At 36.5% G+C, this 72,089-nt stretch overlaps 1 long non-coding RNA gene across 1 annotated transcript; it reads left to right on the top strand.

The window, feature by feature from the left end:
* Window positions 1–39,748: 39,748 nt before the first annotated feature.
* LOC147651673 (uncharacterized) lies at window positions 39,749–65,843 on the top strand. The gene is made up of 4 exons (XR_015273777.1): window positions 39,749–39,822; window positions 58,154–58,327; window positions 62,151–62,270; window positions 63,102–65,843. It is a non-coding gene; the product is annotated as an uncharacterized LOC147651673 (long non-coding RNA).
* The last annotated feature ends 6,246 nt before the right edge of the window (window positions 65,844–72,089 follow it).

Genomic DNA, 72,089 nt, shown 5'->3' with positions numbered 1-72,089 from the left:
TTGAAGGCACTCAGGATCCTACTTTTTACCACACATTACGTAAGTCACTTAGAGTTCAGTGTCAACAAATTAATTTTCCATTCCCTAAAATTAGAATTTTCATATACAAAACAGTTATTATACAAGTACCAATCTATACTTTATTTATTTTTTTTTCATGGAGTGTTGATGACATTTTGACTAACAAGGATAAAAGTTACTATTCTGATTTAAAACAACAGCAACAACACCCACCCCCACCACCCACCCACCCATCCCAACACACATCCCCACCACTGAAATAAAAATCTCAACAACCTTTCTCCCCAAAACAGACTGGTTTTGCTTCCCCTGAGTTCATGAGGAAGCCTTACAAAAACAGCACACTGCCCATCCAAAGCACTGGCTATTTAGAACAAATGTGTCCTGCAGGAATTCATTCTGGATCTCATGTTTCTGCTAATGATGATGATTATGATGAATAACTGGCTTTTGCTGTTGCTTTTTCTGCTGATTCCTCAGTTCTTGATAGAAGTATTGTTGCTACAGTTATTGCTTCTGGTCCAAGTGCATAATGTGAGCAGAATCCACAGAGACACAAACAAGCTCTTTAGCAGCCAAGTGAAGAAACCTGTAATTTTGCAAACAGGAAAAAGCAAAATTGCGGGTGATCACCGAATAGCACAGGAGGTGTGCCACAGAGAAAAGTCCAGACGAGAACTGGGAGCGGTTCTGGGTCATGATGCTTTAAAGAAACTTGGGGCCTTAGGTTTTGGAGGATTTTTTTTTTCTTTTTTCAATTAATTATATTTTTTCAATTTTTTCAATTTCAATTAGAGTAGCCATGTATTGAAAGAACCCCAAAACCTAACAACAAAGCAGTAGAGGCAGGATCTGTGCTTTATTTACACCATTGGCTCAGATGTAACAGGCATTGGCACCACAAATGGTCACTGCCAGAGCCAACTGGGGACATGACTGTTGGTATTATCTTCTGGTAAGTGATTCCCAGGCATATTTAAATTACAACTCTTTTTTAAATAGACAGGTTTTTTCCTCACATGCTTTATAGCACTTAACATGTATGGCTCTTTAATGAACAGGGCTACCCTAAAACACCCTGAGAACAAAGTAAATCTAAGATAAACAAGCATATTTTAAAAAGATCAGCAAACATAAGCAAATGTTTTTGATCTACAGCCAGTAGCTAAAAACCTTCAAGTGCTACAAAAAGCAACAAATGGTCTTTCTAATCAGCTTTGGAGCCTAAAAAGATATCAGCTGTTTAATCTAGGACATAGAGTATCATTTACAGGCAGCCTAATATCATAAAGATCTAATGACTAGCAAGATACTACAGGATACTGTCTTCTATTAATTTCTTGATAGTCTTGTCCTGCAGCACAAAAGCTCCTGTCATTAGCGCCGTTGATATTTTCATAATCTAGGGAACTTCTATGGAATTAATGAACTAATGACACAGAGCTAGAACATTACCGTATTTCTGTAAGTATGTGCAACCAAATATTTGGCTTTACAGGTAAGGCTCCCAGACCTTCACACATCTGAGCACGGATCTGCTACCAAGGCTGACAGAAATAAAGAGATGGAAACAGCTTTGGGCTAAAGGTTTTCTCCTCAAGAGAGATAATTTTCTCATGCCTGTCTGCAAGAGGTTGGTGTCTTTCCACACTCTACTTTCCAAGAAACAGAAAAAAAATGACTCTTGAAGTTTTGGTGAGGAAAAAGAAAAACAGCTCTGAAAACTGTGAGAAAAAGACTCATGAGCAGATTTAGACTTTTAGGACAGCAGAAGGGAAATTATAATTTTAATTTCAAAGCAGGACAGAGGGATGCTGTTTAGATGTGGAATGGGGGCCAGAAATCAACACCTGTGAGGTTCAAAAGTGCAGCCTAAGGTGCACAAAAAGGTCTTATGTCCATGAGGTCCTGAAGAAAATTCCTGAATGATCAGAAAGTGTCTGATTTATTTTCTTTTTTTGAGATTTACATCCAGATACAGAGTGAAAGCCAATGATTTTCTCAGAAACACTATGCAAAGACCAGTTGAACTTGAAACTTTAAGTGTTACTGCAGAAAGCTTATCCCATCAGACATGAGCAAAGAGGACATTTGGAGACACACTGGCTTACCACAGGGATGTTTTTATCACCCTTAAGATAGCAAGAAGATTCAGTCTGTTGCAGCAGTCTGGTATTTAATGTGAAAGCTTAACAGAACTCCTAGAATTAACAGTCAAATTTGCTGAGATTTTTAAACCCATCAAGGATTCCCTATAGCTTTAGTATTTTAATACTGAAGTATTGCAGCTGGTATAAATCTATTGGTATAAATTAAAGCAAAGAAAGAAACAATATCTTTAAATAGCAGCATAAAGAGAAATTTATAATTTATAAACAGTGTCTTTTCAGTGTAGTTTTAGACAAAATTTATCCTTAAATGGCTCCGTACTTCCCTTGTTTATATATTATGACATGTACTGGTAGACTGCCTTGAAAAGAAGTTCTCATTACTGAGGAGACTAATTTTTTCTAACACCAACTAAAGTCAGTGGCAACATTCCCATCCTCTTCAGTGGCTTCAGCACAGAGCCAAACTGAGAAATTAATCCTGAGACCAAACATGCCTTTTGCAGCCAGGATGTCACATGACTAAAAGCCTTTTTTGAAGAGTGTTGCTTATTTCAGTTCATTTTATTTTATTATGTCTCTAAAACCTCTCCATTTGGTGCAGGACAAGCACTTGAGAGACGTTAAACTCGCCCTATTAAAATGACTTGTTTGTACAGGCAGAATGAAATTTAACAACACCAAATGCATGAAAGGATCCTAATGTGTGACAAACAGGCTGCCTGGTCCCCTCCCCTGACCTAGGATGCTCTGACTCCCTGTAAGGGAACTGTTTGCACTGGAGCCCTCCCATGGGCTGGCATGTAAATCTTAAAAATATCTTTGAAGCCCATCTGCTGCAGTGCTTCATTTTTAATGAAAATGTAAGGTGCCAACCATAAGTAGTTTGGATACGCCAAGTCTCTCCCATTATGCCAGCCTGCTACATCTCAGAGGAGTCAATTTAAACACACACATATTTCCAGGACTTGTTTGTAAGTTTATGATGAACTGTCTTTAGAGATGAAGCAAAAAAACCCTCAAAAAGTCCAAATAATAGGCCATTTTGACAATTAAGCTGTCAGTGTAAGATTGTTAGCTTCAATATAGTCTCACGAGTTTTGTTTATTTTGTTTTCCAAATGTATTTTGTACAAGATTTGTATTCAAAAATAAACCTCTCTCCGCAGAAACTTTGTTATTTCTCTTCTGAGTTGGAGCATGGATTTTTTTCCTAAACCAAGTCAAACCCAATAAGGATGTCACCAACATAGTGCTAGATATTAATGTTGAATGGATTTATTTTCTTGTGGGGTTTTATATCTTGCAGACATGTAGTAAGGAAGCCAGCATAAAATAACTAGATATTGGCCCAGAAGACATCTAATCTTGTATCATACTTACTTGTCCATGCAATTTAATGTTTGCTATTCATTTCAGTAACAGTTCTTAAAAATATCAGGGAATTTCTTTTCAATAAAGGTTTTACCCAGGCACAGGAAGTAAAATAAAAATATCCAGATGCTTGAGAGATTTGTCAGCATTAATTTAGAGAGTGTAACAAAAATAATGTTAAGAAAACAGACTTCAGAAAATACTGTTTCAAAAAATTTTGGTTTATTTTCCTCACATTCTAGAGACTGAGAATGGGAGTTTCTTTAATTGCTTGCCTCAGCAAAGCATTGGAATAATGTGTAGGTAATGTCTCAAATATTTAAATAAAGTTTTAAAATCCCAGAAGTAAAGTAAATCCAGATATTATTGACACATTAGCAAGGTCACAGAATTTACAATTCAATGGAAATAGAGAGGTACTAAAACACTCTGAAACTTGGATTATTTCTTGAATACTGCCACAGGAGCATTACATATTTACTATGCTACCTGGAGTATGATATTCTATAACCATTTGTATTCCTCCTATAAATCTGAGAAAAGCTCTCTCTACAAATGATTAGGGGATTAACTTTCCTTGTGAGTAGGTTCACATTATGCATGGTCAAAGTCATATCACAGACACACATGGAAAAGAACATTTCAAGGGTTATAATTACATTCATATGTTGGCTAATTGGGCCCTCAGGGGCCTAGTTCCTAATTATAAGAGGGTATGCAGGAAAATATCAGTAAAAAAGTATGTATAGAATGAGTATGAGATTAAATGGGTTATGCTGGCTGTATAAAAGTCGTAAAACTTGATAGGAAAGGAATGCAGTAACTTGCCAAGTATCTCTAAACCATAAATGTTTTTTTGATGCCATTATCAGAAGGAGTTGGGAGGAGGCTCTGTTGTTTCAGAGGAAGTCTGCAAACATCTATTGTAGCCTCAAGTGGTATTTTTACATAGTTCTAAGAAAATCAAGTAATGATTGAGCCAGATGACAAAGAAATGGAAAAAATGAAGAGAAACTTTTTACAACAACTTTGAGATCAAAAGAAGGTGAAAATAACCTAAAAATCAGGAAGCAGAGTCCCATGCTCATGTGTGTCACCGAGATCTATTAACCAGAAATGAAATGCTCCAAAAACTCTAGATATTCATTAATTAAAATTGCATAAGGTTTAATGACACTGTTTATTAGTTTAGCTAAGGGCAGAATTTTTATCTCCCATAATTGAAAACTATAGTTTATTACCTTGATTAGACGCTAAGTAAAATATACAGGCTTTACTTTTTGCTCCATGTCTCTCAGAGGGAAATGCCTATAAGAATAAATTAAAGAACTTTTACAAGGTTGTAATTTATTTTATTTCCCATCAAATGGTATCCTTTGGACATACCTATAAAAGTCTCACTGTTTATAGTAGATGTGTATGTAATATTACATTACACCTCATAAGAGAAACTGGCAAGAACCCTGAAACTGAATAAGAACAAGATTGTCTTTATCTCTTAAACCTGTCATTTTAATTTTCCACTTTAGACATTGCTGTATAAGTATCCTGACTTAAGTTCCTGGTGACTGTTAGGCCACATTCTTGTAACATTTTGAATTTAGTACCTAATCAAATTGCTTTCCATATTCTTATCTTGATTTATATGAAAGTGTATATTTGTGAGTATACCCAAAGGAATACAGTATTTTACAGCATTCTAAATGCAAATCCTGTTTTCTTATTTATGCTGTGGCCAGTGTAGCCTCACCATTAAACACAATTTAAAATGAAATGCAGAAAAATTGAAATTACAATCCTAGCCTTCTAACATCTTGAACAACCAAGCTGAAGCTCCACAACTTGCAGCAGCATGAAACTGATGTGAATGAGTTGGGCTTTCAGGCTTCACATGCCCAACGTATTCTTTGTGAAGTTGAAATTAATGCTGACCAAAACAACAAAAAAAAAAAGAAATAAAAGAAAAAAAAAAGGAAAAATAATTAATTTTTGTTTGTAAGTAGCCAAGTTGTAATCATATAATACAGTAGTTGAAAATATTTAGAAGACTATTGGTTGAGCCAGCCATTTTAGTGAGGGTATGAGGTAATGAGAAGAGAGGTGAAAAGCAATTATTGATATCTTAGCAAGAAAACATTAAATTTGTCACATTCCTCACATGGTACATTAACAGGTTTTAATACAAGGCCATGGATATTGACAGGGTCTCTGTGGCTACACCACAGCATCCCTGAACCCAGCTGTAAGGCTGATGCTGCCAGCCTGGGGTTCTGGGATAAAGAACATATTTCTCATTTACTCAGATGTACACCAAGACAGACTATTTTGCCATAACCTTGATAATGTGAATAGTTTTGTTGTCTTCAGGCTTCTGACCTAACCTGACTGAACTGACTGGAGGAACTAAAATCTCAGAGTTATTATTTTAGTCCATTTTCAGGTTTGGGAAGCCAACACTGCATTATCAAGTGCTTCTGACTTGACATTTTCATCCTACTCATAATTGACAGGGACATTTTATAGTCATAAGGTTTCAAATAATTATTAAAAGCTAAAAGCACAAGTCTGCCCCTGAACATAAACCAAGGGAAATCAGTGCTGTTGCCAGCTTCCTTTCTGAAAACACGGAGATATGAAGGCTGCTGTGATGAAAAAAAGAGGCAGTTAGGAATATTGTTGAGGTTAAGTCTGTTTCCTCTCAAGAGGAAAATAAGTGTTTTTAATAGGATTCTTGATATATGTTCCAAACACAAACAAAGGTGAGAACTGATTATGTGTTCACTCCTTGAAAAAAAAATAAATAAAAATCAGAGAATGAGAACTCCAAACTGAAGTTGATTAATTTTGACAAGCTGTAAGTTACAACACTGAAATGTTTACAAGCTAACTGGATTTAAACAGCAAAGATGGTAAAACTCCTTTTATTGTTAGGGAATGACTAAGGCAGAAAATCTGATGACAATGTTGTTCAGAAACTTTTTTTGAGTACAGATACAGTTTCTTGTAAAAGGATTCATTCAATAGAGCACTCTTGACTAAAGTAATATGTAGGGACCAAAAAAGAACACATAAAAAAATTATCAAAATAGAATAAAAATTTACTTATGCATTATGAAGCAATCTCTTAATTTTTTTCCATAGTACCTTAAGGTTTTGAATTTTTAAGTTTTATACATGGATAACTGTCCTGCCACAAACAATTACAAAATCACTGAGGAAAACTTTGAAAATTACTCAAGTAACATCGAGAAGGGAAAAAACTACTAGTCAGTATAGATACTACAGATTACATAAACATCTTGTGATAGAAAAAGTCATCTATAGAGGAAAAAACCCACATTTTAGTAAAGGAGAGATTCTCTGTAAAACAATGGTCAGGAGACAAATGGACCAAAAAAGTTCCATTCAGACATGGTTACCAAGTGAGACAGGTCAGAACTATCCTTTCAAGACAGTGTTGGAGTCATGAAGTAGAACTCATATACTAATTCACTGCTACATAAAAAAATCCCACATCTAGAGAAAGGTGATTTTTAACAAGTTATTTTTCAAATGAAGGAGAATTACCACTGGATGACAGGATGTCAGTCATGGTTTCAGTTTGTTTTGTTCTTCAAAGGGCCCTGGAGATGAGAATTCCCTTGCTGAACACCAGCTCGCTAATAGAAGTGGTGAATCTGGCAGAAAACAGACACTCAGAGGCGGGACGTGTTCTGTCCAGTTTCCACAGAGAATTAATGAGGTCTCTGAGGGAGAAAGCCAAGGAAGAGTTTAATTTTTTGGGTCAGGTGTTCAAGTACAAGAGCTGTGTTTTCCTGTTTTCTACCTGTGGAATAAGAATTTTTCTCCTCTCGCAACTTTTCTTTTTGTTCTCATTCTAAGATTTTCACATTTTCTTACCTCATGGCTGTACAGTTTTTAACATTCATGGTGTAAAAATGGGAAATTATGGATTTTCTGAGGACTCCCTGAAATCAAACATCTACTTTGCTTGTGTACCATCACTATATAACTACCTGAGAATAAGACAAGACACTTGTACAGTCAAGCACTTTACCTCCAAGGCGATACTTTTTTCCTGAAGAATCAATATAGCATTCAAAAGGAAATTGTTTTAATAGCACACCATAGAAAACTTTTTCATGGTTATATAAGTCTAATGTTATTTTCATGGATAAAGTTCCTCCTACTTCTCCATAAAGGAAAGTAGTGATAGCTAGCAAGTCATGAAATAATTAGATAACTTATTCAATACTGTTACCTCTGCAGATGGTCATGTTAAAATGATTTTTTGTTTCACAGAGAAAAATCAAGAGAAAGGAATGTGTGCCTGCTCGGTAAAGACTGTCCAGGGTAACTGTTTTGAAGAAGGGCTAAGACCAAATACATAAAGGGAAGAGTAGACTGCTTCCAGGAGCAGACCAATTGCCAAGGTGAGCATTTTTCACAAGATTCTGCCTTACTTATCCAGATTTTCTTGAACTACTTTATGATAAGTTTGATCACCTTTCCTTAACAAGTATAGTCTCAACTATAACAAGAAATAACCCCAAGATTTTAATGAAAGAGAGCAAATTTTTACATTTCCAGTAAATTGTTTAGTTGAAAAAATATGTTATGATAAAAATTCATGCTAACAATAAAGGAGTTAATTGGTAAACCATTCACAATGTTTTAACAGTTACAAATGAAAATTGGAAACTGTCACTGCCTGGGATGTTTTGTAATACAGACACCACCTAGAAAAAGAAAGAAGAAAAAGAAAACTCCAGTTGAGTTTGTCTGAATCCCTTTGTCATTCACAAACTTACCCAAATACAGTATATAAGAGTTAGTCTGAACTGATCAGATAGAAGGATATTCATGTCTCCTCAGTGACATCAGTCATGTGCATACTGTAGTTCTCTGAGTATTGGTATTATGAATGTACTGCTCTGTTGAATAAAGATATACATTCAACTCAATTTCCAATCGTTTGGAGTGATAAAGCAAGGCAATTAAGAGCTGAGTCTGCTGCACAGCTAGGTCAGTTATGATTTCCCTATTCACTCCTCCTTCCTGGGCTTTTTTTTTGTTCTCCACTTTCTGAGGACCCTGTTTCAGTTTCACTAATTGAAAAGCAAGGTATATATATCCCTATTATCAGTGCTCCTCAGGGACAGGAGCCTTGTGAAGGTATTACACAATTTGTTCCACTACACAGAGTCTGCCATCCACCGCGGGCCTTGAAGAGCGCCCGAGTTCACAATCCTAAATTAATACTTATGTATCAAGAGTCAGATTCATATTCTTCACTGTGAAATAATGCACTTCCTCCCTTAAAAGTCTTTTCCAGTGGATATGCTGATGTAACCTGAATGCAGACTGTCACCACTTTTATATACTGGAATATGTAGTTCCATGAAAAAAACACATCAGCAAATGCACAGTAAATAACAGGCATGAAATACCACAAACCTGCATTATATTCATAAGCAATTTTAACTCTATTTGCTTAGTTTTTCAGAATATTTTGGTACAATACAATATATTGTACAGTTTAGCTGTAGGAAACTGTAGAATGCAAAATGTTTTCCCTTCTGTCTCTGGTTTGCAAATAAAGGAATAACTCCGCTCTTCTGTTCCCATAGTCCAAATGATGAAGTCCAGCTCTATCAGTTCAGATTTGAAGCTCTGGTTAATTTTAAAATATTTTGCTGGTATCAGGTTACCTTTCCATTTTTTATGCCATCCTGCAGAGGGAAGTTACTGTTCTCATGTGGTCTCAGTGTGATATTAATTCATGCAGCCTTCATAATGCAGCCAAGACCTGTATTTGGAGGAGGGAGGTTTACAGCATTATTTATCATCATATTTACCACAATGGTATCTCATGTTAGGTATCAATTGGTTTCCCACCCACACAAAAGCATGAAAACACAGTAGAATAATGACAAATGCACCGAAACATTGGGGCTTCAAAAATACAGACTCATTTTCAGCTAAACTTTTTGCTGGAGGAGCAGACATATAGGTACTCATAAAATCTTGTTTTCATAACAATGAAGTTTTTAAGAAGATGATAAAAAAAAATCTTTGAAATAATTTTATCAGATCTTACAGTATCACTTTTTTCATCCAAATTATTATTTAATCTGGTCCTAAATAACTCATTCTGTGAACAAAAACCTAAATTTAGTCCTTAAGAATAAAAAAATATGTTTATTTATACCTAGAAAAGATCAAAGATCTGAGAAAAGACCAGGCCTGAACACCTGAGCCTGTTAAAATAGTTCCATTTCTCATAAGAAAACGTCAAAATCTAACATGATCCATTAGAGAGGAGAGCTTTCACCTCATGGACCTCATGAGGAAAAGGGAAGAATTAGTCATTTATAGCTCATGGTGGAGAAGAACAGAAGGAATATATACTGATGTCTGCAATACAAGTCTTCAGCTTCAACAAGGAGCATATAGACTTGCCATAGAAGAATAAACCTTAGAATTCCCTAAAATTGTAAAAAATTGTAATTATTTTCATAAATAATAAAGGAAAAAATCCTTCAAAATAAAGGGATTTTTTTTTTTATTCTAGCCTCACAACTCACTGCTGACCTGAGCCATTTCATTACTCCATCCTCAATTAGTCTCAACAGAACACTTCATAAAACTGAGCTCAGTAGGGCACAGTTCTTTTGGTTTAAAAGGGGTTAGGAGGTCATTCAGGGCTTTGCACTTTTAGCCTTAATGCTACATTTTAAATAGAAAGGAATATTTTAATGCCTTTCTCTATTGAAACTTTTTATTTATGGGATTATTTTTCTAAGATAGTGGTACATGATATATAACCAGAAATTGTATCTCAAATTCTAGTAGAATATTATATAGTTTATATTAATACTCAATACTCAGCAACTATCACCTATAATTCAAGTCTTTTAATCCTGTTTTATTCTCTTCTAGAAAAAAAATTGAAAGAGAAGTATAAGTTTATAAAGGTATTTGCTAAAATCTCTTAGATTTTTCTTGTTCTTCATGTGTATAAAACAACTTTCTATAGTACACCTGTTTTATTAAAGGCTGTTCTTACTGTATGCTTTATGAAGTGGTAGGACATGCATAAATATTTCCAATAAAAACCTCATTTTCAGTTTGTAAATGCTTTAAGAATGTACGTAAATTACACATTACTGTAATTGGTGAGATATATGGGAAATACCTGAAGAAATCAGGTTAGGGCGAATTATTAACTGTCTATCCATGGAATTATAGAAATAATTAGAAGACATTTTTCCACCATGCATTCAAGGTCTTTGGAGTGTCCAGAATCATTTCTCTTGCACGAGGGAAAAATCAGGTCCTGGAGCACGTGGTGTCTCACACCTTCTTAAACTTGGAAGCCTGATGAACACTTGCAGTATGACTTTCTGCAGAATTCCACCCTCTTGTTCTCTGTTATTCTTCTACAACTACTGGAGGAGTTTTTTCTATGAGTATTCAGATTTCCTCTTTCCTAGAATCTTTGCATGAGAGCTGCCCTTAAGGAACATATGCAGAGTCCCCTGGGTTAATGGAGGGTGGTGAGGGGGAGATGCACTGAGGGTTTTGGTTTTAAATTATACAATGTTGAGATGTTTTTGCTTCTAAAAGAAGGCTCTACAATGGTGACAGCTCTCATTAATTTTAAAAGGAAAAAAAAATTGTACCCAAGATTTTAAATATTCAAGCTGGTATAAATTTTGCCTTAGAACACATTGGTACAGAAGATTTTATCACTTTATTAAAATGCAAAATTCAGATACAGATGGACACAGGTAACTTAGCTCCCCTTAGCACAAATATTCAAAGTGTGAAGGGATATGGAGAAAGTCTGTTCTGCCCTCGGGGTCTCTGCACAGTGACCCCTCTTGCCAGAGATCTGATGTGGTGATGTGTGATTCCTGCCCTTATCAGGAGCAGTGTGGAAGCAAACTAAAGTCTTGGGGGAGTCCTGGTTGGTGCTCAGTACCCCTGGTCAGCCAGCAAGTGCAGCAGGCAGAGCAGAGCTGGGATAATTAACATCCCTGCCCTCGGAGGAGTGGTGCTGGAACAGAGTGACAAAGCAAGAGGTGTGCTGTGATTAATGAACAAAATGGGCTGCAGAATTAGGCAACCTGTCCATTCATATGGCTACCTCATTAAACTCCTACATGTGTGTAAATATATGTTTTATAGGCATAATATTTAAATTCTTAAAGTTTTTAATTCATAATTAATCCCAGACTTCTTTTTTTTTTCCTTAATTTAACTTACCTCTTATGCAGTTGTCATTATTTTTTAACTACTAGGAAACCAACCATCTGACATTTCAATTTAAATCAGTCTTGCCATTCATTTTTAATAACATTTATGAATCTCTGAGGTAGAAGGAATCTATATGCATTTTTAGAAAAACAAAATCAGCAGGAATTAGAAAATCCTTAGCAATGCTTTGAGCTTTATTCTGAAGAAAAGATAAAAAAAAACAAAGGAGTGCTGACAGTTTTTTTCTATATACTTCTATGGTCATGAGCATTTCAGGTTTAGAAGGGTTTCTAAGAAAGAAACATCTTTCTAAAACCCTTAGGCCTTCAAAATGATTTGTGATCCTGGCATTTCTCCATTTCACTATATCTGTCTGTCCGTCTTTCAGCTCAACTGGAAAAATGAAGTTTGTAGGTGATATAAAAATAGGTCAGTTCTTTATGCTTTCATAGGTAACTCAGAAACAGGTTAATTTGAATTCATTTTACATAAGTGATAAGCTGAAATATGTGGGCTCAAGATTCTGATGCCCTATGCATTTCCTTTCTTGCTAAGCATTTACTTAGATGCCTTAAACAGATATTAAAGAATTATAAAAGCTAGTCAAGTACAACTTAATAAAATTTTCTGTTATCTTCCTACCAAGACAAAATGCTTGTTGTCATGCAATATGAATTATTGTCCTCCTTATTAATTTAATATAATTTTAATAATAAATTAAATAATTCAAATTCTAATTATTTTTTTCACTTTCCAAAAGTAAGTTGTTTTCCAGTTTTGCTTGAGAAGAATCTCAGCCACAATTGCTTGTGGTATTATTCTCTGACCTTTCAAGAGATATCTTCTTTTAAGATACAGCACTCTTAAAATGGCTACTATTGTTAGTGCTCACTGTTGAGAAGAATATTAACGCCTCCACAGTATTTATTTTTCAAGCCACCATCATCTATTAATTCAAGTCCTTCTTAAACCTTGTTCAGTAGCACAAAAAAGTGGGTAAATATCAATTAAGAGTGGATTACAATGGATGTATCAAACCCTGTCTAAGTAATTATATAATCTCTTCTGCATAAGCTTTGACCCTACTTGAACTAATGATGTAGTAATGGACAAGAAATGATGGCTTTCAAGAAAATTCTGCATATCAGTGATTTCACTTGTGCACGACTATCCTTCCTCTTTTATATGGGCACTGAATAAAATATAAGGCAGAACAAAGTTTACCTTTTTCCTATAATTAATAATGAAGAAATATATTTTTATTAATGAGGGACAAATTCAGTTCTTCAAATGTGGTTGTTGGATAAATCTTTCATTCTTCAAATGAATGAATTCACTTCTGAGATGTTTTCATATGCCTAATCTGAGTCTTTGGAACTAAAATAATTATTTTCATAATATTCTTTTCTCACTTGCAATCTCTAATGGGACATTTAAGTGCTATAATACTATTAATGTAATACCATGGTAAGTTGTCTGCAGTCAAGCTACAGCACAAATGGAAATGTTGGCAAAACAGGAAATGATCAAATATACCTTATGGAGTTTAATCATAATGACTATTTCTGATGTGCATTCTGATAACTAAATACTGAGATGTTTTGCATAATCTCCTCAAAATTCAGCACTGGAGTGAATTTCAGAAAAAAATTACCAGTTTGGGAGCTATTCACCCTCTGCTTTTTAATGGGCTTGAAACATTCAGTTCTTCTAGGAACACACACAGAAGCTTCAGCCAGTTTGCCTCTGCTTTTCATGGGTGTCTTGTTGGCAGGTAACATGAGAATTACTTGAGTTATGTATCAAATGCATATAGCATTTCCAATATTTCTGTCTGAAGTATAGAAATAAGAATTACAGAATTTTAAATTACATTTGATGGATGTAAGCATTTTGGGGCACAACATCTCACTAACTACATTTTATAAATGATCTGTGGAAAAACACTTCTGGGCCACAAGAAGTAGGAAAAATCACAGAAATTTCTGTGGGAAATCTCAGAATTCTCTGTGACTTGCTGTTTACATCATAATTACATGTAAATCCAGTGCACACCTGTAGAAGCATTGCTAAATGTGCATAGATTTAGAAGCCAGAGATCTTACAGGTGCATTGGAGGAGACACATACAGAAGTAGAAAAGGGAGAGAACATCTCTATCTGTCACTTCAACTTGGCAAAGAGTGAAACTGTTATTAAATGCTGACTTACACCACTAATTGCAATGTTTTGAACAGAAATAAGTAAAAAAATAATATGTAAAAAAATCTTTTGCCATTACTTATAAGAGGGCATCTGGGTTTTTTTTCTGTGTGATTTAGAAAGTTGTATGGGCTGCTTTTTTTTCTGAATAAAGCTTTTATGTTTGGTTGGGTTTTAATTTCTTTTTTTTTTTAAGAAAGCTTACTAGAGAGCCAGTGCAATTTCAGGAGGTATATTTGTCTCAGGGCATAAGAAGAAAGGAATAGATTAGACCAATGGCTTGTGTACAGGAGGTAATGCTGGGGACTATAACCACATTGATTCCCCCCATCCCCTACCCCCTCTAAACTTTAGGGTTTGGGTTTTTTGTTTGTTTGGGTTGTTTGGTTGTTTTTTTAGGGTTTTTTTGGTTTTTGTTTTTGTTTGGTTTGGTTGTTTTTTTTCATTTTTGGTTTGATTTGGTTTTGGTTGGGGGTTATTTTTTTGGGTGTTTGTTTTAGTTGGGGTTTTTTTGTTTGGTTTTTTAATATGAGTGACAGAATAACAAAATACTGTTAGTTTCTATTAGCAGGTTTGGGTGGCTTTGATTATGTGCTTTTGGGCTTTAGGGTAACATTTCTGTAGACTGTTTCAAGCTATTGATCTTTTAGTTTTTTTGTCTCCACAAATGTATGGCAAAGTGCCCTACAAAGCCTTGGCTGGAAGAAGGGCTATAAACAAGAGCCCGTGGGCTGTGTTTGCCAGGTAACATTTGCTGTGTTGAGTAACTTTCTGCTTCAGCACCATTTTCCACACCAAGGGCCTATAATTTTCCTGTAGTCTTTAAAATTTCAGAAGAGGAGCAGATACAGTGAACAATAAATCCAGGCTGAAAGACGTATTTAAGTGAGGTATTTACATCTCCTGTGTGCTGCACTTGCCTGTTAGTGGAAATTTAGCAAAGACCACCAAAGCAATTTCTGAACAGCTGCAGTGGTTATTTCTCTCCTTATGACTCTGACCTTACAGCCACTGTAGTTAAGCAGAACAGATCTGGAAAATGTGGTAGAGAAATGAAACCTTCTTATAGAGGGAGAAATACATATACCTGGTATTAACCAAAAAATATACATGTGGACTCTTGACCTTGAGAGGAAAATCATATTACTTGACTTAAGAATAAAAAAGAGGAGAAAAAAATTATAAATGTATTTTTTAATAGCTCTTCAAATAAACTAGTTTCTCTGAAAAAAACATTTCTTGGTTTAAAATCATATTAAACAATATTTTTCAAAGTTAACTGCTATTTTTGCAGGAAAATAGACATTTTTATAAGTTTTTAACTTAAAAAGGGTGGGTGGTGCTCTCACAACACAGCTGGCTCACTGATCCCTCACCACAGAGGTGCAGAGGGTACTGTCTCATCCAGAAGTACAAAAATAGTCCCAAAGTAAGTATGATCCAACTAGCTACTCAGATATTGAATAACATGGTCAAAAGGCGCAGGTAAGCTCAGGAGGATGCTGTTCCACAGCCCTAGCAACTAAATAATTGTTTTAAAGCTTTCTCAATAGGATCTGAGAGTTATTAGTTTTGAATTTTTGTGTATATCCAGTTTGCCCATGGCCAGGATTGCCCTTCTTAGTAACAGTCAACAGCAGTTCACGACTGACTGAGCCCAGTGCTTGCATACAGAGGGACAGAGGGCATTGGAATACATATATCTGAAACCCAGAATAAATACAAAATAATAAATTAACAGTAAATATCTGGAACCTTGGATTCTCATGCTGGAATATATGAGAGTGTAGTCATAATTAAATACAGAAAACATGTGTAACAAAAATATTGTCAGCACTACAGCAGATTTCTAATCTCTTTTAAAACCTGATAGAACTGTTTTTACTGTAATTGTCTGTACCATGCTTAATATAAAATTTACTAAGCACACCTGTTACCTCAGTACAACTCAAATCAATGGCATCTCCCAGTATCTTAAAGTCTTGCTAGGAAACTCTATGTTGACTTTCAAGAAAGATAGAATACAAGAAGAAGAAGAAATAGAAAGCAGATACCAAACTGTAGGAAAAGCAAACAAACAAACCAGGCCATTCCAAACAGTTATTTCAACCTCTTTCATGGATTCTTACTGGATGATAACACTCAGCTTTCAAGGTCTATTGCTACTTTGGGCTCTCAGATCAATGTAAAAATTCAAAGGAGCTTGAAGCCCCAGAATATTTCATTGTCTGTCTAAACTAGACACACAGACAAAAGCCCAGCATTTGGCTGAGCGAAATCATCGAGGGAAAATGTACATTCTTCTCATCACTGAGACTGTATTAAATTAAGGGGCAGAGTCTCTGTGTTGTCAGCAGAAACATATCCATGTGCACGAGAGCTCAGTGCTTGCTAATAGAACTGCCAGCATATCCCAGCAAACTTCACGTGGTGCCAGCACATTTGTCCGCCGCAGGATCGCGGTGTCACTGCCTGGCTCACCAATCACCTGCGTGACAATGTGCCTCAATTACAAGCCCTTATAAATAAATAACAAGTCAATCTGACAACCCACTAGCTGATTGAGATGAAAAATATGTTGAGCTTTGTGAATTTTTAATCTGAAAGTCGAAGTATGACACGTTACAATGATAAATATTTATAGAACATCCAAACTGCTTCCACACAATCTAATTTATGTTTAAAATATCTTTAAAATATATCTGAATTCAATGAGGTATACTTACAGTACATTAAAAGAAAACGGAATAAAGTTAAGTGATCCGACTGCAACTGAATTTTGTCGTTCCTGGCTTTGGGGAATACCCTCTGGATTTCTGAGGTAAAACAGCAACCTTCCTTAGACTGGTAGGGAGCCCTCAGCAGGCGTTTTGCTTGAAGCACCGTTTTGCACAGCCCTGTAACAAGGCTCTCAGACGAACTTGGGCGAGCATTCATCACACTCTGCGCCAGGAACCAGAGGGTGTAACAGGTTCCCATCGCCCCCAACAGAAGCTTGGCTCTCTCTTTCTAACAGAAGTACTTGAGGAACGAAAATAAATCCTTTGAAATTATGATTGAGGAATTAAAAGGTTACATGACTCCAGCTGATTCCAACTAAGCACATAAAATATTTTTCTGACTCCATGAGTGTTACATATGTACTATTTATACCTAACTGTGTTCCTTGGAATTTGATAGTTTCTTCGTATGGGAAGAATTAATTCACTTTAGCTCTAAGCTATCAAGAACTGAATATCACAAGAGAAAATACTTGACATCTCCTAATCCCTAAGAGGAGTTATAGTAGAAAGTATTGGATCAACTTCATTTCTAAAGGGTCAATAGCACTTACAGCCAGGACAAGTGATACAGCCTAATCAATGTTTGAAGCCCCTTATGTAATTAATGATTTCAAGTACAGCTTTCTTTGTTTTCTTCTTGTTAGTTTTTATGAACTTTGCTAAGAATATTTCCTGTGTTTTGCATTAAAATTATATTTTTAATTACAATTTTCCTAACTTCAATTTCTTTGGACTGAATCTTTCTTAACAGCAACATCTGTATTTTATAAACAGAAATCTGACCACCCATTGCAAATAGAAAGTGCATTGAAGAGCCTGTTCTTCAAATCCAAGCAAAAAAAAAAAAAAAAAAAGAAGAAAATTAGAAATAAACAGAAAATAGAGCTAGACAGAACCTTGAGAGGTCACCTCATCCATTCCCTCTGCCCCAAGGCAGAATCAGTTATACCTAAAACATTTCTGACAGATGTTTGTCTAACCTGTTTTTTAAAACATTCTCTGACAGAGATCTCATATATTCCCCAGTCTATCCTAATGCTTAACCCTCCTTTTAGTAGGAAACAATTTTTTGTTTTGTTCTCTGCCTTTGCTCTTTCTACATTATCTAATTTAAATCTTTATTGCTATAATTTAAACTTATTGTTTTCTGTCTTGTCCGTCATGGATATGAGGCAGAGATAATTCCCTTGCCTCGTGCAGCAAAGTTTTGCCTGTTTGAAAAGTGTTAAACTAGAGGAGGAGTTAACACTAAAAATAGCCTCCAGCATAGTAAGTGACCAGTAGGGGAAAAATGTGGAGTGCATTGGAAGGGAGCCCAAACAGGCAAGTAAGCCATAATGATTAGAAAATTTGGCTAGACAGAAGGGAACTTGAATAAAAATTGCACATATGTGGCTCATATTGAATACCCACAAAAGATATGCATGATTTCTGGCATACTGCATCACAAGCTATTTAGTTTAGCAGTAATTAGTTGTAAACACTGGTGCAAACCTGGAGTTTCTTTTGGAATGTTTCAGTGTTTAGAAGACTGGGAAGAAAAGTGTTCCTCAGTTTCTAAGAATTATGGAAACCCAAAACAAGTAAAGCTAAAAATGTATGAACTTGAGGCAAAAGGAGGAAATTAAAGTGTCTCTAAATTCTAAAGAAAGGTAGGTCAGTGAGTTGAAATTCAGTCAAATAATACCTTCAGAGAAACAGTACTAAAAATAAAGTGCTGTTCTGCAAAGGTTGATTTGATTGTTTCCTAAGGACAATAATAAATAAAAAAAATTCTGAAAAATACTCATGAACCAATAGCTTCTCTAGTAGCAGAAAACAAATGCATAGGAAAAACCCCAAAGTATGACAGATACAAAAAAGATTTCAGACTTTTCAAAGTTCTACTGCAAGCAGCAGATTCAAGATTACATTAACCACACTGCAAATAGCTAGAAATTGATCTTCAAGAAAGCCATTCTTTTGGGCAGAACCACAATATGTAAAGCCCAAGAGATAATTCCAGGCCATAGAGATGGAAACTATGAAAAACAGCCTATGTTATTTTGTGCTACTGCAGATAAATTAGCAGGTAACTGTGCGAATAAAACTCAACACATCCTTAAAACTGATTCCTTAGACAAGGTTGTTTTATCATCTTAAAAAATGAAAATACCCCCCCTCTGCCATTAATTCTTTGTAAAAACGCTTTCTTAATTGCTTTCTTTATTGATAATTTTTCTACATTTTATTGTTGGCAATTAGAAACACGTTCTGTCTTCTTGCAAGGTGAATAAAAATTAAATATTCATTTAAATAATCTCCATGCTTATGTTCAATAATCCAAATCTAAAATATTATTAATGTGTTAAATTATTAAACATAAATTACAGGGCTAAAGCTTTCAACTTGCTGAAGTCTCCAGGGTAAGTCATGGCACTGTCTGTTAATTCATTTTTACAAACACAATCTGAAGCTGTGGTGACTAAATGTATACACATGCAAGGTATTTATATGAGAAAAGGCCTTGAACAGTCACCCACTTTATTTTTTTCCTTGGACATAAATTTCTTTCAATAATGATACATTCTTGTCAGCAACCTTCCCTTGCCGTAACAGAGAGGTGTTTGATGTTTTTAATCTTCATTGCATTCTCTTTATTCTCCACTAGTTCCATATGAGAGGATTTAGAATAAGAATTTGGATGGATCCAGCCTGCAGTATCCTGTGGTTCCTGTGTACAGGATCCAGCTGAGTCTTCTGGAAAGGAAAAGAGGCCTCGCTGCCTCCCTGTGTGTCTCTACAGAAGGTTGTGCAGAGACCTTGATTATTCTGCCTTCCTGTAGATACAATGAATTTTCATTGGAAATGTGTTGCTTTTCTGGTTGGTGTGGGGAAGGAAGTTCATGCTTCAGTGTGTCACATTAGCATCTTCCCCGTAATAGAGCTGGCCAGATACTAGGAAAACATATATATTATATCTTTTAATTTGCAGCAAACAGAGCTCTCAGAGTCCTAGATGCTTTTAATTCAACTGATTTAACCAATCATAAAGTCTAAAGACCAAATATGGAATCAGTCACTATGAGAAGCAAATATAACAAATAAAATATTAATTTGACTAATTCTGGTGTGTATTTTCCTCTCCAGTCTGCATGGTAATAGGATTTACAAATACATATCAAGGCAAGAACAAACATAGAAAGTATTGATTTATGTGATGCCACTGAGCACAAAAGCACTACAGAGTATAGTGAGTATAAAATACGGACAGAGATAAAAGAGCTATTACAATAAGCAAACTGATAGCAAAGGACAAACAGGAAAAACACTGCTTTTCCATCATGCCTTAATGGGATGATTGCATTCACTAGCTTTTCCAAATACTGATTTTCACTTACTATAAGCCTTGGGGATATTCATCAAAAAGTGTTTCCAGTAATTAGAATTTTGTGAAGAATTAAAACATTGACAGTACTGAGCAGCAATGAAAACAAAACTCTAAGGTTGATTCATGAGTGTTCACAAGCTGCAATATGAACTTGAGCAAGCAGTCAGCTCCTTGGCAATGTCTCAACACATGCTACTTCAATGAATCCTTGCATTTGAATATGTAGATGTATTTCTCTCAAGGAAATGATCAAAAAGATTCCTGCTTAATTTATGATTTGAATATAATTTTCCACCCAAATATTCAAGTTTCAAGATCTATCCTGGTAAAAGTCTTGTATCCACATACACTAAATGATAGAAAGGACTGAGCTAAATATGAAAAATCAGGCTCATGCTATTAAAATAGCAAAATGAGGGAAACACCACATAACCAAAAGGATTCTGTTCATAAAATTCAGAGACTTCACCAGCACTAAGAAACAAATTCATCTTCATCACAGTCCTTTCCTTTCTTGCATCATCCATGTAAACATGCTGGTGAAGAGAAAAAAAAAAAATACTTGTTAAAACACTCTGTCTGGTTACCTGGGTCAAGCTATTACAAATTTTATTGTGTGTGCTCTAGTATCAATGACTGTTTTCTATTTCTATTTCCTCTTCCCTTGATTCCCTTCTCTGATTTGTCTTGACCTGAATTGTTTTGTTGGCTTCTGCGAGGGTGCCCGGGAGGTCGCACTCCGAGGTGTTTCATTCTGCAGAGCCGAGCGCCGGCCGCCCACAGCAACCTGCAAACAGGTTCTGACAGGAATGGACTTACAAGAGAATATGGGAAACCTGCTATTGCTGCAGCATTTCCTCAGCACACTAAGCTGTCTGCCGTACATTCTGTTTTGTGTGCAGAAGTAATACAATAAAAATATAATTTTTCTGAGTGTCCTGTTTTTGGTATCTTTCTCAAAATGCAGCTGATCTCCCCAGAAAACCCAGAGCAGAGAAGTGCTTGAAGTAGAAATGGGGTGAAGTAGGGAGTGGAAAGGGGAAGGCACTGCGTGCTCAGTCTTGCCCGTGTCAAGCACAGGGGTCTCTGGAAGAAGTGCTCCTGTTTACAGGGGTTGTTCAATAGCTAGTCTTGCACAGGTTGGCATTTGGTTCTTTTAAGCCCTTCCTGACAAGTCTCTCGTGCTCTTGTCTGGATCTGGGTGCAAAGAGCTGCTGAATGTTCTGGATTTTAGGCAAGACCCTGATCAGATTGTCATCTGTCTTCTGTCATTTTTGCTGGTCCATCTTGAGGCTGTGGGTGAGGGTGTTAAGGAACATCTTGAGGCAAAACAGAGACCAGTGACATGTTAAGGGGAGTTTGCAGGGGTAGAAATTAGGCTTGTAGGTGAAGTGGACTATGGATGCTAAATCTGAACCACAGTGCCTGTACAAATTACAGGCTGCATAGCTCCTCAGGCTGCCTGAGAAAGTAGCCTGGGAAAAATATGAGAAGGAATTAAAACAATTCTCAGGGACACTAAACAGCCTTGCAGGTGTTGTTTTGCAGTCTTTGTTTTCCTTGCAGGAGGAAGTCAGGGGGGTGATGAGCCCCCCTGACCAATGATGGTGATGTAGCACTTTGTTAACCAATAGGAGTTTCCTTTCTGTACCTTCCACGTACCAGTCTATAAAAACAAGCCTGAAGTAATAAACCGGGGAATTCTCGTGTTGAAACTCCCTTGAGAGTTTATGTCGTTCTTTACAGCCGTTCCCAATCGGAACGACAGTGGACAGTAGGTCCCCAAGAAGGATCATGATCAGATGCTTTCTGATCCTCCTTGTTTTTGCATGTGACGTGCCCAGGCCATGATGCTCAAAATATTTAACAGCCAAGTCCCAGGGTGTCAGGAAGCCTTGCCAAGGTTGCAGAGCTACCCACGAGAAATTTCAGGCTGTCCCTTCCAGATGTTTGCAAACCGGGGGGCTCAGCCAAGGATAAGATCAGAGAAATCTTTAATGAAGATTTCTCTCTTAAAGGGTAAAATATTGTCTTTAACATTTGCTTTGCTATCAGACATGGCACCTCTGCCTTTGCAGGTGACTAAAGAATGCACAAATCAATAACTGAGAGAGAAAAAAAGGGGAAAAGAGTTGGTAATGGCAGCTACCAGAAGCAGGAAACTGCTAAGGCTGTCCATATCTCATTCACAAGCTTATTGTAGATCAGAATTTCAGCAGCTTTGCTGAGCAGTTTGCGCTTCATGCCAACTAAATGACACAGACTGTAGATTTCTGGCTCTTCACAAGATTAATGGGCTTTAAACTTGAGGTGAAACATGTTTTAACAGGGTGCTTATGTCAAAAGGTACCCTGTAACTTTTCTTTTGAGCGGTATTAATCCTACAGGCTGTTACGTGCTCACTCCTTCATCCCTGTAATGAAGATAACCTGCCTCTCTTTTGGCACTTGGATTAGATCTTCCTGGTGTTTATAAAAGATAACAGAGGTCTCTTTCGGACCCTCTGGACAGCTCAGCATCATTAACAATAGTCTCTCTTTATTTCAGTGCTCTTAGAAGCTTATGGTTTGGGGTCAGCTGAGGCAAACTGGCAGAGCCTAACCAGTTCTCAGTTGGCATAATTTCTACCTTGGCAACATTTGTTTAAAAAAAAGGCTCAAACAAAGAAACTCCTATATTTACTTAAATTGCTTTAAATTCTTCTTATTGTGATTGAAAATGACTGACAATCTGGAGGGACAAGCTGCCCTGACTTAAACATTCCTCTTTAATACAATGCTGCTAGAAATATACTTGTTATGAATCTGTTCTCATAAATTGCACTTACTAATTTATGTGCTGATGTGTTTTGTAGCTTGGAAGTCATGACTGCTTCAGCACTATCGTGTGATGAACAGGAAATAAATGCTTTGCTTTATGCTGATGGATTCTGAGACTTGGAGCCGGACAGATTTAAATCAATTTGTGATAATGACATTGTATACCAACACATGATCTGGAGTATGCATAAATATAGAAGAGAAACAATTAAGGACCAGCTGGGGATACAGACACAAGGAATTCTAAAGTAGTAGGCTTTTAAGCCATCAAAACTGCAGGATTAGTGGGTTAGGGATTAATATGAATCCTTGTGGGTTATGTACGAACTCTTGGGACGAATTTCTATTTCAAATAGTCTACATCCTTTCTAAAAATATATAAACTGATATTCTAAACTTCACACATGTGTATACTGATGAGGGCACAAGGGAGCCTTCCTTCTTCAGGTAAAAGCTAGTGACAACCTAAGAAGGTTCTGAGCCGGTATTTTCACGCTGAACATCAAAACAAAGCTGAAATGGGATTCAGAGAGCAACCAGCACTGAGCTCAGTCTCTGTGCTAAATCACAAACCAGCTAAACAAACAGTAAGAGAGGACAACTGCACCCAAGAGAAGACTAGTTCTTTGTGCCTAGATGTTTCTATGTCTTTCTTTGTTGTGAGGTTTCATAAAGTTTGGCAAATTTATTACAGAAAATAAGCTTATAATATTAAAAAGATGAAAAAAAAATTTTGAATAGTACTGGTCATTTTTAGGAATTGGAAGTTCCTTTTCTGGGGTCTTGTATATTGTCTGCCCTGCAGCACCAGGGACCCAGGCCTTAGAAATCTGCTTAACAGATGATCAGGTTCGTTGGGAAATGTATTCTATGGTGTCTCCAGAAAACATTCCAGTCTGCATCAGATTTTTCTTTCCTGTATCATCTGTTTTTGCTCCTTCAGGGGATCATAAAACTAGTTAGGACTCAGAGATACTCAACCTGTCATCTGCAGGCCCCCATCTCCTCTGGGGGCAGTGGTAGGAAAGGAGTTTCTAGAGCTGCACTTGTGGCTGGACGCACCAGATTTTTGGAGATTTTGGTTGCAAGACAAACAACACCAGGCTTAAATTGTTGGCTGCAGCACAATCTTTACTTTTCAGTAATTTCCTGCTCTGGGAGAATTGTATGTGCATTCTTGTGGCATACCTGAAGCATACCTGAATGCCCAAGGTGAGTATACTCTCCTAGAGAAAAGAAAATACAGAGATAATTTTGTGATTTCTGGAACTAATGCACATTCTTTTCTGCAAATGGAGAAATTGTTCTTTGTTCCCTGGTCAGGTGAAACTCATTTATAGGCAGGGTCCCCATGCCCCATCCAGTCTGAATCAAGGTTGCCATTATCTAGTACCCTTTTAGCTTTCTTTTTTGCCTCCTGCACCCACTGCAAGCTTCTCATTTAAATTCTGGGCTGTGAAATTTAGCAATCATGCTTACTAACTACTGTAGGTGAAGATTTATTACTGGCTGCACACTGTTACCTATTCCAACATTTCTAGCAGTTTATCAACATAGAATTGGAAAATATTATTTTAAAAATTTTAAGTAGACTCATCTGCTGTATTATCAGCAGCTAAATTATACCAAATTAATCTGGGCCAGAAACTGATCCCCAATATTCCTCTACAAACCTGGAGCAGGTTTTTGGATTACACAAAATTATGTTCTGTGTTTAAATGAACACAGAATCTGGCCCTTCATGCTCTACCAAACAGATGCAATTAAACTCCATCTTCTGTACCTGCTTACATATATTTACATTTAAGGATATCAGCAGAAAACACCATCAATGGATACATTCAGGCTGATTCCTAAAAGCATGCAGTAATATAAAATATTTATTTTAGAGAGTGAGATGCTTAATTGTACTCAGACACCTCTGGAATCCACTCTTTCATTTCTATACGAAAAGCAAACAGACAAAAGTCTGGCTGACAGCTTGCCAACACGCTAATTAACTTTCAGCTGCAGCATTCCCAGTCAGCCTTCACTCACAACCTACACACCCTGCCAGGAAGCACAACAACAAAATTCTACTTCAAAATATAGAAGTGGACAGAATATAGAGAGCGACTTCACAGGAAATGAAAATATTCTGCATGCAAACATAAGTTATACTTTTTACTATTTATTTAGGGTAGACCTGCATGTAATTCACTCATGGCTCAATCGCTAAAATTTTATTATTATCTCTCTTTAATCCAGGAAATTCAAAGATCTGTTCTTCATCCACATGGATAAGTCTGCTCTTTATTGTTTTGCTGCTGCATATATTTCCAAATGTCTGCTTTTTGCAGTGGAATACAGTACAGGTGGGAACCTTCAGTTTCCAGCTTTTTAGAGACAAAACCTCATGGTTGAGAAACTCTTACGGACCCTCTTTACTTTCTAGTTCTTGCCCAAGTGACATTGATGTTTGGTCTGTCTTTTATGTTTTGCAGGCTATTCAAACTTTCCTCTAGTGTAAGACACAAAATGTGTGCTTATGGGAAAAAGAAGATTCTTAACGTAAATACAAATTTAATTCATATTTGTCTTCCTTTGTCTTTAACTAAAATTAGCCCCCTCCCACCCCCACATCTGTTCTGCTTCTGGTCTCTTCCCCCTCCCATCTGCTCCCACTCTCTCTTCCCTCCTCCCCCATCTGCTTGAACATCACTAACCCTCCAGGGATCCCTTTTCCTCTCTTTTACTCCCTGCCCATCTCCCAGCTGGGCCTGCCTCTGCTATCTGAAAACAAAATGATAAAAACAAGTGTTTAGGATGGAGAAAGCAGCGCACGTACTATTGTTAGTGAACTTCCACAAATTCCTCTCCTTGTGCTCCAAGAGAAAACAGAAAACTCATCCTTGGCTTCTGGAGCACAATAATATCACACCACATCTCAGTGATCTCAGAGGGCTCTTTTAATGGATGCAGTTGAGTCATTGATTAGACAAGCACCCCAAACGTTTTGCTTGCAGTGGGAAGCTTTATTCTTTTGCCTCATTACCATGTCCACTGTGAATAGTGCCAAATAACAAAAGCAGCTCTTAGGTACTGGGTCAGACTCTGTTTTCAGTTCCCGTCACTTCTGGGAGCTGCAAACACGTCTGAACTGGCTTTGATGGCTGCAGGTCCAGGCGATGATGAAACTGCAGTTGACATCCAGTTGCAAAGGTCTTTGAAAACACCGTGTTTTCAGCACTATCCATTTTCCATGGGTCCTTTGATTGCCCTACAGTCTCACTGCCTTGAAAGTGGCACATCAGAGAAGAGGGTGGTTCTCTATCAGAGAACTAATTTTCAATTTTTGTGCTGTTGGTGTCTTTCCCTATTCACAGTGTGATCACTGTGGCCCACACCTCAATTGTTCATCAGTAGCTAAGGGAAATTTGGCAAAGCACTGGGGTATTTTTCAAGTGTTCTTCCATGGAGCACATTTCAGTGACGAAATTTCAGGAATCATTTTTGGTGTTATGTAGCTTAAAGCAGTATTTTATTTTGACCAGACTTTTCATGGATGTGCAAATTTACTGTAAGCCTTAGGAACCCTTGGTGAGGAGTTACAGTACTGTATTGCAGAAATCAGCCTTGAACTGCTTTGCCTGGAGACCTGTCAGTTTCATTTAAAATTAAAACAAAAGTATATGTATTGTTAGGGGTGTCTAGCTCCACAGTTACTGCCTTTCCTCCCAACCCAAAGTTAGGTCACTAGAAATATTTTTCAAAAGGATGCATAATTAAACAAATTGGCACTGAATGTATATGAACAAAAAACAAACAAACAAATAAACAAAAAAACCTGAGAAAGTTTGTCATAATACTTTCACCCATTTTAAAGCAACTTTTTAGTTTGAATATTAAAAACATTTTAAAACCTCATAACAATACCTTTCTGTGTCACCTTATTGATAGTCTAATTTTTTCATTGTAGATTATTTATCTCATAAATTTTGTGATCATTGTAGTGGTTTAGATTTGCTAATTTTGTTTCCCGGCCAATGCACCAAATAAATGCTGTGGTTTTAAAGTAGTAACTAAAAAATTACTAGAAAATTTACTTATTTCTTGCTGTGAGATATGGATTAGAACAAGAGCAAAACAGGCTTAAAACTTAAAAGGAATAAAGAAAGTTTATTAACAAACTACAAGAATAACAAAACTAGAATAAAACTTCCAGAAAACCCCTTTTTCTCCCACTACCCAACCATTCCTTTGTTTACATGATAACATAGAGACAAAAAACTTTGGAACTTTGGTGTTTAAAACAGTCCCAATTCCTGCTAGAGTCTTTTCATCAGTTTTTGTAGAGAAACAGAAGTCTTATTCTACTAATCTATGGAGTTTCTCACAAGAAAACTATTTCTGTTATAGCTTTCTACTTCTCTGATGCCAGCTGCCCGGAAATCTGTCATCAGTTCACTCTTCCCATTTCACATCATTCTGAGGTGTGTATGGGCCATGAGTCTAGGAATGTCATTTTACAGGATGAGTTATTCAAAAGCAAAAGTTCTCTTCATCTGTCTCTGTGAGCCTCCCTGGAAACAGAAGTTTTCTCTTTGCCTCTCAAGGCCCCAAATCTTCAACTATTACTTCTCTCTCTCTGTTCCAGCACCTCACTGAATCACAATAACTTTACTTTTTGCTCAAAATCTACACTTTGAACTACTCCATTCCTCCCTATATACTCTGTCATGAATTAAAGGAGTTTTTTCAGAACACTATTGTCTATTTCCATAGCTTTAACAGAAAAATATTTCAGCTTAATTAAAGTATCTTCTTATTCTCTACCTCTTCTGAAGCTTAATTCCTTTCTTTACTGTTTCTGATAGTTTATAAAGTCTCTTTCTGGAAAAAAAAGGATTAATCTGCAAGTCTCATCTGGGTAATGAAAAGGTTAAAATCTTGCCCAGGCTTTGTAGAAGGTTTTGTGATCTCTGCCGGTGCAGGATCTGGAGCTGTCTGCGATGGAAGATTCTTCATGGCTGCTCTGGAGAGTGTGGTCGCTGTCTCAGCCCACCGCAGGTCAAGAGCTTTTCCTCTCTTTACTCAGCAGTCTCTGGTGAATTCAGTCACAGCAAAAACTGCAGCTGAGCCAGGGAGCGGCCTGGCCCGGCCAGAGCCCGGGGCAAGCCCCGCAGGCCCCATCTCCCAGCCGGGAGCCGCTGGGCCCAGCCCAGCCCCTGCCCGGGCCGCATGGCCTGGGCATGGAACGGGAAACCAGCTGGAGCTCTGTTATCTTTCACAGCCAGGAAACAAAGAGACAAAGAAATTCCCAAGCTTAGGTCTTAAGGTGGTGTTCACAGGTTTATCTCACTTTTCAATGGTCAAAACTGCTGTCTGTTCTTAGAAATGGCCAGTTGTTGACCAGGAGAAAAACTCCCCTCAGCCTCCAGCAGTTTTAATTTCTTTAGGTCTTTCTCTTTGTTTTCTTAAATGCTAATCTATCACAATCATCAACTACATTTCTGACTAGTAGGGCTTTAAAAACTGAATACAAAAGAAGAGGAAATCTGTGGTTATCATACACAATTTCCACTGTTGCTATTTATCCAAGAAAAAGTTATGAGGTACCTTCATAGAAAAGTAAATGAGGACAACTTTCCTGGGGAAAAGATAGTTCTATTAGGTCCCTGATGAGTTTAATGAAAGCAATTGTGCCTCTAGAATATATGCTAAACATATAACAGGAGGAAAATATATTTTAGTAACAGCTAAATTATTTTAATTTTTATTAAATTGAAATAATTTTCTCTGAATTACTAAAAAAAAAGCAAACATCAAAAAACCAAAGTCAAAAACTGAAACAAAACTTTGTTTAGAAACCATGAGCAATTATTCTTCAGCTTGTTGTTTCCTTAGCAAGAACAAGGAATATACAGTCCCTGCAGGCTTAACAAGGTTTATGTATTTTTCTTGTATTAGAGAACAGGATTATAGAGAAGGCAGCATCCACAATGTTTTCAACTTTTATGACAAATTCAACTACGTGTTTTGTCATGTGGATTTGCAATCCCTTTATGAATAGCTGAAGGGACTTCTTATGTAAAGTGATTGGAAAAGAAAAAAAAAAAAACCCAGCCAAAAGTGTATTGAACATTAAATATTAAAAGCATTCCTGTAATATTTTATATGTTAAGAATCTTGCAGCAATTTAAAACATTTAATGAATGTTTGCATCTTATCTGAGAGGCAGTGTTTATTTTGCCCATTTTCTGTGTGCAGTATAATGATATGCTGATTGAGTCCCGCAGGAAGTGTTCCATAGCTCATTTCATCAGATTGGGCCTGAAAGGATATAAGTGATTGCCCAGAAAATCTGCAACAGAACAGGAAATAGGTCCCAGATTACACAATTATTACTCCTGTACTTTTAAATAAGACTAGTCTCCCAACAGAGGCCCCAAGCTGAAACTGCTACAGGATTTATTATGAAGTTGAATAATACCACTAAAATAAAATATCATAAGGTGAATTTTCAGAATAGAATTGAATCAAACCTCCAAAGACAAATTTAATACTGAGTTTTAGGAATTAATCTGCTTTTTTTACTTGGATAATGAGTCTAGTAGTGTTAAGCCAAATAAAATATATGCAATTTAAAAAAAAAAAAATAGAAGAAAAAAAAGAAAAAAGAAAAAAGAATAAAAAGAAGAAAGAAAAATGAAACAAAGAAAAAAGATAAAAAGAAAAATGAAGAGAAAAAGGAATAAAAGATTAAAAGGAAAAAGAAAACATTACTGTATAAAGCCCTAATGAGTAAAATGTTCTGCATGGTTAATTTTTTGCTAAAAATCTAAATACAATCCAAAGTGACTGTAAAGTTTTCTCAACCTGACTTCTACTTCAGGTTGTTGGTAGATTTTATTTCTATATCATTTGGAGCATCTCGTTAGAATTTTAAAGCCTTAATGAGGACAACAGAAGCCTTATCTTTTGGGGTTCTTGATTGAATAGAGCTCAGTATTTTGCACAGCTGAATGCCAGCATCCATTTTGTTATCACTAGGGAAAGGTGACATTACAGTCATTTGAAAATGTTTTCTACATTCATGTGTTTATTTGTGCATTCTATTGCTGTTTGATTTGTGAGAATTTTCGTTGCATATTTTTTTGAAAAAATTTTTTGAATATATTTTAAGTAGAATTGGGGGTGGGAAGGAAGAGGGTTTGCCTTTAACCATAGGCAAACTTGGTCCTTATCTCTAGAATTCCAGACAATGAACATTAAATGTTGATTTGTAGCCCAGTGTCTTGTCACATGATATCAGTTTGACACATATAGAAAAGATCCATCAATTTTAATATAGGCTTGCCTCTCCCTTGGGTTAAACAACCCATAAAACTCTCTGTAGTAGAAAGAGGTAATGATGTTCAATAATTACTATTTTAGAACCATATTTAAGTATTATAATACTCAATTTTGTATCTCTTGGTGCAGGAAAGCTAAATCTATGCAGCAGATAAATGGGTGAGTAGAAGTCACTTGTATAACTCGATACATCTTTAGGCTATTCACCAACAGCAATATAATCTTTGAGGCTGAGTAGAGGTTCCAAATGAAGTTGGGAATACAGGCAAGACTTTTTTTCTCCAGTATATTGAAAGTAGCTTGTAGATATTCATGCAAAGTGAAGCAATGCTATTGACAACTGCCTAGATGTACCTAAATGTAAGAAAACCTAAGATAAATGTAACCACATCAAAGAAAAGAAATGCCTGTCATCTATAAAGACATTCCTAGATTGGGTTACAAGACTTTTTTTAAAAACTGTCAGATGCTACACAGTCAGATCAGAAACTGGTCATTAGGCAGTACACAACTGCACCACACCAAAACTGCTCATCAAAGCTTCTTACCAGTGAAATTAATAAAATTATGTGTTTACTTACTGTGTACCTTACTTGATAAGAAAAAATAATAACTTGTTTAAATCAGATAGATCAAATGTCCAGTAAGTGTCTACAGGTAAAAATAATATACATTATTTCTGAATAAATAAAATTCCAGGAAACTGTTCATTTACACTCCAGAACTTGAAAAGGAGTTTGAGTAAATTATTCAGTGTGAATTATTTGTTCAGCTCTCTTCATTATGCCTTTGGTTTGCTTGATTACTACTAAACAGATTTTGCTAGAATAAGATATTTTCAGGGCCTGAATTAGAGTTATGAAGGTGACCTTCTCTCACACCATCAAAATTAAGATGTTCTGAATTATCAATTCCAAATCCTCTATCTCTTTGTTAAGATCTTATTATACTTTTATTTAATCATAAAAAAAATGTTTAGGTTCTTTTTCCTTTGTTAGTATATCACATATACAATGCAAGCAGTCAGCAGTCATAAGAACCTATAAAATATTACATCAATGAAGCAATAGTTGAGGAAAATACTGTCTAAAAAATACACTTCAGTTTTAGCTTCCAGTTAAAGTGAAAAATTTCCCAATGGAAACAAAAATCTTTTTTAATTCTTAATTTTCTGAGTGTAATGTAAAGATTTCTCTTAACATGTTCAAATTCTAAATACGTTCAGGTTTCATGTTTAGCTAAAAGTACATATTAGTTGGCTCTGAATATTTTTATGGGATTTGACTTTACAACACCACTATTTCTCATTTTTTAAAAGATAATTTCTTCATCTAGAAGAAATCTTGTTTCTTCCAATTTAATAAATCTGTTGGGAATTTTAAAAAAGTACATGAAGTTTGGGGAGGGTATAAAACCACATCCTGTATTATTTACCACTAAACTTATTTAAACTCATTTTAAACCCGAGATAGTCCAGACCTGCTTGGTGGACTTTTAAGGCTGACAGGGTTTGAGTTCAACCAAACATTAAAAAAAAAGCTAAAAAATCAACCTGCTAGGTGTTTGTCCTAAAATATCCTTTCTGTTTATATATAACACAACAGGAGAAGACAATATTAGACAGTAAATAGGGATCAAAAAATACTGCTTTTTTAATGGTTTTCTTTTTGAAGATAGATTCATTTCCATCAATTCCTCAGTCAGCCTGCAGAATTGTAGCTTCTAGGATTTAGTAAGCCACTGAAATCCTGTCTAGTGCAGGTGTACAGCATCTTATGAAAGAGACAGAGGGCAAGCCATCAGTTCTGAATTTTACAGGCCCTTCTAAACATCTAATGGTTGAGGAAGACAGATAAAACAACCTGTAAAAAAAGAATAACATTAAAAAGAATAGGAGTTTTTTTTCAAGTTTCCAAGTCTTTATACCCTTTAGCTTTTATATATTTAAATAAATATATCAGGATGCTGTCATTTGAATTAGTAACTTGATTTCTGCTTATAGGTGATAATATCTATTACTTTTAAAAGCAATAGTGATGGGCACATACTTGGTTAGCAGTTGAACAAATAAGCACATTGATGTAGTGGTTATTGTTTAGAGTTTGCTCTTGGTCACTGCTGATCCTGTAACTGGTGATACAAATGTGCCAAAGTGGACATGGCAGCAGCTGGAGGAAGTGCCCCAGAGGAGAAGGCGACGTCCTGAGCTAAGCCAGGCGCAGAACGAGACCCCCATTGGCGAGATAAAGAAACCACCACCTGAGAAAGATAAGTTGAAGGATTAGTAAAATAAGTGTGCTCGCCTAACTGCTTTGGGAGGTGCTGGCAATCAGCATTAACTTAGTCATGGCTGTTTCCTGAGGGCTGCTCAAGTTGGGCTGCTCCTTCTGGACTCTGAAGGTGGTGAAGATTGACTGAGCCGCTGCGTGCGGGCTGGCTGTGCTCCTGCTTCCTGCTCTGGGCAATGCTGGCTGCACACCATCCCTGCCACTAATCCAGGGATGTACCTTGTCTCCTTAGTAATCAAGGAAAGATGTATATGCATTTGTGTGCCTCAGGTATGTACTGTACAAGAATGTGTTCGTTTTGTTTGCTGAGAGTGCTAGAGTTAAAATATGTATATATTCATTTTCTGCCTCTAGTTTTGTGTCAGTGGGGTTTTTTTTGGTGTTTCCTTGGGGTTTTGGGTGGGTTTTCTTTAGGTTCTTTTGCATTTTTGGTTATTTATTTGGTTTGTTTTTGGTGGGTAGGCGGAGTGTGCTTTTTCTCTCAATAAAGATTTTGTAGAAGTGTTAACAAAGCTTCTGTCAGCTACTGACTGAGTCTGTGTTTTACATTCTGTTTCCAACTTGGCATAAATCCTAAAATTAATAAAATGATGTGGCGCTTCTCTTGGTAATTAAAGAAAGATGATTATTCTACAATAATAATCCTCTTAAATAGTGAGGCATATAAACAATGGAAAGATAATTCTTTGCTCAGCAACGTAATATATTGGTAAATAAAAAAAACAGATTACTTTTGAGTTGGTAAACAAGTAATCCTGTTTGTTTCAGTCAGAATAATGAATCTCTATTTGTGTAACAAATGTGCATTTGGTTTGTGACCCTGAAGATATAAGGTAGAATTTGGATAGTCCATGTGTTCAGAAATAACTGCTTTTTATCAACTGGCTGATTCTGAGCCTGAAGCATACATCACAGCTAAGGATAAAAATCTATTTCATCCTCATGACTTTATATATTCTGATAAATACTAAACAAATAAAGGTGTAAAATTCTCTCTTTTTAATTTTTTTTTTAATCCCAAAACTTAGAGCTAAGTTGTCTGTGCTATAAATATTATACAGATCACAAACACTTTCTGCAAGTGTGTTTGATGCTTGCTTCTTTTATCTTGGAAGAGCAGAGCAGGTTCCTAAACATAGGCAAAATTATTTCTAGCACAGAGGCATTCAGCCCTAGGCAAGAATACTTCCCAGGTGTAAACAGCTATCTTCTGAGAGGGGAGAGGATGGGAGAAGAATGGGAGCAGCCCCTTTGGTGCATGATGTGGGCATTTTGCTAACTGAGAGGGGACCAGAGGGCTTACTTAGCTGGTGCTCCACACTGGGCTAACAGCAGCAGTGTGGGCTGTGGAGCCCAGTCTCTCCCAGCACAATGAAATCAGCTCCAGGAGCAGCATGTCCTGGATAGCTGGATACCTGCCTGGGTAGCTGGGTGAGCAGAGAGCCAAACGTGCCCTAGAAACCTGTGTGACATGGGCCCAACCCAGAATGCAGACCACAGGACCTGGATTCCTTAGCTGTGGTTGATGTTTGGGTTTAGGTGTTTTAAATGTATTATAATACTAATCTATTCCATTACCATGCCCATAATACTTCGACAAATTAGCTAGAAATACAAGTTAATGTGGCAAAACATCATATAAATAAGCCTACGTCTCGCATTGCTAAAAACCAGAACACAATTTTTCCCAAAAATGTTTGCTTCATGTGTAAATAGGATGACTCAAGCTAAGAAGAAAGGTAAAACTGATGGGTAATGGCCACATGTGTGTCAGCTGTGGGAGTGCTGTTGCAGTTTTCATCTGAGAAATATCTGTAAAGTTGATTCACAGTGCAGCTGATGTAGCAGTGAGCTCTACTGTGAAACTGAGAATAAAATTAGCCTCAATCTAGCATTGTCTGTTTAGGCTTCAACATTTTTCCTTTTCAAAGCAAAAAAGTAAAAATCACTGCTAGATTCCTGCAACCCTTTCCTGAAAAGTGAAAAAAAGAAGTACAGCAGGGGGGAGCCAACCCAAATTGTCACCTGGAAACCCTGAGTTACATATTTATCACTTTCATATCAAATCCTTTCTCCTTTGACATACCACAGATTACTGGTTTTGGAGCAAATGATTGTGTTTGTCCTATCCATTCTTGGATGAAATCACAGTTAGGTTTTATTCATACCAGTTTAGAATATGTTAGGGTTTTATGCATATGTTATTCAAAGAAGCTCAGTAAGGTTTACAAAAAGCAAGAGTTCTGCTTTTGGAAAGCTCCACAGCTGGGCTTCTGCATGCTGCAAATCATTGCTATACCTCCTCCTTGTCTCTTTGCCACTCTTGCAACAGAGGTTTCTCTGACAATTTGTATGTGTTTTGAATGTGGACATACTGTCTCTTGACAGGACTTATTTAATCCAATTTCTGATGCTATTATCACTGACAGCTTTTAGGGGAGCAGCTGTAGTTTTGATTTATGTCCTCAAAGAATTTGTTCTGTCAAAGAACATTTCCAAATATGTTGGGACACATAAATCCTTCTCAAAAGGGATCCCTTCCTTATGAAATATAAAATGATAGGATCAAGGGATTGCAAGTGTTTGACATATTTATCATTTAAAACTATGTATAACCCTTTGGGTTCTTAAATACACTTTTGTCTATTACAGTCGGTATTAAATCAAAAATCCTTGAAGATAAAGTTAAGAATGGTAAATAAGGACAACTTCTCAGGTGTGCCTCTCAGAGTGAAATTATATTGATCAATTTGACTTCAGTAGTTCAGTTCTATATCTGGATCCTGGAAAAGAATATATTGGGATTAAATATTTCCATTGAGGATTATGTTATGTGAATTGCAGACTTAGCAACTAGTGCTTATATAATTAAGTATGTAAATTTTGCAGTTATATTCCATTTTCTAGTGCATCAGAGGCAGTTCTTAGATAATGAAAATAGAATTGTCTTAATAGGATATGTCACCTGCAACTCTCTCTGACCACTTTCCACACACCTCTTGAAAGAAGTAATCACAAATTTTTGAGGTAGTGTAACTTATGGGCTAATGTAGGGAGGCCTTGAAAATAAGTTATTTTTCTTGTAAAAATCCTTCTAACAAGGTGTAACTATTATGGTGCTATAAATCAAAACTGAGATTGTGTGAAGCGTTACTCTAGAGGTTTTATTGTATAGTGGTTACCACTGATGGTGCCTAAAAAAATTATCATTTTAATGTTTTTTAGGAATAACAACCTCCAAATATATGACCTTATTTCAATTTTTCTTTTCCCTGGGCAAAAAATGCACAAACAATACTAAGTGGCTTTGTTCAATTGATCTAGAACCGAATGGGAACAATTTAAGAAATTATTTTCTTACCTTTCAAATAAAGGATAGTTTAGAGACCTATTGGTCACACATCTGACCTCACTTGCATTAGCTTACAACTGCAATCGATTGAGTTACTCTGGATTTATGGTAGTACAACAGGGAGTATATTTAACAGTAATAGGCAGGGTTGCCTGGGTTCTGGAAGACAGAGCCTAGCTTTTAACTGCCTGTTCCTGCAGCCCTGAAGAAAACATCTTCACTGTCTCAAAACCTTTTGTTTTCTTTTTTCTTTCCTTTTTCTTCAAAATAAGTAAATAAATATCTCAAATGGCTGAGTATTAAAACTTTGTTTAATCAAACTACAAGGCTACTCAAAGTAAATTGTGTTAATAGTTTCGGTAACTTTTTGACCCTGTAAATTTTTTGGGTACATTCAAGTTCTTATCTTCTGCTTCAGCTGCGAGTGAAATCCAAGATATCAGTTTGCAGAGCTGGATGTGATGCAGTTTTGGATGTGCTTCTTCAATGAACTTGGTCTTAACAGAGACTACTAAGAGAAAATTTGACTTGAACCTTTCTATGTAGAAAAACTGTCTGCTCTCAGCTTGGATGGGTGAAGTTTTCGATGAGTAAAAAAAGGCCTTGATAGCTGTGCCCAGAGAGTTGTGGTGAGCTTAATTCCATATGATCAGCTTAATTCAGCTGGCAGCTACTTGCTAGTGGCTCAGTTTTGGGGTCAGTCCTGTTTAACATGTTTCCTGGTGATTTGAACACGGATATGTTTGCACCAAGCTGGATAGAGCATTGATCTGCTCGAGGCTGGGAAGGCTCTGCAGGGAGACTCCATCAGTGGGCTGAGGACAGCTGCAGGTGGTTCAACAAGATGAAGTGTCAGCTCCTGTGCTTAGGTAGCAGCAACCCCATGCTACAGGCTTGGAGAGGAGAGACCTGAGAGCTGTTCAGCAGAAAAGAACATGGGGGTGCTGGTTGACAGCCAGCTTAGCATACACCCAGGGGGCCAAGAGGGCCGATGGCATCCTGGCCTGGATCAGCAGTCGTGTGACCAGCAGGACCAGGGCAGTGACTGTCCCCCTGCACTGGGCACTGGTGAGGCTGCACCTCGAGTCCTGTATCCAGCTCTGAGCCCCTTGCTTTAAAAAGGACATTGAGGTGCTGCAGTGTGTCCAGCAAGGTTCATGAAAGGTGCAGGAAACTCCTGAGGAAGGGCTGAGGGAGTTGGGTTTGTTTAGTCTTGAGAGGAGAAGGGGCAAGCTCACTGCTCTCCACAACTCCCTGATAGAAGGTCAGAGTGAGGCTGTTCTACTGTGCCCTGGGTGAGAGGACCAGAGCAAAGGACAGGGGAAATCCATTTTACATAGGGGAAATTTCTTTCACTGTTAGGGTGTCAGGAATTGGAACAGATTGTCCAGGGAGGTTGTGGAATCACCATCCCCAGAGATGTTTAAAAGATATTTGGATATGGCACTGGTTGACAAGGTTTGGGGGTTACAGTGGTAGTGCTGGGATGACACTTGGACTTGATGGTCTTAAAGGTGTCTTTGCACCTTGATGATTCTGTGACTCCTGAAGCACAATGCTATTTTTTATCATTATTAAATTTTCTTTTTCTCAAGTCTTGGTGTCAGTAATATGGCTGAGCTAGTCTGTCTACTGTATAATCAAGGCTTCAGTTATCTCATGAAATTGGAAATGCAGTTAATAGACATAGGAAAACAAATCATTTCAGTATTTAGTACATAGTTCACCAAATACAATACCATCATAAGACCCATAAGCCAATACATCATTCTAAAATGTAATTTTGACTATTATCTAAAAAGAATTTTTTCCCTCTTAAGAAATTACCCTGGGTCAATACGAAAAAAATAACCAGTGTGCTGAAGACACAGGTTCTGACTTGCTGGAACTTGTTTCATTCTGAATGTCTCTATACAAGGTTGCTGGATAGCAGCTGCATAACCACTTTATTTTTTATACATTGCAAAAATCTTCTATATTGTCCATAAATTTAGTTGCATTATCAGATCACATACTGGAATAATGAAAAAAATACACATTCTCAAATTAAGAGAGGTTTTTTTTCTCCTTGAAGAAATTATTTTTCCCTGGATGAATGCTCCAGCAGACTTCCCAGTGGTGTCTCCTCAGGCTGCTGTCGCCTGCTAGCACTACTGACCCTGTCAAGAGCTATTGGGAAGTATCATAGATTTCTCTGTCTTCACCTTGTTCAGATCCCCAACAGGAGAAGACTCCTATTCTAGGCTCAGACAATTGTTTGATATCAAACATGTCTCCATCTCAATACTAGAAAAATTAAATTTTTGTGAATTGTCTGTAAAACTTGGCAGCTAATAAAAAGATGCATGCTAAAAGGTGTGGCATGGTTGTACACAAATTCCTGTTCTCAGGGAGATGGAAAGTCTGATCTAAGACATTGCTGTGGAACTCCCTGAAAATCCTTTTATGTAGCAGCCATGTTAAACGTTTTATGTTGTGATAGGTTGTGAAGAGTTCAAGCAAACTTTTAGCTGGTTTATATCACATTGATGGTTCAATGTAAGGAGAAAAAAGCAGTCTGTGCTGGTCCTAGCTATCTTTATTCATCAAAAATTTTTATGTGTGATAATTAATTACTTTTCAGGTACTTTTTATGTCAGGCTCCTGATATGCTTTCCAAAATGATATAAAACTACCATTTAATAGATGGGACTTAACACTGCATGCACTTGGGTATTTTTCTTTACATTTGGCTACCTCTATGTTCATTTGCAGCTGGAGTGCACTGGGGATAACCAGTGCATCTTCTGTTGCAGTTTCTTCTTGAATAAAGCAAGGTCATGTGCTCTGATATGCCTTCTGAAGAGGAAATTGCATCACAGCTGAAAAACCTGGATAGAGTGCTTCAGAAATTTACTGCTGATCCAGGGCTCACAGAATGAACATTAGGTTAGATGATCTTCATTTCCTGATGATCTGTGTTACTGATATCTGGTTTTCAGAATGTATAACCCTCCCAGTTAAGGGTTCAGCAAACTCATAATTTTTGACCCATTTCTGTTTTTGGTGTTTTATTCTATTAAAGATTTGGTGAATCATATACTCATTTTGTGGAGAAATAATTCCATTTATCACAAGAATTTGTGTGAATGGAACATGATTTCTTCCATGTTTGTGGAAACCAAGTCTAAAAGAGAACAATGAACACAGTCCCTGATATTCAGTTCTGTAGAAAATGAGCAACTTATGATGATATCCAAGCAGCCCCAAAGTAGTTTGCAGTACTACATTTACGAAGTGGAATTGCTTAAAGTAGTCACTACATTACAGAGAAAAGATAGAATACCTACTTAAATACTTCTAGCATAATGCTATAGATATGTTACAAAATGTCTCAGAAGAGCAGCTGGGGGATGCTTGTGGGGAGCATATGTATGAGCTTGAAGAAGCATATGTATGAAGTGAATTTTATTACAGAACAGATGTCAGATATGTTGAACTGTGATACAATGTAGATCATTTTATTGGCTTCCTTGTAAAAGATAGTTTTAAAAGAATACTGACTAATCTCTTCTTCTTTCTTGTACATTACCAAGGGAGAGAGATAAGTCAGTGACCAACTTCTTGAAGGGATGAAGAACTCCTTCAAGGTGAAGGAGGCCAAGAGAAAAAGGTCACTTTCCTTAAGGCAAGGTGACAAAAGACTGGAGGGGGGACATCCAGTGGTGGGTTTGGTTTGGGTTTTTTTAAAGCACTTGGCAAAGGGGCCCTTGACATTTCTTTCTTTCCTTTCTGAGGCCCTGGCTCCCAGAGGGATAAAAAAGAGGATGAAAAAGCTCATAGGAAACGTACGTGATCTTTATTGACCTGTGACTTTTGTGTAACCATGGCCTCTGGCATGTGACTCGATGTGCATTTCTTGTCAAAACAGGTAAGGGAATTGTGCACTGCCCTGAAGGAATGTATAGTGTATGTGTGTGTGTGTGCAGAGTGCTGAAAGGCAAGAGATTGATTTGAGGGCTGAGGTGAGAAGAGGAAGATACAGAAAAGTGTGAGAGGGAAAGAACTCTGTGAAATGAATTACTTTTGTTTCCTCTGTGCTGGTGGAGGATTGCCAGAGTTATTGACTTTTTTTCATACCAACCCAGTGTTGTTCCTCTTTCTAGCAATCAAAATTTTATATTTATTTTGATTCAGGAACCTTGTGGCTTGTGCTTTCCTTTTTCTCAATTTGTTGAAGTTTCTTAGGTTTAATAAATATCTCCATCCAGTATTTCTGTAATTATATGAAGTAATTGCTGTAGGTATACAACCTATGAAGAAAGATCTGATAGGTGATGTAAGATAAGTTGTACAGGAATAATTAGCCTTACGTGTGATGGCTGGAACAGTTCACACCTTTGAGGTAAAGAATTGTCCAGAGAGTTGGTACTGCTAAGGAGGACAAGGCAGATATTGTAGTTTTCAAAAGATTAGGTCAGCAATTAAACCAAGGAGTTGGGATCCCAATCTATCATTCCTGAGGGGAGGTGGAGCTTGGAAAGGGACAGGGAAAGTCTTTAAGCATCTAAGGCGGCACTGGCTGTATTTCGGGGTTAGCACCAGCAGCCCCATATCGTTGTGTCAGAAGCACAGGGATATTCAGGAAAAGTGCTGAAAATGTGCTGGGGCATCTCTGAGATCTGCCATCTAACCTACAGTTAAAAATGGGAGAAAAAATAAGGTGGCATTTAGGACAAGAGATACAAGCATATCTACAGATTTTGATATGTTGTTCCTAAAGCCCTCATTTTTGTAGGGAAAACAAAATAGGTGAGGTGAAACAGACTTGTACAGAAAACCTACAGCTAGATCTGGCAAACCTGCAAGATATGCAGGCACCTTCTTCCAGTTTTTGGGTCAATAGACACGTCAAGCAATGCATCTTTCTGCTTCGCTGGAGGCCCAATTCTCTTCTTAAGAATGAGTTTTCAGACAGCAAAAGCAAAATACAGTGAGGCACTGGGCACTTGGTACAGAGGAAAATGTGGGCCCTCTGCTCCCTAAATTGCCAGAAAGCTTCTTTGGAACTGGAACAAATAGGCTGTTTTTTTTCAGGTGGGACGCTCTGCAAAATGATGACCTATCAGCAAATTATCCATACACAGCTTCTATAGACTTGGAATAGCTCAAAATGATTCTTGAATATCTTGTCCGTGAGAGAGTCAAAACCTTGAGTAAGGCACTTCTAGTCAGGATTTCTGGGTAAAATGACAGAATAGATTGAGGCCAGTTTTGAGGATTTGACCTCAAAACACCTGAAATGAGGAATGATTTATTGGACAAGACTGGAGTGCTGAGTTTAGAGGAAGCTCTCACAAGAATATAATAGCAGTCAATTGCCATAAAGTCTGCTGGAATTATGTGAAAAGTAGATTGGTCTCTTTCAGTACAGTAAGCCTGAAAGAAGGCAGCAAGAAAGGTTCACAGAGATATTACATTCTCTTATGTTGGATTCTTGGTGTGGTTTGAGGTTTTTCTTTGGTAGGCTCAAAAATATCTGAAAATTTGAGGAAAAACTTGTGAAACTGGACTAAGGTCACAAGTGGGGATGAAGCCAAAGCTTCCTAAAATTATTGGATTAGGACTTCATACAGGGCACGCCCTCCTGTGAACTAATTGGTGGCCAGACTTGAATTAAAGAAAAAACATCAGTTAGATTAAGTGTCACAATATATGTCCTTTTGTGGTTTGGAGATTCATTTTGTGTTTTGCTTTGATTTTTTTCCAGCACTCACTTCATTATACTTCACAGGCCAACAATCTTTCCAAATCATGTAAATGATACTATGCACTTTTTTCTTGTATTTTAAATACCTGAGTTATTGTGTACCTTTTGGCTTAGAGGAAGAATGAGAAAAGAGAGCATTCAAAGGAGGATTTAGGAAATAGCTTTAGAAAATGAAGCATGTGAATAATATTAACACAGAAGTATTGTGTGGACCTTCTGACCTTTTTGAATGAGTCTTCTGTGTGCTGCTTTCTGAGATCTGACATTTTTATAGACCTTGTCAAAGAAAAAAAAAAGAAAGGATGAAAGTGGTGGGAGGGGGAAAGACAGCTCACTGGTCCCTACTGTAAAAAACACCATCCGATCCCTGTGAGGTTACTTTTCTGGTCTCACTTCATAGAAACATTTCACCAAAAAAAAGACAATTTCTCCTTGTTCTTCAAGCTGACTCCTGATCCCTCACATCAGATTTACCTAACTGTTTCATCCTGGGAGCAGTGAGATCAGACCTGAGAGTTCATGTCAGCAGCAGCAGTCTCTCTGCCAGATGTGCCTAAGGGGCAAACAACAAAGTGTTTGCAAGCTTTCAGGGGTTTGTTTTCCATATCTCAAAAACATCCTGAACACCTGACAGTAGCAGCTCTACGAAAGTGTCCCACAGAACAATCAATCGAAATTGGAAAATAACACATAAAACAGCTTTACTCCCACTGGTATTGCCCTCTGCCCAAGGATTCAAACTTAATTTGATGAACACTTTGAAGAATGATAATTCAAAGGGTTTTTCACTGCAAATATACTGAAGATGTATTTATAAATCAGAAATGGTTGTGTCTGCCCAGATTCTGTGCCTCACAAGCATCACCCCACCTCACAGAGTCAGGAACTCTGGCTTAGGTGTCTCTGTGCTTTATGAGCATGCCCTGCATTATGTGCCCGAAGATAAGGTATGCATAAGGCAAAGACCTGAACAAAAAATAAGTGATAGGAAGTTCTAAAAATAGACATGATGCCCCTCCATGAGTCTGCAATCCCCTTTAATCCAGTTAGGATTTGAAACCGGCATTTCCTGCAGTTTGATGTCTAAGCCATGCTACTCACTTCTCACAAAAAACATAATGAATATTGAGGGGTAATTCTTCATTTTTTAAAATAAGAACAGGCTCTTGCCAACCCTACAAGGCAGGTTTTATTCCTTGATTTGAAACTAGGAGGTGGTGGTAGACCTCCCATTTCTCAAGTCTCCCAGGTACTGGCTTACTGGGAATTGTCTCTCAGAATTTCTCTCCTATTAAAACTGTTTCACTTTGTGTAAACAATTAAATTTTAATTAAGCTGGGTGAAAAAAAAAAGGGAAGAGAGATTGACTCTATAGCCTGGTGGTTAAAGCAATCATGTGGGAAAGTCAAATTCAAGTCCTCCTTCATTTAATTATTTATACCAAATGGAATAATGTCAGCTGGAAGGAGTGAAAGATTTACCTTGGGCTGTGCTATTGTCTAATGGTTACAGCAGGCTCTCAGGAGGGTCACAAGCTGCACTTAAATCCCTTTGTCAGGCAGGGTAATGAACTTGGGTCCACAGAAGCCACCTACTCTAACTTCCAACTATTAAGCTGTTGGCAGGGGTGGAGTGGGAGCCCTTCTACCTTTTTAGTGTTAGTAGTGCCTGATGTTTTCAGGTTGTTATTGGTTTACTTTGGCAGATGTTCTTGTAGCTAAGATAACCAGAGCAATGCTTTGATTTTGATGCATGTGATGTTTGTTTGCTTTTAATGGTCATGGAGGGCTCCTCACCATCAGGACTTTACTGATTACGGGGTAGTTTGACCAGTGTAATTTAATTCAGGAACCATCTAAGTGCAGAGAAGAGAGTAAACATGTTTGAGGTTAGCTAATGACAGTCTGGCCAGCAGGAAGTTTGCAGAGCAATGGTTTCCACCCATTGTTCATTTTATGTGTTATAACAGAAGTGTGAACTCTAACAAACGTGACTTAGAAAATTCTGCACTTTGGGAAGTTAAATGCTTCCAGACCAGGAGGAAACATAAAAGGGCCTATAAAGATCTATTTTGGTCTTGGTCACTAAAATTACAATAATACATTAAACTCTATGTGAATATAGAATCTGAAAAGGTTTTAACTTCCTTCTTTTGCTGAAAAGCATCGTCGGTAGCTGTGTCACAAGCCTGAAATATGCAGCACCAGGCACATTTGAAGAAGTACCAACTGAAAATAATATTGCCTGAGCTCCTTTTAGTAGTATTTGGGTATAAAAATTTTCTTTCACTGAATCACTTCCAACATTATATTTCAATCTAAGAAAAGTTACTGCATTTTATATCCTACTGAGAAAACTATAAATGGTCCTTGGGAAATAGTCTTCATTTTAATTTGTCTGACAGAAAAATGCTATATGACCTTAAACTGTGCTGACTTTTGACTTCCAGAGTACTTTCTCCTCCCCACAAAATACCCTAGTTCACTCATTTTTACTGATCACCGTTTCATTTTTCAGCACGCATGACTGTATCATTGGGTCACCTGCCATTGTTACAGTAATGCATAACCCCAAGTATTTGGGACTTTTACCCACATGACAATAGCTCTCTTTATCTATTTAGTTATTTGTTTGTATTTTATGAAAACTGACATGAGAATTTTTATGCATCGAGTATTCTGAAAAAAATAACTGTAAGCTATTCTGGCACTTATATCCTTCAGAAAAACGTGTGTCCTTGAGATGGCCAGTGATTCCTCTGACTTCCCCAAACCCCTTCAAGCTGATTCCTATCCATAGTCCCACTTGCAATATTTCATGCATATGAAATGCATAACCTTTAAGGTAATCAATGGACGGCTAGACTTTAAATAAATAAATAAATAAAAGGAGGAAGGCTGTTAGCCCCATTCCATATGCTCAAAATTGATGGTGTTTCTTGGGCCAGCACTATAAACAATTTTCAGCTTTAACTGTGGTGTCTCATTTTGAAGATTAATGTCATAAGGAGAACTACTACTATAGCCAATAGTATTACAACATAACTAAATATCCCAGCACAAATCTACTTTGTTGGCATTTTAAGATCATCATTTTCTATGGTATCTCAGCTACCATATTTGGACTTCTCACCTGTTTCTAACAAAACAAGTGTATCCTTGTTGTATACCAGGGTAGAAATTATTGTAAATAAACCACAACAGAATAGGCCAATCTTATTTTATGAGATTTAGATTTTTAATGGGTTAATGTCCTGCTAAAAATACCAAAACAAAACACAAAAAAATCCCTACAAAAACCCACCACCAAAATAAGGAAACAGACAAAGTCAAAGTAATTGTGTAAAATTGTGTTATAAAAAAGTAAATGAAGATGTTTTGCTGTAAGATTGGAGAGAATAGACTACAGATTCCTCCTTAGCCAAGGATTTTTTATAGTTCAGACAGACCTGGACTATGGAATGGTATGTGTAAAGGAAGATCTCAGTGGCAGATGTGATATCCTTGGGAGAAATATTCCAACTACAATAAATTCAGGAAAGATTGTTGGAAGTCCCTGTCATAGAACAAGGATTTCCAAGAGCAGAAACAAACTGACATGCTATCTGTGCTTCCTTGATAATCACAAAACCAGTGCTTGCAGTGGCTTCTACTGGCTTCTGCCTCATTAGAAAGAACCTAACCTAATCCTCATATCAGAGTAGATCAAAAGTACTTACACATTTTATTATTCCACTGGATTTACTGACATTGTAAAGTATATTGTATGTTTGAATTGAAAATTCACTGGATACAAGTTTCTTTGGCAGGTGAAAGTTAAACAAAAAGAAAAACTTAACTGATGTCTTTAGATGATCATTAGGCGACCCTGGAGACAGATAATTTATTTTCTTTAGAAGGATACTGGAGATACTGTATTAACCTAAGCTTTTAAAAGTAAAGGCTAAACGAGGGAACTGAAGAGACATTCTTCTTTGACCAAAGCAGAAATGTATATTGCATGTCAAACACCTGCATATCAAAAGCCCTTAGAACATTGTCTTCACAGACAAGAAATGAACTGCTGACATTAGGACTATAAGTGCACAAGCTCACAAATCCCACCTGAACTAAACATAGTATACTACCTTGTACTTCTACAACATTTTCCTATCCAGATTACAGAATGTTTTATAAGCTTTAGTGATTGAAAAAGAGGCAGGACTGTGTAAACTGAAATCAATCGTATTCAGTTTATCTGTCTTCCCAAAATCCACTAAAAAATAATGTTAAAAAATGTTGGCAGAGAAACCAACAAACAGAGAATCTTGAATGGCAATTTCCTATCAACACATGGAATGATAATTGTCAGATATTGTCCACGCTGAACATCCCATTGACCCTTAAAAATAAATAGGTTTAAAAGCATTATGGTCAGGTATAATTACAGCCTGGCATTGCATAAGCCAGGGTAAGGGGTGTCAGACTCTTCAGATTTCCAGACGTAGATGCATTCCTACCAAACCTGCGAGTCCAGCTAAGCTTCATAGCAAGAATCACTACTTCGTATTTGGCGGTCTTTTCTACCGAGGAAAACATGAGCCCTTTCCAAAGGTCATAGCTGCAGTTTTGTGAGACTACACCTTGCATAACAGGAAATGGTTTGGTATTCTGCAATCTTTGTAGATCCCCATAACTGTAATGTGTGATAATGACAGTAAAATGAGCTTTTTCCAAGCAATCCTGTTAATGTGTTGGTAGTAATTAATATATTTCGAACTAAAGGAGAGCAACAAAAATATATAATGTATATGTAGTGAATTGTAATAGGAGATGTATTGAGGCTGGTGAAACATTTATCTACAGAAAAGTAAAAAATCAATTAAGTTGTTTTAGAAGTAAAGATTTTTTTTCAAGGTTATTAAGATATATGTAAGTAATCTAACTATTGTTAATAATACATTCTAACATTATATAGTGTGGTGCTTATGGCTCTAGCTAGTGAAATATAATCTGGTGTGCAAAACTTACGCTGAACTGAGGTACTCTCTTCCAAAAGGAAAATGTTTTCTGTTTTTTCTTCATTTTGAACAGCTACTGCTACTTTACAAGCGTTTCAATCCTTTCAGCTGAGTTTTATGTTAAGGCAGGCAGTAAGGCACTGACTTCTCTATATGTATATCTGTCTATAGGACAGAAACTTCAGCTCTCTCAGTCTACTTCCACTATGCCTGTGACTGATGAGAGAGCCACAGGAGCAGAAAACACTGCACACAGCTTATCTGTGTGCGTATTGTCAGAGCAGATAACAAAAATTGTGCATGTATTGCCCCTGGATTAAAATCTCTTTCAAGACATGGACACATGACACTGGATACACCTTCAGAGCAAAAATACTGCCTAGTGTTTGCCTACAGATCATTTAATTTGATAAAGCTGAGACAGCTGGTAAATTTGTTTGGAGATTTTGAAATAAAATGCAGATTTAGGCAGGAGATCTGAGTGATCTTAACTGCACTTTCTCTGCTCAGTGCAGTAAGGACTAGCTTGACGGGAAACCCCAAATTCCCCTGTTCTTCACTCTCTTTTTACACCTACAAGGATGCAGCCTCCTTGCTTGCCTTCTGTCAAAGACTGCAGTCAGAGTCTGGGTTTAAGTACTTTTCCTAGTGAATAATTTCTACATTAGCTCTTTTCTTTCTATAAGTCCATTGGGAAGCAGTATGCTTAAGGAAACATAGAGCTAAGGCTGCCAATTTGTTGATTTCTAGTTCCCCAATTGCTTTGCAAAATCATCAAATGGTGAAGCAGATAGATTTGTATCCAGGAGGTTCACAACTTACTTGCCTCTCACATATTCTATTTCAGTTCTCACCAAGTCATCAGAAATGCTCTTTCCTCAACTGAACAAAAAGAGTCTCTTAACACAGAAGTAATCTCATAATTTCTGCTAGTTTGTCCTAAATGTACATATTCACTAGTGAGCAAAAATTTTATTTATAACTATGCTGTCATTTATTAGTAAGTTTACTGACTTTAATTACTTCCCCTGAAATAACACCAAGGCTTCCACTTTGTTCTGTTTTCAAGTGTATAATAATGTAAAGTTGTATCGAACTATTAAAAATATTTAAGTAAAAAGAACCCTTAAATTTCTTTTTAAAATAAATCTGAATTTTTTTTTTTAAATGGTTAACAGGTGCACTAAGTTCTATTAGTGTAATGTTTTTTATTAGCAAAATATTGACTTTGGTCTGAAGGGAGAAGCACCAAATTTATGGGTACTAAATCTGAGGTCAAATTTCACAACATTTATGCAGTGACAGATTTTTACATTTATTGTTGAAGTACAATGAATGAAAAGTGATTCAGATATAAGGCTTCATTTTTGAGAAAAGAAAGGCAGGACAAAAGAATTGATCACCATCATTAATTGCTGATTTAGCTGTCTGATGCAATGAAAGCATTGAAAGGAATAAAAAGTATTATTTCCTACATTGTTTGAAATTGCATCACAGTCCAAATTTATTAATTCCATCTATTTCTGGATTCCATCACAAATTTTCACACTAGAAATATGACATTCAAAAAGGATAGATATATTTACTCCTTTTTGTCTGAAAACCTTGTGATATTTGCTGGGAATGTTACCTGCACAGCTTCTCACAAGACAGGTTTTTGACACTACAACTCACCCCTGTAGTTGGCATGAATGTGATCAAAGTGCAAACTAAACAGGTCTGAAACCATTGTGTGAATGATCATCCTACAACAGGTTTGAAGAGCACTAGTTTAAAATTTAATATTTACCAGTAGTAAAAGTTTGAAATTAAAAAGAAAAATGTGTATATGATGGTTTAAATCTCTTTGTGGGAATTTACATCAGAGTTATTGATTTCTGTATTAAAACACTGGAGTTTCACTTCACTTGCAAGACAAACAATGTGACTATACAAATTCATTTTGGAAAATAGCTAAGTAACCAAAAGTAACATAATTTTAAAAAATCAAGTATACAAAAATTCATACAATCATGTAACTAATCTTCAGATTCATGAGGGTAATACGACTCTTTCCACTGGCATAAAGATGAGACAAAATACTTAGCAAGAGTGAAAGCTTAATTAAACTCTAGTGGCAATATTTTGAAAAAAATAAAATAGAAAATAGTTCTATGAGGTGTCAGAAGACCAGTCAAGGAAATAGAAGTTTTTCTATGATATAGAGCTTCTCAAAAAACAAAATAATTCAAGTAACTGGTATAGACAACTTTTTCATAGACAGAAATTTGCACATTAACAGAAAAGGTTTGCCAAATGTTTCTGTGAAAAACTCAAACCTGGTATTATCAATCATTACTAAGTTGCAGGAAAACTTCAAACCTTGGGATTTTTGCCCTGCCAAAGAAATTTTTCACAAAGATATATTCACTGATTTAGGGAACTTGCATTTCCATTAGCTGTTCCCTGTTAGGTTCCCAGACTTGTCAGCCTGCCACCTTTCACAAATTACATTTGTGAATTAAAAACAAAAGCAATTCCTGCTCATTTCTTTTGCTGTCTGGAATACTATTATTAATTCCAGATATTATGCTGATTATTTGCATTACAGTAGTCAAAACAATGATGAGGTATTTCCCTTCAAAGATTGCATCTCATTCAAAACACATTTAACTCTTATGTTTTGAAGCATTTGCACAGACTTTTAACTATTGGAATTTCATGTCTGGCAATATTTTAAACAGTTGCATTCCAATGAAACTGCATAACCTGGAAATTCCAATACAGCTGAATAATCTGTTATCTGTTGAAAACAGCTTAATTTTAATATGCTGCAGTTGACTTAAAGGTTAAGCAACCTCTTAAAAGAATGTGAACTTGTGAATTAGGGAGGTCTTATACTCTCAGGTGGCATTTTATTCACCACAAGAAGTAACTGCTAATGAGCTCCCTAGCTAGCAAAAGCTAGATGTAAAATATGTAAAACTTGAAAGGTCTAGTGTTTCTGAAAAAAAATACTCATGAATTTGGTTTATTAGGTAAATTATAATAGATCAAAGAAAGGAAAGGTAAAACTGGGTGTCAAAAGCTGAAAATGGCCAGAGAATCTATTTTCTGATGTTATTTCATGGTCTACTCTTATTAAAGTATTTGGTTAATACAATTTGAAAACTGAGAATTACTTAATCTAAAATGTGTGTTGGATTAACATACATAAAAACCTCAGTATGATGCCTCAATGTGCCAAAGGACAGGCTCATTAAGTAGGAACCAATTTAATCTCTTTTTTTATGGTCCAAATCAAGCTCAAGAGTCCTGATTTGGAATATTTAGGCTAAAAAAAAATTTAAAAAATCTTTCCTTTAAGAGTTTATTCATGAGTAAGGGGAAACAGGATTTTAAAAGGAACCACAGAACATGCTCCAGCACACTGCACTAGAGAGGTAAATCACTGACAAGTGCAAGGGAAAACCTGAAAGGACAAAGTGCTCATAGGAACAGCCGTGTCTCACCCCCTGGGGCATAGTAAGCACTGCTGCTCTGAACACTAAGGTTATAATCGAGTCCCTAATCTTTCAAAGCACTGAAGGAATTATATAATCTCAAAACTGTTCTGAAAAGTATCTGGGCATCTGCAGAGCTTCTCCTTGATTCAGTGAGAATTAAGCAGCTTCAAAGGGAAGCTGGTGCTTAAAGAGGGTTGGGTGCTTAAATGGTTTGCTGCGGCCTCACCTCAAGTCCCAAGGGTGGTTTTGGACACCAAAATATAAGAAATGTATAAAGCTGTTAGAAAATGTGCAAAGGAGGGCTATGAAGATGAACAGTGTGGAGAGGAAGACACACGAGGAGCAGCTGAGGGCCCTGGGTCTGTTCAGCCTGGAGGAGACTGAGGGCAGAGCTCACTGCAGTCACAACTTCCTCGGGAGGGGAAGAGGAGCAGCAGGCACCGATCTCTGCTCTGTGGTGACAGTGACAGGACCTGAGGGAACGGCCTGAAGCTGAGTTGGGAGGTTTAGGTTGGATATCAGCAGTTTCTTCACCCAGAGGGTGGCTGGGCACTGGAACAGCTCCCCAGGGTATCACTGCACCAGCCTGACAGAGTTCAAGGAGAATTTGGACAGTGCTCTCAGAAAAATGGTGTGGCTCTTGGGGTGTCCTTTCAGGGCCAGGAATTAGACTTTGGTGATTCTTATGGGTCCCTTCCAACTCAGGAGATTCTGTGATTCTAATTCAGAAAATAAAATTACCAAAATGTAGTTGTGTGTGTAAATATTGATATTCCTATATATTTGTAAATTTCTATACTAAATTAATAATTATATTAATGTTTTAGCTAATTATAAATTTTGACATGAAAAGGAATGTAACTGTACAAACTAGTACAGTACTGTTAGATTCTTTTAAAGTATGGTTAGGGCCACCACCAAAGAGAGGCTTTGATGCATTAAAATGGGATTTCAGTCAATCACAGAGACCCAGAATGAAGAGGAAGGCACTGGGAAGCTGTAACTTATTAATCTTTATCTTACAAATATTTGCGTCTCCACATGCTTCTACTTTTTCCATCTGAAGTATTTACTCAACGTTCCAAGACATAAATTTCCTTCTTTTTAAAGTTTTTTAGTGATTTCTTCATATACTCAGTTGCACTGCTCATCCTGCAGCTCATAGCCTGTGCTGAACACTCTAGCATGCAGCACTCTTGTCCTGCAGACTGGCTCTATGACTTATGGAGAAGAGTTTTGTTTAGCTCCTTTCTCATTCTGAAGGTTAAATTTTCCTCTGCCCTTTCTTGGGGACTGTGCCTTAATTGGGCTGATTATATATTTCACATTACAGTTCCGGGATCAGAAACCCTCCAGGGAGTGATGCAGAATCTAAATTAGATCATCTCACCCTGACTGTGAAGTAGCAAATCTCAAAATCCCTTAAGCAGAGTGGTGTAGGCAGATGCCAACTAAATACATCTGTCCAGCTGCCTGTAGTCCAGTGGTTATGACACTCCCCAGAGAGACAAAAAAAAACATGATTTTGAAAGACTTCAGGGAAAAATAAGTGTAGAAATCAGGTGTTTTGTATGTGAAGAACACAGCTCAGGCTAATGTTTTATTAGAGGAGAGCTTCAAATGCACTTTGCGAGGTTCCTGCTCCTCCAAGAAATACCAACCACGTCTGAAAGTCCACAAGGAGTTTAACCTCCAGCCTAGAAGTAGGATATTTTTGCAGAATCCCCATTTGGGCCTGGGCAAATCCACAAGTTTAAGAAAACTTCCTGGAAACAATCTTGTGCCCTGTCACACTGGCTGAAATAACTTCTCCTGCTACATTTCAGTGAAGGGAGTGACAGTAGTGTTATGGGGATTAGGAAACTGCGCCGTGGGATTTGAGTTCCCGTGCTCTTCCTCAGGCAGCCTGTGGATCTGACTTCTGCATCTGACAGATTGCTGGAAGAAACAGAAAGCATTAATTTATGTTAACCAGGAGCTCTTGCAGCAGTCATAAATATTGTTTTAGATATAACAGATTATGCTGATCTACCACTGCTTTCTAGAATAGGTTCCTTTTATCTGATGCAAATTACAAACGTGTTCTTTTCTCTCAGTACCAGGGAGATACATACATAGTTTGATGAAAATGCACCCCATGGTAGATGGTATGAATTGATATGGAGGACTCATTGGAAGGTACTAATTATACAGTCTCCTTTTATGGATATGCCAGTGAAGCAGTAGTACATCTTTATAAAATGGCAAGAGAAAGCCTGCCACAGAAATAACTGAACATAAAGAAGTTCTATTTTCTCATATGATCTACTGACAAATAAGTCTGATAGCTAAAATACAGTGAGAAAAGTACTCCTCTGTTCTTGCAAAAAATAATTTTTTAAACGTGTTTTTTTTATAAATTTCCTTAAGTTTTTATATATTTCTATACATCAATTTGTTATATATCTGTATCTATTGAAAGGTACCAGAAACTTAAATGGAGTGTCCTATAAAAAAAGAATTAATTTTGAGATTCTAGGTTGCACTGCTTCTCAGGTTTTGTGTATCTTCCCACTTCATGCATTAGCAGCTGCTGATTGCTTTGGACATTATGCATCTCCATTATTTACATTACTACTCAATACTTGAAGAATCATGATTTATCAAAACTGATGAAAGAATACATCTGGGCTGCAAATGCAACAATGTGGTGATTTCCATGTGAGATAATTTGGAAATGTAGGGTATAAAATAGCTTTTTATTACTGCCAATTAAATGTAACAGCTGATGGGGAATTTTCCTTAGTTTACCAGTAATAAGGCTTCCCAGAGAGGTAACTATAGATCATGAACAGTTGGAAGCAGCTTTACATTTCTTTGGTTATTGATGGTTCTTGACAGTCAGTACAGACAAGCTGGCTTTAACTTTTTTTGCACAATATAAAAGTGAATTATTTTCTGCCACATTTTATCCCCAGCATCAGTATTATCCATTTCTGTTCTTCTATTTCTTCTTCTTTGTATCCTTCCTCATATTAGAAAATGGCCTAATTACAAGTTTATCCTATTCCAAGATGGCATATAACTCAGTGGCTTGGATTACATTATCTATGAATATTCTTCATTTCCCCAAACGTCTTCTGATGAGCAATTTGGCTTTCAAGGTGCTCAGTAAACTGATATTATTTGCATATACATTAGTCTCTAAGCTCCTCATCTAGGGAGTACCATTACTTGCATCACATGCCTACCACTTTAGACATCACTTTGATTTTTAGACTTTAATTACACAGCATATATTTCAAAATGTTTCTACCATTAAAGAAAAATGTTAAAAGATAATTGGGAATAAAAAAAATATGCACAGAGAAAGACAATGTAAGGTTAGCATATTTGTGGGTAAATGTCTGTTCTCAGTCAGCAACATCTGCAGTTTAATTAAACTCAACTGTTTACAGGTGTTTGCAAGAGAGAATAGATATGTATGTACATATAGAATTCAGCTGAAAAGATTTACCTTTGTAAAAAGTCATAAGCTTCTAGCACAGAGGCGTCTTTCTCTGTAGTCTTGTGATTAATGTTCAGGTTTCTTTCTGATATGTAAGGATGAGATGTTATCAGGGAAAAATCCACAAGAAAGCACTGTAAAGCAATAAGGAAGGAACACCAGCTGTGCTCATAAATTTAAACAGTTAGTATATCTGAAAAGCATTCTCCATCCAAAGTCTGGCATTACAGTTAGGTGAGTTTAGTGCATCAGACAATACAAAAGGATTTAATATGTGTTAAAGAAGGAAAAGTAAATACAAAAAAAAAAAAAGTCTTTTTAAAGATCAGAACAGCTTTAGATGTTGTGTGGATCAATAGTAGTCTCATCACAGGTAAAAGTTCACTAGATAGCGTATTGAGCTGCAAGTTCAAAATGTCAATAAGGTGTGCAAAATTTAAAACCAGGACACGTTGTAGGATAGTTCTACTTAACTTTTTGTTCTTGTGTTATAAATACTTCTGCTCAGCAGAGGTATTTGTGAAGGTTGACAAGAAACTAACACCACTAAATCATTTAAAGTTCATTTATTGCTCACTGTCTAATGATCTAGTCCAACAAGGAATTCTATAAATATACATGTACCTACAGAGATTTATAACTAGGTCAGAATGCTGCTTCCACATCTATTACTAATTAATTAGGTGCAAATAGCAAAAATACCTCAATGACAAAATCTATAATTTCAAAAGTCATGTTTTACTGTGGCTGTTCCAGCAGCACTTGAAAGCGCTCAGTTAAAGCAAAAAATGGAAAACTACTTGCAAATTCTCAATTTTAAAAACAAAATGAAAATGTAAAGGATTAATTCTTACAGACTGTACAGCACTCCACACAATATGTGTTCATTTCTGATCTCTAAACAATGTCTCTAACATTTAACCGAGTAAAGCAGATGATTAATGCTTCTGGTCATCCTGCAGCAATTCTATTAGACTGCCTCAGATTCAACAGATTTTTCCATGAAGCAAATTATTAGTGTTAATTTGAAGGGGAGGGAAATCATGGATGCTCTTTTTTATTATAGTTAATTTAATAACAGATTTAACCATGGCAAGAATCAAAATTGGTTTTGTTATTGTTGAATTTAAGTTATGAAAGGGACAATCAGTAGGACACAGCAACAATCAAATTTATTTGAAATCTTTTTAAGCTGTTGTGAGCCATATTTTCAGCCTAGTGATTCATGAAAGTCTTTATTACCCATAAGAAATATAATGCCTGCTTTAGACCTGTAAATGAACTGGTTTAGGACACTGAATTTTAACCAAGATTAGTTTTGAATGCTATGCTTTTTAATTTGTGTCAGAAAAATGATGACCAAACTAACTTCCTTTTAGGTAAGCCAATAGCATAGCTCAGATTTATGCTTGATCATATAATAAATTAATATTTTTTAAAAACTAAAACACAAGATGTTTACAGACACTGTCTAATAAATTGAGACACTTAAAATATTTTTTTTCTAGTCAGAAATACCTATATATATAAATACACATGCACATATAATTTATGAGGGTATAGAAGTTTTTATATTGCAGGTCTGTCCTCTAATCCTTTAAAAATACTCCACTTTTATGATTAGTGTTCTTGTTGAGAGGATTGACTTTTAGGTGGTCTATTCTTAGTTCTGTGGCTTCAACTGGACCAACAGTTACATTTGATTCTGATACTTGATGGCATCCTATTTTTTTTTCTGGAAAGTGCAAGAATAGGTTATGACTAAAATTTAAAGTTTGGGTTTTCATTTTTTGGGTTGTTTTTCCATTGTTAAAATATGATCAAAATATCCAAGCAACAGTGCCCAAATGATTTGAATTTTGTTCCACATGTAATGGCCGAAGAAAAGAAGAGGTTTTGTGTTTATTAGTAAGTTAATGTCAGCACTTTTGAGTTTTTGATTGTCAATGAATATGCAATGTGGGATAATTAAGCAATAATGTAGTGTGCAGAGCTCTTTGTAACAGGATGAAGTCATGATGAAGATGAGCAGAGTCAAGGGATTTAAAGTTAAAGCAGAAAGCATTTTTCACCTAATTTGCATTCAAAAGAAGTTTGCTATAATGCCAAATTAAATGATGTGAAAAAATAAATGAAAAAGCAACTTTTAAATAAACTTAGTTCATATAAAGTTTAACTAAGGTGGCTATTGATTTTTACACATTCCTTATCTTTTATTTTACCAACTTCTCCACTGCAGTATTGTATCCAGTTCAGTAGGGAATAACAAGAGAAAGAGCAGGGCAGAGCTGTGACTGTGCAGGGGATAACTTCTACCTTTTAATTCCAAATTAACATTGAAAACAGTTCACTAGAGTCTCTTTTTATTCTTCTTGGGAAAATTAAATCTTTCAATGCCTCTAACAACCCAGAACTTACTGGAAAACTGATGTTTCAATTCAGGCTAAGTAAAATGAATTGCTTAATAGAAAGTGGCACTTCCTAGTGTCTTGGTAATGATAAGAAATCATCTCTTCAGCAGGGGCTAGCCTGGTCAGAAGCAGTGGCATGATTGAGGAAAGCATTGTCTTCCACATAGGCTATGTTTTAATGCCCAGTGCCCCTGACTCCAGTGCAGTGCAGGTCTGGAATTGCCATTTTCCAGACATTTTCTATACATTTGCTGTAAAAAAGACTGAAAAATTCCATCTTACATTAAATGAATGGGAAATGAATGAGGAGAACAAAATATGAGTGGTCTTAAAATCATACATGTCCAGCCCCTTAGAAGTGTGTTATCAAGCAGGTAATTTGAGTAGCAGAGCCTGGTGTGACTGAGGAGCAGCAGAGCCATGCTGAGCCACGGTATGAGATGCAGCACTTCAGGACTTTGTGGTGGCTTTGAGTACAGTCCATATCCAGATATACAGTTTTTCAGCCAAAAGTAAAAGAAGTTCATTTAACTGCAAAGGTCCAGAGATATGTAGCTGTACCTATACGAAGAAAAAAAAATAGTACTTTTTTTTAATATAGTAAAATTTTAGTAATCAGCCTGAAATGAGGAGATATTTTTATTGCACCGAACTAAGGAAAATGTGATTTTGGTTTTCCAAAATGTTTTGACTATGGAAACACAGGTCAATGTTTCAAGTTGTCAGAACAATATCATCCACAGCAGTCTGTATCTGATGGCTGAAGACAAGCTTTTTCAAGGTAAATGAGGGGAGTTTGCCTTATCCTATGTTTTCAGTGCTGTGCCTCCTTATATTCAAAGGCAGAGAATTCACTGAAAAGAGAGCTCATGGAAAAAAGCAGCAATTATTTCCCCTAAGGCTTGCCTGGGAGGGAAATGATGAAATAAAATGAATCCATAGATTGGTTGGTCTAGAGGAACAAGGAGCAGTAGGAAAGAGAACTCGAAGGCAGAAATGTCATCCATGTGTGAGGATGGTGGGATCTCTTCCTTATGCATGGTTCATTCTATTTTTCCCTTGTTCCTTCTTTGGAAAGACATCCAGGTAGTGCATTTTTTCCCATTTGGATCAGTTTTATCATTACCAACACACTGAAATGTGGCAGAAAATTATGCTATTTGCAACTGCAATAGCTGAGAGCTTAGATAAATGCCTTATTTTAGTACACAGAGATAGTCTAAAATGTAATATTCTGAAAAAAATAAAAAATTACATTTCCAAATTAAACCAATGATAGAACCAAGTCTGGTTTAGAAGGTGAAATAACTTTTTATTGTACCTAGCAAGTTTTTTAAAAGGTCTAGAATGATCTGGGAATGTTGCAAGCTGCTTTAATATTTGAAACATACTGACTTGGATTTGTGATCCGTTTACCCAGCCAGCTTCTCAGCTGTAATATTCTGCATAATTCAAATGAATTTCAAAAAACACTTCTTTGTAGGGTGTTCTAGGCATTTGCATTCATTCTGTCAGTCACTAATACAAAAGTGTGGGTTTTGTACAAATTTGGGTTCCACAACTGCAACTGCAACTTGCTCTCTCAGATTAACAATGTGATCCATCATCCTACAGCATCTTTTCCAGAGCAGTGTCTTACATGATGGCTTATTGCTGGTTTGCAAAGAAATGTGAATGGTACAGAAAATGTAATTTACTTTTCTCTCTTGGACTGAATTTATTGTTTACTAATTGGAATGTCATGTGCAATGAATTACTCAACAAAAAGGATGGTCAAAAGGAATGTCAGTAATGAAAAGCAAGGAAACACACAGGTAATTGTGTGTGCATCTGAGTGTGTCTGAGGGTCTGTGAGTGTGTATAAGTGTGTGTGTGTGAGAGTGTCACTGTGTGCAAGTGTGTGTGTGAGTGTGCAAGAATGTGTGTGTGTGTGTGAGAGAAACTGAGGCAGACAAAGGAACAAGAAACAGAATATCAAACTGAGGGATTGAAGCACTGGATACTTGTACCATTCAAAACAGAGAATGTTCTCACATGCACTTTTTAAATAATGTATCAAGAATGCATGCTGAAATTTTCTTTGTTTCTTCTCCCTTCCCTGAATGTCTAGATAGTGCTGATTCACGGCTGGAGAAAACCATCTTGTCTTGCAAGAGGAGCTCTTATGTTACCTTAAAATTGAAACCTATTCCTGCATTCTGAAATAAAACCATATCCCACTGAGAAACTGTTACATATAGCTGTGACAAAAATTTGGCTAAAGACCTTGGAAACTGGTAACCAGGTATGTAATGTAAAATTTTTAACCAAATATGCATAGTGTACCTAAATGTCCCATTTTTTCATATGTTTTCATTTGCTGTTGTAAGATTGAAAATACATACTAAAGTTCCAGTTATCAATGGTTTGCTTATAAAGAGGATGTGTAGTTTTGTTCAATATTATCATTTAGGAGCCAGGACATTGCAGTTACCTACTGGCATTGAAGGAAATTAAAATATGTGAGGTTTAAAATTCAAAGCTATGAAGACAAGAAAAAATGGTCTGAAATAAATGAAACAGAAGAGCAATGGGGACAGGTGAAGCACTGTAAATGTGGGCAAGAATGGAGAACAATGAATTATGAAAAAAATATTCAGGAAAAAAACACTGAGGTTTATCATTTATCACTGTTGAACATCAGACAAAATATCATGCTTTATCAAATATGATATCTCATACCTGGGAATTAAAAATAGCAGCAGATGCCAAATCAATATAAGTTGTTTTTTATTTTCCTGAAGAGGTGTGCAGGTTGCATGCACTATTTTAAATCAAGTCTGACTTTTTTTCTTTTAATGTGGTGACTGGTCTTCCCATTGTCCATTTTCTATTCCTCATGCCTCTAATCCTTACAGCCTGGTGGGACTAGGCGGAGATTTTAACAAGTAGTTCTGCTGAGCCAAACCAAACCAAACCAAACCAAACCAACCAAACCAAACCAAACCAAACCAAACCAAACCAAACCAAACCAACCAAACCAAACCAAACCAAACCAAACCAAACCAAGCCAAGCCAAACCAAACCAAACCAAACCAAACCAAACCAAACCAAACCAAACCAAACCAAACCAAACCAACCAAGCCAAGCCAAGCCAAGCCAAACCAAACCAACCAAACCAACCAACCAAACCAAGCCAAGCCAAGCCAAGCCAAGCCAAGCCAAGCCAAACCAAACCAAACCAAACCAATCAATGAAGTTTTCAGCAGTTGTTAACCAGGACTTTACCTGTAGGGTGCTCAAGGTAGTGCTCCAGCTGTACTCAGAAACAGGATCACCCCAGCTGGAGTACTGTGTGGCCAGTTCAAGGAACTGAGGAAGAGAGAAACAAGAAAGCCAGAGTCCTTATGAATAGCTGAAAAACTTGGTTAAAGGATGTACACGATGGCCCTCAGGCACAGAAAAAGCCAAAGTACAAAAAAATGGAATGAAGTGTTCCACTTCTTAGACAATAAGATGGAAAGTAATGGACTTGAACTGCAGCAATGTACATTTAAGTTAAATGTTAGGAAAAACTTCCTAATGGTAAATGTTCTTTTATTTTTTGTACTCAAACAGTAAGAAATCTTCCCAAGATTGGCTCAATTCTACTCTGATATTGTAGCATGAAATTAGAGCAAAAAAGCATCTTCTGATACCACAAGGTCAGCCTCCTAAAAATGCCTTAAGAACTGCCCTGTCCTAAACACAAGCATAAAAAACCCCCCAATAATCCCTTTAATAGCTTTGATTAATTATTTTTTTTTTTTTTTAAATCTGTTACTAACAATAAGGGAAAAGGCTGAGGTTCACAAAAATATTCAGAAATATCCATTTCAAATACATTGTCTCATTCTCCAGTCTAAGAATAAATTCTTCAAGATTAGGGATGACACACAGCATAATTAATACATAAGGAAGAGGAAATTCTAGCCTTCAGTTATAGAATCATAATCAATGCATTAGTGTGCAAATCCCAGTATGTTAAAAAGTATAGTTTAAACTACTTTGGGATTATTCTAGCTAAAATGTACATGAGAAATGTAAATCATCATTAAAAAAAATTATTCCCTACTTCACTAAACATGCAGTTTGTTGTTTTTAATTTTAATTACTTTTTAATAAAGTGTAATCACCCTGAAAGATGTTATATTGATATCTGAAGAGAAAGAAGATCTTTGTTTGTCTACAAAAGAACTGCAGGACAGGAAGAAGAATACTTTTCAGAGTCTCAGTCTGATTTAGGAGATGACTTAGAAATTGTCTTTGCTGAGACTGGAAGCAAAGAGGATGGTGCTCCTTGATTTGGGTTTGTGGAGTCTAACCAACCACATAGAATAAAATCAAAGCATTTTATGAAATTTCATGACCCATCACTTTTGAATTATATTGCATTCAAAGAGCACCAAGGAGACAAAATGATAATTATTTAATTTTAATGGGTTGTAAAATTATTTTATTTACTTTTTTTTTTTTCCATTTAATATTTCTCCACTGAGAGGAGTGGTAGCCACCATTTAATATCCTCTGCATGCTTTTCAGTCTTATGTTCAGGTTTAACACCAAATAAGATGAAAGATAGCTAAATGCTGTGGAACAAATCTACAGCAAATGTCAATCATCACACTGATTTTACATCAATTTCATACTTGAACTATGCATAAAGAACTGAAACCTCACTACAAATCTTCTTATATATTTAATATTTCAAGACTGAATATAATTTAAGTTGTTTGACTTTCAGCTCACAAAATCTCGGTACCATAAATATTAAAAGTGTTATAAATATTGATTTTAAAATATTTGGTTTTCTGTAAATATAATAGATGTAATATATTTTCAGTAAAACATCTGTTAAAAAATGAAGATCTGCTGTTCAAAACTTTTGAATAGATGTTACAAGAAGTGATTTTTATATAGACCTCTCTCTGTTCAGGGAAGCTTGTATCAGTTTTTCAACTTAAGCAAATCTATAAGTTGTATAGCAGAAAAAAAAGCATCTAAGCAAGACAGATTTTCTGTTTGCTTTCATTCTATCCTCAGAGTTTCTCTAGTTCTCTCTATCTATTAAAATTTTAACATTTGAAACTGCTAGTGATTTTTAAAGCAGGAATCAAATTCACCACTTGAACTGGGATGTCAAAGAATATTCCCACTCCTTACAAAAGGCTAGTGTTAGCAAATGATAGAAAAAACCTTTCTGTTTATGGGAAAGAGGCTTTTGTTAAGGTTGAATCTACATTGGTTTTACTAGTGTTAATTGTAGAGAGTGTTTCAATTAAGTACAGACAATCATTTTAAAACCAAAGATATTGCATATTTTCAAGCATGGTGGGTGCATGAAGGCACATAAATATTTTTAATAGTGTCTGCATAGGGAAATAATGAGGAAAAATAAATTCTTAAAACAAGAAACCATACTTGGTTCCCACACCCATGGTCCATTTTACTTATGTGGACTGCCCATGTTAGAATTATAGATAAAACTATGAAAAAAATGGAAGTCAGAAAGTTATCACAATTATGTTGTTCATGTGGGGACTGGAATCAAAAATTGACATGGTACTACCTGTGCTGAGGTCTGTCTAAAATGTGAATATTAGTAGTGAACAAAGAAGTGTCAATTCTTATTGTCCTGCTTATCTAGAGGATTACCTTGACTGACAGAAACATGTGACAGTGAAAATGCCTCAAGATTCCCTGATTACTTTTTCCCCTCTTTTGTCAGGAAGAGTTTGATAAATGAGATAAGACATTGAAACTGAAAATTCTGGTAAAGCTACTTTTCTAGTCACAAAAAAACCTGTACAAAACCAATCTAACTGGAAGCACAGTATTTATTACTGTTAATATCTTTTGAGGACCTGTGCACATGACAAATTTGATTAAAGAAAGGTTTGTTGGTAAATATATGCTGAAATCTGATTGTGTGGTGTCTGAGAGCAAGGCACAACACCACAAGAGTATAAATAAGATTAAGTGGAAGGTCCAAGGGGAAAAGTACGCACAGTAATTGATTAAATATATAAAATTGAAATATTTGCTTGCTGGATTTATTTTCTAACAATCTAATGTTTTCTCTCTCTAAGTAAAGGATAATCAGTGGCCATGAAGAGGAACTGGATCTAATTAATGAAATGACTACTCCATTTCCCAAACATTCAACATCAGAAAGCAATGTGCTATTGATAAATGTGAAATGTGTTCAGGTCTGCTGATCAATTCTCTCTTTTAGATACTTACAAGAGCTTTATGTTCCGTAGCTTAAATTAACTTTGCCCATCCAAACTGGATGAGTTGTTTAATGTGGTTATAGAGTGTTTTCTGAATTGCTATGTTTGTATGCAAATAGTCATTAGATTCCATTCCAAAGGGATTATTAGCAAAGCTTGTGTCACTTGCACAGTCACAGTTGCTTTGAAATAATCAGGAATCTAGGGAAATATTTAACCTTTTCTTCAAAATAATTGATTTTACTGAAATTACTGATACTTTGCTATGTTGCAGCCTGTTATTTAGATAACTCCAGTATTGAGTAATTGAAGTGACACATTGCAACTAGAAGAGTTAAAACCAGCAGATTGTACTGATGGAAAAAAATAGTTTGACTCTTGGGCAGTTTGCTTCCCTGGTTTGTTTTGGGCTTTTGAGGGTTTTTTTGTTTTGTTGCATTTTGTTTTGGGTTTGTTCTGTTTTGTTTTGGTTTGGTTTGGTTTAGTTTGGTTTGGTTTGGCTTTGGTTCGGTTTGGTTTGGGTTTGGTTTGGTTTGGTTTGGGTTTGGTTTGGGTTTGGTTTGGTTTGGTTTGGTTTGGGTTTGGTTTGGTTTGGTTTGGTTTGGTTTGGTTTGGTTTGGTTTGGTTTGGTTTGGTTTGGTTTTGTTTGGTTTGGTTTGGTTTGGTTTGTTGGGGGTTTTTTGTGTGGTTTTATTTGTTTGGTTTTTTGCTTGTTTGTTATTGTTTGTTTTTGTTAGTTGGTTGGTTGGTTGGTTAGTTGGGTTTTGGGGTGAGGTTTTTTTTGTTTTTTTGTTGGTTTTTTTTAAGGGGAGAATGGATTAAATGCAGGAGAACTGAGCTGCTGTGTTCATTCACTGACTGATGACCTGTATCCACTGCTCAGTTGTGTTGCACCACCTCACTCCACTGCTGGCAAAGCAGAGCACTGTGCACAGGCTTTGTGCTGGACTGAGCACTGGAACAGGTTGCTCTGAGAGGTTGTGGAATCTCCCTGACTGGAGAAATCCCATCTGGATGCAATCCTGTGCCGTGTGCTCTGGGATGACCCTGCCTGAGCAAGAGGTAGGGCCATATCACCCACTGTGGTCCCTTCCAGCCTGACCCACATGTGATTCTGTGAAATTATATCCCCCAAAGGTGTGTGCTTCTCAGTGCATATGTTTATATATGTGTATTAACTATTTTCAACATTAACATCTACCAGAAGGTGTTCTGATAGGAATAGAAAGGTCTGGAGGACAGAGAATAGCCCGTGAATGATTTACATCATATCAAAGCAGCGTGACATTTGGAAGCAAAAGATTTTAGTGGGAGACTATGAGTAGTGAAATATGCCTGATGTCCAAGGGTGGAAATATCATATCAATTTCCTTCACTTCTGACTGGGAGCAGCTTTTATCTCAAGATCCTTTTTTCTCTGATGCTCAGATATCCTCATACCTGTTTTGAATTACTGCAGCTATTACTGAAGGTACATGTGACATCTTGGACAAAATAAGAGTTGGATGGAAATAATTAATAGAATATAATTAAATTATAGAGCTGGATTAGGATGTGATTTTATGGACATCTGGCACAGGATTTAAGGAGTTTAATGTCATTTTTGTGTTGCAAGTTTAAGCATAATAAAAGGCCTCTGCAGCTGCGCTGAGCTTCTCAAGTATTTGTATTTTGATCATCAAAATAAATAGATGCAGTACATAACAGCTACAAGCAAAAGATGGGCCAGCAGCAAAAAGCTTAAATGCAGTTTTGTAGACATATTAATGGGGTTTAGGAAGTTTCTGGTGTATTGAAATGTTTCACCTCAGGGAGACTTAGTGGTCAATATTTATCAGAAATTAGAGTATCTCCATTCAAAAAATCCTGTGTCATCTCCTTGTGAATGAATCCTTTTTATATCAGATTGCTCCTACTCTGAAGGATTCTCTCATCAGCATCAGGGACTAATAAGAAGTCTGTTTGGCTGCCACATCTTCTCTGCAGCTCTGTACACAAGAGCCTCACCTGAGATCTGTCTCAGCTGGGTTTTTTGGGGGTGATCCAGAATTGTTTATTAAATTATCACTTCAATCTAGTTCGGAAAAATAGTTTCCATACACCTTCTTTTTAATTTACACTTAATTATTCACACAGCATCAGTTCCAAACAAGTACTTGAACTTAAGATAGTACCATTGCTTTAAGTTGTCTGTTTAATTTAGTAACAGACACAACAAAGGGAAAATATGTTTGGGATTTCTGATTGATATTGTACAAAATGAGCTGTCATTTTTATTATACACCTTAAGGCTCATAGGTTAGCAGAGTGATCTCAAGTTTGTCACTAAAGAAAAACAACTCTCTTTAAAAACCTGCTTTGTTCATGGTCTGTAGCTGGTTGGACATTTGGATGGTTTAAAAGGAGTCCATTTAATTCTCCGGATACAATTATATACAGAAACACTATTCATCAAAGCTTCCCTGGGTGGTCAGTCTACAGTCATAAAAACAGAGCTACCACTTATAATAAGAGATAGAGGAAAAACTTCTCCCTTGCCCTACAGTGCACACAGCCAGCAGAGCAAGGCTGCTTTCCTTATTTGCCTGTATTTGACACCAAATTCTGCCCTGCATTGACTAAATGACCAGACCAACAGCAAAGAAAGACTCAAGATCTGAAGTATTCATGCAGGGTGAAATAAAGTGAAAAGAATCAAATTATCTATGCAAGACTTTAACTCCTAAACTCCTTAACTGCTAGGAGCTCTCACAACATAGATATTTCTCAGTCCACCCTCCAGGAGATGAACTGCTGCCAAGTTATCCTTAATTATCTGGATCACACAGTTTGCTGCAGTGTATGTCCTTGAGCTGCTCTGAGGAGATGCAGAGTCATAATAAGCTTTACTGTAACACGTGTTAGGAAGGTGGTGCTTCTTCCCTGGAATGGAGAACAATCTTTTTATCTGCTGACCAGGAAATGTAAGTGGAACATCTGCAACCTAACAGCTGTTGAATGTCACTTTGGCTAGATCAAGGGCTTAAAATGTGCTTCAGTAATCTGCTGCAGCTCTTACTTTTAGAAAGTACATCTGTGCTGACAGTTTTTCCACCAACATACTCCCAATACGTGTTAAAATGATAAACAAACTAGCTTAAAATCAAGGTGATAATGGAAGATACTGGAAAGCTCAAAGATATTTCAAGTGGAAATGATACTTGCATAACCCTTCAGTATAATTAATGGCTTTAGAAGAAAAGTTTCTCTCAAACCCATAAAGCTGTCTTCTGTAGTGCCTTTGTGATGCACCTCAGCAAGACAGAGTTGTTGAGGTGCTGCCTGTTTGAGCTGTATAGAATATTTTGTTTTGTGATCACCTGAGCATTTTGCATTTATCCTTTGAAGTTTTAAATGCTGTCTTGCCAGGGGATAATAGACATTAAATTTATACTCATCATATAGAACCCAGTAAAATAGCTGGCAAAATCAGTAGGGGGGCTTCTGTTGATTTAATTGTTCTTATTTTAAGATCACAATAAACTACATGCAGCAACTAAGCCATCAGATTACTAATAATTACTTTTCTTGTAATTATTTCAAGGATAACTCCTTTGTATGACATATATTGATTTTATCTGTTTCCTAAATGATCTTTTTCTATTTAAAAGTGATTAGAAATTTATTTACCAATGCAACCATGCTGTGAATGGCATATTCTGAAGAAGAAACATTGCTAGGTTGTACTGGGAAATATCATCACAGCTTAAAACAGAATGTAGTAACAACTATCAGTTCAAGCAAGGGAAAAAAGATACAGTACATCAAACAAGAAAATTATTTTTATCACACAGTGAAAATACATCACTTAGAAAAAGAGGTATTTCTTTTTAATATTAAATTTCTCACTCTGATTTGTTTCATAGCCCCTCATGCAGACTGACATGGTCTTTTGTCATCTAATCTTTGCATGCATCTCATCTTATATATTATATATTGGCAAAGGTACTGATAAGACTTTCATTTATTGAATTAATATTTGCCTCAAATATTTTCAGATATTTTAACTGAAATAGTGTGTCTAATTTTAGCAGTAGTTAATCTTTGAATATTTCCATCATATAAAACATAAGGAAATTTACATACTAAAATATAAAATTAGGAAATAAAATGAGTGTGCACTATAAATGATTAGTTTTGGGGCAGTAAGTTTAGCAACTGCTTAAGGATTTAAAAGCATGGACACTATTCAGTAAAAGTTTGATTAAATATTTTTTATATTAAAAAATTAACCAAAGTAAAATAGTTTAGACGTAAATGGAACTATTTAACTTTGCCTTTTAATTTCTGTGAACAACAGAAGAAAAGAGTTTGATCTTTTCTACAGGAAATAAATAAGTAAATATGTAAATTTGTAATGTAGGTGAATTTTTATAAACCAGAAGTATTTACAGTGCCAGAGAGCTTCTACTCAATGAAATATTATATTAGGTTTGGTTTCAAGAACTGAAAACAAAAAAAAAAAAAATCAATTTGGGACTGTAAGAAAATGAAAACCAAAAGTATTTGGTTCCAAATATAATTACTAAATTATATAGACAATATGTGCACCAGAAATTATATACTTTAGCCAAAGGAAGACAATGAAATTAAAATGAAGGATGGTGGAAAGGTCAGGAAAGGGAAAATGAGCTAATGCTAACTGTGGGTATAGAAGGTAGTTGCCTGAGAAATCTGATTGCTGGAATAGATAAAATTTCCTGATTAGAAACATTGCAAACATAATGTAAATAATGGAATGCAATGTTTTACAAATTTCTACATTCAGAATTAATCTAAACTATCTTGGTTGCAAGATTTGCATTAATTTTAAATGGACTGAAGAACTAAACAAAGAGCTATAGTTGAATGAATGTAAGATGATGAATTGAAAGGAAATGCTTAATTTGGAACTGTAAAAATAGGTGGTGACTCCTGCCTTAACTAATTTCTTTAATGGTCTGAAAGAATAAAAATGTGGTATATAAATGGCTTTTTTTTCTTTGTGGAAAATGACCTTAAAATACAAACACCCATGAAGACAGAGGGAAAAATAGAAAGATATATCATGAAATATTAAATATATGGGAAAGAAGTCTATAGAAAACCATTAACCTGAGAACACATGCCACAGTACATTTGGAAGAGAATACATGATTGAAATAGTGATTTGAAGGGGAAGAAAAACCTTAGAAAGCATGTAGAGCTAAGCACACAGCTATATGGAAATGCAAACAAAGGATGCACTTGAACAATGGTTCTCTCCAGGGCCAGTGACACCTGCTATGGACAGACACACTCATACGAATTTACGGTCTCCAGAAGAATTTCAAAGATCTTTTTGGTTTTGCTCTGGCTCAGACCATGAGCTAACCAAGAGCAGTGTGGCTGGCCATAGGATCAGAGACAATCTTTCAAGTTTTGCATTTTATTAAGGGTTCTTTTACCCCCTCAATCTGTAGAATTATTTTTACCTCATTTTATTCCCCCCAGAGGATCTGCTCTATTTACACTCTTCTCCTTGGGCAATTCCTACTAACCAGATCTTTCCTATTTATTGCTCATGTTTGCTACATCTTTTGTAAAGTTTCTTATTTAATGCTGTCCATAGTAGTTTCATCATCCTTTCTTTTTCCACTTCTTTCACCCTGAACCTCTGAGTCTTTCCCCTTATTCTTGTATCCTCAGAATAACATTTTTCAATCCCTTGAAAGGATTTTACTCTTTAGAGATGGTTCTTATGTAAAGCCTTTGAACTTTAGGAAGGTCCTGTAAGCCACAAATGTTGCAAGCAGAACAATTTTATTTGAATTTCATAGAGAAAAGACACTAGGGCAAAGAGAAGAAAGCAATTTCTCGTTTACGTGAAAGGAAAACAAAATCTCTGAACTTTAGTGAAGGAAAAATATGCAAAATTAAACCTTCTAAGATGAAAATTCTCAGCAGAAAAATAAAGCAGGAAAAAGAAGATCTGCTACCGAGGCATTCATTCATTGATGTGGGGGTTCAACAGGCAGCTACTCTGGCAAAAACTTCCTCAGCCAACCCTGACCCTGCCAAGTGGCATTGCTGGGCATGGGAGATTACTTCTTTTTTTAAATCTGCAGCTGATTTTCCAACATAACATGACTTAGCCTTCCCAATTTTCAACTGTATTGTGATGAATTTCTTCTATAAATTACAAGACACTGTTCCCACTACAAGTAAAAAACTCAGAATTGTGTGGATATTGTAGCTTTGCAATTTTGCATTTCAGACATCAAAATACAAGCAAAATTTGTAACATTTGCTAAAGAAATAAAGAATATAATGGAATTAACTAAACTCAGCCTGGATCTTTGCAGATTTTTAAGATGTTGATCAAGAAAAATTTGATTTATATATCTTTATTTTGTTTTTATTTCCTGCATGGCTTATTGTGTTTGAGGAATTCCAGCTTTATGAGAGTCCTTAATAACTCCTCAGGCAAAAGAAATCAAATGGTCCTCTCTCTCTGTTTCTTGTTATTTATTTTATATTTCAGAATATGTCGCATCTTCCTAAAATGGAAATTTTGTGATTGATTTTCTCTAATTGGTCACAGAATAGCTTTTGGGGTTTCAGGGCTTAAACACTGCAAAGTATATCAATTATAGCCTGTGGTCTCCTGCCTGAAAACATACCTGAGGCATGTATTAATGGAGCAATAAAACATGGCCTGTCATACCTTCATGTTATATTCCCATTCCATGTGAACAAGCCTGCTTCCAGAGTTTGCCACAGGCAATCTAGTATTTCAGCCCTGTGTATGTTTTAATCTCTGATAGATTTTATCCACTTCCTGTCAAATCCTGAACACTTGCATTATGAAGAGTTTTTTTCATGTTCATTAATGCTTTGCTTCAGTTCTGTTTGGTTTTGAGGTATCTCTGGAAGCCTTCAAAAAGGGTCCATTAATAAAAAAAATTCATGTCCCTCACTGTTACCTAGAAAAGTTAAGAAATCACTTGCTTTATTTCACTGAAATTTTGCAAATATCTGACTTAGTTACAGTTTAGACAGTTCTGCAGTTCAGCTTATACAGTTTCAATGTATGGGAAACATTTTCTTGATAATTATGATTTTTCTCATGATATTAGCTTACCTTGTCAGCTATAAAAATTATTACTTCTGCTACGACCCTCCCCAAAGGTGGGGTAATTGAGGTTCTTGTTAATAGATTCCTTGGACAGATTAGAGTGAAACCCTGAATGAACCTTGTTTATATATATATATATATATATATATATATATATAAAACACAATTTTGGATCCAACACAACCCCAAAATATCATAGAATTCTCCACCTATACATCATGCTGGAGAATGATCTTTTAAGGGTTGCAATTTAGAAACACTAGAGGAATGCCCCAAAACGTACTTTGCAATATCCTCCAAATGAGAAAGATCTAATTTTTTACTCCTACTTTTTTCAGGTCTATGAGTCACATAGCTCCAGGTGGAAAATGCAGGAATAAAACCAACCACCTCCCAAAAGGCATTTTGACTGTGGATTTATCTGAGCTGATTTTAACCTACTAATTTATTTTATTTATTCATTAGCAGTATCTGTGAAAATTTTATTTATTGATGCCATAGAGCATACACTTTCTGATTAATATCTGTTGATTTTGAAAACGGGCTTAAGACTCAATTATTATTCTAATAATCCATGGGAAGGTGAGCAGAGCTAGCCCTGAATGGCAGGACTGGTCACCAAACCAGTGTCCCTGAGCACCTCAGACATGTTGAGGGACTGTTTTGCCCCCAGCAGGTTCTCCCCATGTGCTGGGTTCAGCTGCTGTGTGGTGTTTTGGGCTGCTGTGGGAGGCACCCCCTGAGCCCATGCCACCTGCCTCTTCTGCTTCCCCACGCTCAGAGTTAATATACTAACCCTGAAGTCAAACTCAGAGAAATTTCCATTACCTTCAGAAGTAATGGATAGTCACATTTTAAGCACCAGCCTTGCAGAGAGCCAAATATTTTCTCATTCTAGTCTTTACCTTTCAGTTTTTCACATAGCAATGAAAGCTGTTTTCCATAGAATAGCAATTTTTTCACCCTAGGAATTATTCTGCTTCTGTTTGTATTGGCAAGTGGGCATAAAATATAAAGTGAATTATTTGGCATAAAAGAAATCTATAAAAATTGCTCATAATTATTACCATGACTCCAGTCCAGAACTCCTTATTCACATAAACCTGACACTGCTGTTGTAGCTGGTTTTTCTTCAAAACAGAACTTAGAAAAGCTCACCCACATTGAGCAAGTTCTGTGAGATTTAAGAATGTACAAACAGCTATAGATATTTATGCTTAGACCGAATCAGCATTAAGTATATTAGTGTCAGAAGGAAATAACTAGATCCCAAGGCTTGCAAAGTGTATCCAACACTGCAGCCCTGTCCTTGTCATGTTTTCTGACCAAAATACTCCAGCTCTGGGCAAGGTGAAGCCTGGGCTGGCCAAGATTCACCTTCAGTGTCCTCCTTCCTTTTTTTTGTCAGCTTCAGAGCAGAACAAGCTGTATAAACATGATGTGTGTTTCCAATTCAAAGCATTGAATTTTGAGCCATGGTAATGACCTTCTATTATTGGGAGGGATATTTCCTTACACATCCTTTATTAAAGGATTCTTCAGTAAGTCTGATAATAAGTCATAGTTAGCTGAAAGTCCCTAGCATGTGTCATTTTTCTGTGCTGTTTACAAAAAATGTCTGTTGTACAGAACTAGTGTGTTTGGCCTAGTAAATATTTATTCAACAAGTATTCCCATGATGGTAAATGTAAAGATTATCAAAAGGCCCATGGCAGAAAAGTTCCTATGACTTCAGGTAACTCTTGATTTATGGCATAGTTACTTCCCATCGTTGAGGAAATGAGGCTTGCAACTGACTAATGTGTCTTCATATTTTGTTTGCAGGAAGCATTTATAACTTCCTCCTGGGATTTTTTAGAGCTACATTGTATGATATTCCCAAACTATTTTTGCACTCTTGTTTGATTTTAATTATAATTTAACAGAAGTAAAATCTTGGGAATACTTCTAATTTGCTTAACTCCTTCCTGTTGTGTCTTGATAAATTTTTTTCCTAATTGATTATTGAAAGGAATGGGTGTATTTATAACCTGAGAGGTCTCAAGGATTAGCAGCTACTCTCTGTCTGTGTAACTTCCATAAAGACCAAGCCATACAACACATGTGAGCAGACTGGGGAGACCCCCTGATGTTCACAGATCTTTAGCACAGGCTAAAACTGCCTCAGGAGCAGAGGGAAACCCAAGGGGTTTTCTTGATGGGCCTTATCCCCTGTCACCGTGCTGATGGCACAGAGGGGAGGCTGTGGTCACAGTAAATCGCTCTCCAGCTGCACATCTCTGGTCCCTCTGGCCTCAGGAGCTCCTCTCTGCTCCCAGCTCTGCCAGCACTGCCCCAGCCGTGCCTGTGCTGATGAGTGCCTCCTGCACAGATGCCTCTGGGACTGCTAAAATGGAAGAGGAAAGAGTTTTATATCTTCCCTCAGAAAATAGGAGATCTAATCTATATTAACTAACGAGCACATTCCCACTGGTGCAGGTGGGGGGACTAAATTGCCACACACGACGATGCGGCTCTCAGGTAATGAACATACATTCTTTAAACTGCTTTTATATCCATTGATGGTGTGAGAATAAGTTCTGCCTTAATTTATGGATTGTCTGAGTTGGAAAGGAAAGTATAGTAATTCTTTTGTGATGATTAGCAGCCTCAGAGAACGC

Source organism: Cyanistes caeruleus, chromosome 9 (genome assembly GCF_971803275.1).
Source record: "Cyanistes caeruleus chromosome 9, bCyaCae1.hap1.1, whole genome shotgun sequence".
Taxonomy (NCBI): domain Eukaryota; kingdom Metazoa; phylum Chordata; class Aves; order Passeriformes; family Paridae; genus Cyanistes; species Cyanistes caeruleus.
The sequence above is the reverse complement of the archived record's forward strand: the minus strand, read 5'-3'. Positions and strand labels throughout refer to the sequence as shown.